Source organism: Emydura macquarii, unplaced genomic scaffold, assembly GCF_026122565.2.
Source record: "Emydura macquarii macquarii isolate MOO-44397 ecotype Brisbane River unplaced genomic scaffold, CSIRO-AGI_Emac_v2 contig_915, whole genome shotgun sequence".
Taxonomy (NCBI): Eukaryota; Metazoa; Chordata; order Testudines; family Chelidae; genus Emydura; species Emydura macquarii.
In genome coordinates this window covers 249,993-320,225 of record NW_027131052.1, presented here as the reverse complement: position 1 = coordinate 320,225, position 70,233 = coordinate 249,993, and the positions used below count along the sequence as shown (strand labels likewise).

At 53.4% G+C, this 70,233-nt stretch overlaps 2 protein-coding genes across 2 annotated transcripts in view; one reads left to right on the top strand and one right to left on the bottom strand.

The window, feature by feature from the left end:
• Window positions 1-15,787, top strand: part of LOC137149891 (gamma-secretase subunit Aph-1b-like) — a 24,412-nt gene extending 8,625 nt beyond the window's left edge. The window contains exons 3-7 of the mRNA XM_067543513.1: window positions 9,553-9,626; window positions 9,868-9,990; window positions 10,653-10,780; window positions 14,356-14,479; window positions 14,836-15,787. Of these exons, the coding sequence (XP_067399614.1) occupies window positions 9,553-9,626; window positions 9,868-9,990; window positions 10,653-10,780; window positions 14,356-14,479; window positions 14,836-14,873 (487 nt within the window). The 3' untranslated portion in view covers window positions 14,874-15,787. The remainder of the gene's footprint in view (window positions 1-9,552; window positions 9,627-9,867; window positions 9,991-10,652; window positions 10,781-14,355; window positions 14,480-14,835) is intronic.
• A 1,025-nt stretch (window positions 15,788-16,812) lies between these two features.
• Window positions 16,813-49,732, bottom strand: LOC137149889 (carbonic anhydrase 9-like). The gene is made up of 11 exons (XM_067543512.1): window positions 49,541-49,732; window positions 35,935-35,964; window positions 25,624-25,794; window positions 23,494-23,636; window positions 22,174-22,266; window positions 21,592-21,658; window positions 20,845-21,002; window positions 20,489-20,630; window positions 17,928-17,960; window positions 17,553-17,646; window positions 16,813-17,171 (listed from the first exon to the last, which is right to left on the bottom strand). Exons 1-11 carry the CDS (start codon window positions 49,641-49,643, stop codon window positions 17,105-17,107), a joined length of 1,101 nt encoding a protein of 366 aa, XP_067399613.1. The 5' UTR covers window positions 49,644-49,732; the 3' UTR covers window positions 16,813-17,104.
• Between the last annotated feature and the right edge of the window lie 20,501 nt (window positions 49,733-70,233).

The window sequence follows — 70,233 nt, the reverse complement described above, 5'->3', positions numbered from 1 at the left end:
GGCCAGGAGGGACCAATAAATAATGTAGCCTGACCTCCCGGCTAGCACAGCCCACTGAGTTCCACCCCATCCCCCTGTGCTGAGCCCAGTAACTTGTGTTTTGGCTAAATCAGCCTCCAGAAAGGCAGCCAGGCTTGAAAGACACCCAGAGACGGAGAATCCCCCACTGCCCATGGGAGTTTGTTCCCAGGGTTCATCAGCTGCACTGTTCTAAATTTGTGCCTGTTTCCAGCTTCAGCATCAAGCTGTTGGCTCTTGTTCCGCCTGTCTCTGCTAGACTAAGGAGCCCTTCAGTACATGGAATTTTATTCCTATTCAGGTACTTGCACACTGTAATCAAGCCACCTCTTGATCTTCTTGTTGAGAAGCTGGAGTTGAGGCTGAGAATAGATCTGTTCTTTTAATGCAACCTTCTTACAAGTGTTGCCCTTCCTACGAAGGACAAAAACCAAGAAATTAGCAGAGTGGAAAAACTCAGCGTGTCCCAGAGTCTGGCAATGTTTCCATTGCCTCCTGCTCCCAGCTCTGACCCAGCTCCCACCCCAGCACTCCCCTGCATCCACTAGCTTTCATCTGAAAACGAAGAGGCCTCCCCTGTGACAGAAGTGAGGTGCAGTCCTCATTCTGTAGCCGCATGATGATCGAAGTATCACCACTTCTCCAGCCGGTGACATGGTGAGAGCCCTAGGGTCAGAGTTTCAAAGAGCTCCGCGTGCTGGGTGCTGGTATGTGCCTGAAAACTGACCGTTGTCTAGGTGCCTACTTGGGAACTGAGCTCTTGTAAAAGCCCCTGGTAGACAGGCCAGTTTGACGACTGTCCTGGTGCGTTCAGGACAGACAGAGGAGCTGGGCTCCGCTTCTGCCTCAGCATGGGATCTCTGGGCCCTGTATTGGGAGGGTGAATGGCATGGAGTGAGGTAGGCAGCCCGGAGTGGACTGGTGGGAGAGTCTGTCCGTTGTGGACCATTTGTGGATGGTAATATGGGATCACGGATGCACTGGCTGAACTACACCCCAAGCACTGGCAACAGTGGGCTTGCCCCTGGCCTACCTGGGGCAGGCAGACTTCCATCTTCAGCATTGGGCCTAGGGATGCTGAGTGCAGGTGGGGGCTGGCAGGACTCCACAAGGAGGAAGCAGGATGTGTGTGATGCAATAAGGGGTGAGAGAATAAGCAGGGAGGGGCAGAACTGGGCAGGTCTTGATGGCAATATGGGTGGATTATTACATTGCGGTGAGGTACCAGTGCCTCTGTCTGTGCGGCTTTGTAAACAGGGTGATCTGTATTAACAGCTCAGAGTGTGGGGCTGACCGTGATGTCCTCCTGTGCTGGGGGGTGGGGAGCCTTGCTTTTCCTTATCCCAGCTTGGGCGGGGACTTCTCCTGAAGGGATTCTTTACGTTCTCGCAGCAGTCTTGCAAAAGAAAGCGGCCGTTACACGTGAATGCTTATTCAAAGGAGCAGTTGCCTTGTTCGAGTCTTTGGCGTGACTCCCCGTGGAGATGCTTCCCTCGCTCTAAGTTTAACCCCCGGGACTGGAGCATGAGCAGTTAATGGTGCCCTATGTACTTAGCTTACCAGGATTCTTTTGTTTAAAGACGCACGCTTGGGGCCTGGTTTTTGCACCCCCTAATTCTGGTTTAACTGGCTCCCGTGGCACTCCCTCTGCCTGAGAAGGAGAATTCCTGGGTGACAGCACTAGTGGAGCAGCTGTATGCCAGCCTCCATGTAGGGATGTGGCTGCAGCACCACAGCGCTTCACCTGTTCCTGGCTGCCAGAATGACCTGTGATTCTATGATTCTATGATTCTATGATCCTGGCAGCAGGGGTAAATTGGAGCAGGCCTAGGCAGCTTGAACTTACGCCAGGGACCGGTGTGATCCCTGGCCAGTTGCAGAGCTGGGGACTGAGAGGGCTTCCTCTCTCCACCCGCCCCTCCCAAGCTCAGCTCAGAATCTGGGCCCAGATCTTTACTTAAACGCGTGGGGGCGGGCGTGGGCGTCGGGAGAAAGCTAGTTGATGGATGTGCTCTCCAGATTCCATAAGGGATCTGGCCTTGGCCTAGGGAGGGGTTTTCTTTCACTTCAGATGGAACGGCTTGAAGGTTATTTCAGGGCTCTGCCTTAAAGCAGGTGCTTGTCTGAGCTCGTAGAGGTGACAGGCAATGTCTGAGGCAGCATTATGCCCACCTTTTGCTCTTTGCGCAGAAGGAGCCCAAATGGTAATGAGGTAGTTACTTAAAAGTTTGGGATCAGATCTCATCAGCATCTGCAGTTTCTCTGTCTTCTTTGGATTCAGGTCTTGGGTCCGGGATGCTCCTATGATTCCCAATGTGGAGGGGGCGATAATATGGCCGTGGTGGTTCACAACTACACTTGCTTCTCGCACTTCTGCTGGGCTCAGCCCAAGAGAAACTTTTTATAGAGAGTCACTTCAGATTTTCTGGAGTGAGGGTGGGCAGGGGCAGTCCCTCCAACTGGTTTGAGACCCAGATCTGTGGGTGCATCAGGACTTGGTCCTCCGGTTTCAGGTCTGCATTCCCCACGGCAGACAGCAGGGGGGACTGGGTATTACAAAAGTGCCGTGGTTGCTCGGCGGAGGTGGGGTTCTGACTGCAAACGATTTGAGCCTGAATGTTTGTCTGCACAAGGCTGTCGTGGTTGTGGCCGGAAGCGCAGAGTCACTCGGCTGGGAATTGCGTCCCTCCCATTGTTTATAAGCCTGACTCAGCCCCAGGTTGGTAAGGTCAGAATGGGCCATGAGGATCGTCCAGTCTGACCTGCACACCACAGGCTAGAGAACCTTGCCCAGTGATTCCTGCATGGAGCCCATGGCAGCCACCCCTTGGGAGCTGGCGCTGCTTCCTGGGCTCTGCAGAGTTGGTTCCCTGCGGCAGGTCAGCCCTGCAGCTCTTCTGGTCGTTCTTTTCCCTGACCCTAGTACGGCAGATCCCTGTCACAAACGCTACTGGACTCCGCTGCACAGCCCCGGAAGCAGGGCACTATTAACTACCCTGTGTTAGGAGTGGGGGACTGAGGCAGGAAGCGTGTGTCTGAGCACAGCCACTGACAGAGCCCAGATCTGACTCCCGTTCCTGTGCTTTAGCCCAGGGGTTTTCAGCCTTTTTTAGAAATTACCTCAAGTATCTCTGCGTGGTTTTCCCCCCCAGCTCCCATGGCATACCCTGGGTCTCTGGCACCCGGGGGCCAAGCCTGCATTTGAGGCTCCCCAGGCTTCAGACCCTCTTCCCGATCAGGGTGGGAAGGGTCCCTGGCTCCACAAGATGGGGCTGCCCTCCAGCTGCTCCGGGGAGAAGAGGGTCTGTACCGGAAGGGGGGAACATGCTGCTTACCTTCTCCTGTGGGCTTCAGCCCCACAGCCCAGCACTGGCTCAGATGGGGCAGACTCACCCCCCTGGACCTGGGCGGGGGGGCGGCACTGGGCCTGCCTTTCACAACGCACCGTGGGGATGGGGGGGCGCAGGAGGCTCCCAGCTGCGCTTCTTGAAGGGTTGGCCCAACTCCCCCTCCCCGCCCCCCTTTCCCTCCCCCACAAGCTGGCACCTGGGGGCCTGGCCCCCTCAGTATGCTACTGCCCACCTCCCCCTCCCCCCAGTCTGGCATGCAGTCTGGTAGGCTGCAGCCTCCCACCAGCGCTGGAGCGGGGCCCCCCAAAGTGTGGGGCCCGAGGCTGTTGCCCTGATACTCTGAAATATCCCTAGGGGTACGCATGCCCCCAGTTGAAAACCTCTGCTCTAGCCTGAAGAGCATCCTGCCTCCTGTATCATCTGCACAGGAAGTCCCTGCATTCGTGTGTCTCAAAACCCTTCTGGAGCCTTCTGCCATGGGCCTCACAAACAACTTCTCATGTGGCTTGGCTGACCTCATCCTCACCAGACACTGTCCTGACAGGAGAATGCAGGGGAGGCTTTACGCAAATGGACAGGGATTTGCAAGAGGCACAAGATCCCTGTTTTAAAGAAACGCCTTCCCCCACCCTGATCCTATGCAGCAGGGGCTGCTGTTTTCTGACACATCTTCATAGAAAAGAAAATCAGGTGTAGCCCTCAGCCCCACAGCCCGGATTTGGGTAAAGTCTGAGAATCACCACTGTCCCATCCACTTGCAGAGGGTCAGAGAGCACTGAGGATTGATGCCACTTGCTGGACAAAGGGTGCCTCTTCGGCCACAATCCTTCTTATTTTTACCCGTCAGGAGAGACGGTCCCTGCCCCAAAGAGCTGCCAGTCCAAACAGACCCAGGGAGGCACAGGGAAAGGAAGTGACCTGCTTAACACGAATATACATATATACCAACGACACCTCTACAGGGCTGCGGTCTAAACTAGCTGTGCCCACTCCCAAAAGAGAGTTTGAAACCCGAATGGATAGTTCTCTGCAATCTACGTCTCCATGCACTGCAGAGGCCCCAAAGACCCAAAGAATGGTAGGAGCCATTAGGAAAGGGATAGAAAATAAGACAGTAAATCTAATCCCCCTATACAAATCCCACACCTTGAGTACTGCATGAAGGTTTGGTTGCACCATCTCAGAAAGGATCTAGTGGAACTAGAAAAGCTTCAGAGAAGGGTAACAGATGATCCAGGGTATGGAACAGCTTCTGTTTGAGGAGAGATTAAAAAGACTGGGACGGTTCATCTTAGAAAAGAGACGACTAAGGGGGTTATGACAGAGGTTAATAAAATCTTGACTGGTATGGAGAAAGTGAAGAAGGAAGTGTTATTTACCCCTTCACATAGCACAAGAACCAAAGGTCACCTAATGAAATTAATAGACAACCGCTTTAAAACAAACACAAGCAAGTACTTCTTCCCACAACGCACAACCTGTGGAACTCATTGCCAGGGGAAGGCAAAAAGTATAACTGGGTTCCAAAAAGAATTAGCTAAGTTCATGGAGGATAGATCCATAAGTGACTATTAGCCAAGATGCTCAGGGATGCAACCCCATGCTCAGTGACACTAAACCTCTGACTGCCAGCAAATGGGGACTGGATCACTCCAGAATTGCCCTGTTCTGTTCATTCCCTCTGAAGGTCTGGGACAGGCCACTGTCAGATAGGCCACTGGGCTAGACAGACCATTGGACTGATCTGGTATGGCCCCGCTTATGTCATAGCGTTGGGAATAGAGCCCAGGTGTCGAGTGCTGGTCCATTCCAGTCTCAGTCTCTCCCACTTTCCTGAACAACGCCATTCCTCCAGCCACCCCGGAGCTTGCGGTGGCAGGCTGGAATGAGGAGGGGGCACCATAAAATAAGCACTGCTTAATTGCAAACTATATAGCACAGGGACTGTGGGTTGGTCAGGACTGAGTGGGAGAGGCAGCCAAGGTGGTGGGAGGTCTGGGAAGCAGTGAGGAGGGTAGGGATTGGGAGAGGAAGCCAGGGGTGGAGCAGGTCTCGGGAAAGCAGAGCTGATGATTCCAGTGTGCACTGCATGACATGCTGCACAGGACAGGGGATCTTGCTAATTGTGGTCAAGCTCATACGCCTAAACCAGATAGCAGTGAGGGGCCAGGGCCAGCTCTAAACACGCAGCTAGAGCATCTACCCGTTCCCTGTCAAATACCCTTTCATGCCAGGGCTCAGGCTGCATGGCCCCGTGAGGAAGTGTCAGAGCCAGGCCTAGAACCCAGAATCCATAGCATCTGAGGCCAGAAGGGACTATTGGCTCATTCGTCTGGCCCTCTGCAGAGCACAGGCCATAATATGTCACCCAGTCACTCCTGTGTTGAACCATTTACTTTCAGCCATTGGTTCTTGTCTTGCCTGTCTCCACGAGATTCAAGAGCCTTCCGCATCCAGTATTTGCTCTCTGTGAAGGAACTTAGTTGCCCCTCAGTCCTCTTGTTGATAAACTGAAAGGATTGAGCTCTTTGTCTCTTGCTGTAAGGCATTTTTCCAGCTCTTGGATAATTTTTGTGGCTCTTCTGTGCACCCTCTCCAGGTTTTCAACATCCTTTTAAAAATGTGAACACCAGAACTGGACACAGTATCCAGAACCGGTCTCACCAAGGCCCTATAAAGAGAAAAAATCCCCTCCTGTTCCTGCTCACCAGTCACCGGTTTATACCTAGATGATCACAGTGGTCCCTTCTTGCCTTAGAATCTAGTCATTTATCTGACCTTATGTAAAGCACAGGCCCTGGAAGCTCCCTAGAAGAACAGATCTTTGATAAAAACATCCGATCTTGATTTAAAAATTGTCAGAGATAGAGAACCCACCATGACCCTTGGTGATTTGTTCCAATGGTTAATTACTCTCTTTGTGAAAAATGTGCGCCTTATTTCTAATCTGACTTTGTCTAGCTTATGCTTCCAGCCATTGGCTCATATTAGACCTTTCTCTGCTAAACAGAAGAGTCCGTTATTAAATATTTCTTCCCTATGTAGAACTTGTAGACTGGAATCGAGTCACCCCTTAACCTTCTCTTTGTTAAGCTAAATAGATCGAGCTCCTTGAGTCTGTCGCTGTAAAGCAGGTTTTCCAACCCTTTAATCTTTCTCGTGGCTCAGCTCTGAACCCAATTTTTCAACATTTTTCTTGAATTGAGGAGACCAGAACTGGACACAGGATTCCAGCAGTGGTTGCACCAGTGCCCAATACAGAGGTACAATAATCTAGCTACTCCTACCTGAGATTCCTGTTTATACATCCCAGGATCGCATTAGCCCTTTAGGCCAGTGTCACACGGGGAGCTTATGTTCAGCTGATTATCCACCACGACCCTCAAATCTTTTTCCCGGTCTCTGCTTCCCAGTATAGAGTCCTCCACTGTGTACATATGGCCTGCATTCTTTGTTCCCAGATACATTGACACGTAGCCATATTAAAATGCGGGTGGTTTGCTTGTGCCCAGTTTACCCATTGATCTAGATTGCTCTGAATCGGTGATTTGCCCTCTTCGTTATTTACCACTCCCCCAATTTTTTGTGTCATCTGCAAACTTTATCAGTGATAATTTTATGTTCATAGATAAAGAGGTTAAATAGCACAGGATCAAGAACTAATCCTCGTGCGACCCCACTGGAAACAGTCCCACTCAGACAATTCCTTGTCTACAGTTACATTTTGAGATCTTTCAGTTGGCCAGTTTTTAATCCATTTAATGTGTGCCATGTTAATTTTATATCCTTCTAGGTTTGTAATCAAAACGTAACTTAGAACATCTCGGGATCTCATTAGCCTTTTGTGCCATAACATCGTCATGGGAGCTCAAGTTCAGTTGCTTAACCCCTATTGCCTCTAATCATTTGTAGTCACTGCTTTCCAGGATACACTCCCCTGTTCCGTAGATATAGCCTGCATTCCTGCAAGGCTGTATGCAAATGCATTGTTTGTGAGTGGGCCCAGGTTATCAAGTGATCCAGATTGCACAATGGGACTGCCCTCTCCCCACCACGCTTTACCATTCTGCCAGTCTTTGTCATCAGCACATTTTATAAGCAGTGATATTTATATTTACTTCCAGATTCTTTGGTAAAAAATGGAACAGCATCGGGCTTAAAACCAGACCTGAAATGCCCCATTCAATTGTGATTCCCTCTTGACAACTGTCATGGATCCACGGAATCAGTGCTACACCCCCAGCTTTGGAATGGTCTCTTGGAGGACCCCTTCAGTGGGCCAGACCCCCTGGGGGTCTCGCTTGGCCTCCAGGGTAAGCCACATGGCTTCACCGCCTCCTTAGATTGGACCTCTGGGCCTGCAGCCCTCCTGCTTCCCACTGTGAGCTCCTCACACAACATTGTCAAACCAGTCTGGTTTATTACTCCAGTGGCTCTCAACTTTTCCAGATGACTGTCCCCCTTTCAGGGGGCTGATCTGTCTTGCGTACCCCAAGTTTCACCTTACTTAAAAAGTACGTGCTTATAAATTCAGACATAAAAACCAAACGTGTCACAGCACACCATTACTGAAAAATTGCTTTCTCATTTTTACTATATAATTATAAAATGAATCAACTGGAATATAAATGTTGTACTTACATTTCCATAGTCTATGGAGCAGTACAAACAAGTCATTGTCTGTAGGAAATTTTAGTTTGCACTGACTTCGCCAGTGCTTTTTATGTCGCCTGTTTATAAAACTAAGCAAATATCTAGGTGAGTTGATCTACCTGCTGGGAGACCTGAGTGTACCCCCAGGGATACCTGCACCCCTGGTTGAGACCCAGTGTATTAGTCAACTGGAGCACAGCACAGGGAGTCCTTAGGTTAGCAGAGGGAACTGAAGGTTAAAGCATTGACCATTCTGCTTAGCCCAGCGCCCGGCCAAGCAGTACGAACCCCACTGCTCAAAGTCTGTCTGACTCTGTTTGATCTCATTGGTCAGACTCCAGGTGAGAGTCCAACACCCAACTCCTCCCCGCAGCCCTCTTCTCCCCCACCTCGCACCTCCAGTCCTTTCTTCTCCAGCTGGGGAATGTCACTCAGCCCCTCTGGGTCCTTGGTTGCTAGGTATCAATGTTCAAGTGATTGAATTTGCCATTGTCTTCTCATATGGTCCACTGAGAGGGGGCCTGAAGCCCAGACAGGAGGGGCTAGTCTGCACTTTAAACTTACAGTGGCACTGTGCTGTTGTGAGAGTCCTTGTGTGCCCACATTATACTGGCGGGAGAGAGCTCTCCCGCCGACATCATAACACCACCTGAAGCAGCTGTCGCTATGTCCTAGCGCTGTCCACACAGGTTTTGCCATGCATAACATAAGCACTTATATTGCTTTTTCACACCCCTGAGCAACAGAAGCTTTGCCAGCATCAGCGTGAGTGTGGACAAGCCCTAAGACTCTTCAGCTGCCCTGAGAGCAGAGAGCCCCGTTCCCCCCTGCTAACAATGCAGCCTGTCGGGGAAACTGGGCACACAGGACTCCTAAAAACATTCCCACTGCGTCAAAACTACGTTGTGAGATCTGTCCGTTAGCCAGTTCTGAATCTACTTAACTTACAGAATCATAGAGTTGGAAGGGACCTCATCTAGTCCAGCCTCCTGCTCAAAGCAGGACCAACCCCAACTAAATCATCCCAGCCAGGGCTTTGTCAAGCCGGGCCTTCAAAACCTCTAAAGATGGAGATTCCACCACCTCCCTAGGGAACCCATTCCAGTGCTTCACCACCCGCCTAGGGAAAAACGTTTTCCTAATATCCAACTGCAACTTGAGACCGTTGCTCCTTGTTCTGTCATCTGCCACCACCGAGAACAGCCTAGCTCCATCCTCCCTGGAACCCCCTTCAGGTAGTTAAAGGCTGCTATCAAAGTTGCTTCATTGATATTGCACAGAGCTGATTTTTTATTCAGAATATCATGCAGTGCTAAATCAAACACCTTGCAGAAGTCTAAGTACACACTTTTACATCTCAGCCAAGCTAGTAATCCCATCGACTGGAAGTCCTGGCTCCCAGCGCCGGGCTCCACACACTCACCCGTGTGGCTGCTCTGCAGCCCCATCAAGGCCCATGGGCAGCCATACAGGACTGGGACACTGGGCCTCTGTGTGGGTCTGACGGGGCTTCTCTCCTTTCTCTGCCTAGGAAGGCGATCGAAGGGCTGGTGGCTCTCAGTGAAGATGGCTGCTCCCCCATTTCCATCCAACAGATGGCATATGGTACGTTCCTCAGTGGGGCAGATCGTGAGGGGTGGGGGCATGGGGTAGCATCTCATAGAGAAGAGGAAGGGGTCCTGGGAAATGGGGGTTTCTCACCAGGGATCCCTCAGAATGGAGACAAGTGTGCAGGGGTCCATGTGCAGGGCTGGGGGGGAAGGGAGCATCTGGGGTTGGAGACAGGTCAGGAGCCTCTCTCGTTCTGACATCCCTGGCTCAGCAACACGTTTTCTCTGCCCCACAGTGGCTGGCCTGGGCTTCGGGCTCATGAGTGGCGCCTTTTCCATGATCAACCTCCTGGCAGACGCGCTGGGGCCTGGCACGCTGGGGATCCATGGAGACTCGCAGCTCTATTTCCTGACCTCCGGTGAGCGACAGGCCTACAGCCTGCTGCACCCTCCTGCCCACCATCTCCCTGCTGCACCCTGCTCACTGCAGCCCCAGGCCCCCATCACAGAGACTCACAAATCTGCTTCCTCAGTCAGACGCACCAGGCCTAGCAACCACCCCTGCAGCCTCATTGCAGCCCCGACCCCACCCCGCAGAGATTTGCAGCTCTGCTTCCTGATCTCAGATAAACAACGGATGTAGCAACCCCCGCCCTGCACTGCACCCAACCCATCCCCTCCTCACCCCAGTCTGCTCCCCCACGCCTGCCACATCGCCACTAGCACCACCACCGACCCTCTTCTCACCCACACTGCTCCCCACCTCGGCACCTCCTCAATGCACCCCACTCCCGCAGCCCCTCAAGCTGCCTGCCCACGGCGCCTCCGGCCAGTCACCCATGCTGATATCCTGCTCACACCCCCGCCCGTCCCCTCACCAACACAGCTCCCCAGCTGGCCACCCCCACGCAGCTCCACACATCAGTGCCCTAGACTGCGCCTCAGATAAAGCCAGTTCTCCTCACCCCTGGTTGATGGGTGCCCCACTCCACCCCCACGGCCCTGACTGTGCCCGAGGGCTCTGGGTTGGTGGACAGCCTCGCCATCCTGGCCATGACTGCCTCTGTTCTGCTCCTCACAGCCTTCATGACCATGGTGATGATTTTCCTTCACACCTTCTGGGGAATCCTCTTCTTCCATGGCTGTGAGACCCGGCGCTGGTGGGAGATGGCAGCCGTCATCCTCACTCACCTCCTCGTTTCAGGGTTGGTGAGTATGGGCAGGGCAAACCTGGGCAGCCTGATCCCTCGCCAGTGTCACCCGCTTCCCGAATGCAGCCAGGAGGGGCAGTAAGGGGGTGTTGATGCAGGAATTATCATCTGTGATGTGTGCCGGTCCCCTCAGGATCTGGGCCCTGTCATGCACAAAGAGGGAGACACAGTCCCAGCCCCCAGGAGAAACTGGGTTTCCCCCATATCCATTTCCTCAGGGAGTCTCCTATGGGACCCTGCATGAGTGTGACGGGCCAGAGGCAGCCTCCAGAAGGTGGTCAGGAACAGTCAGCATGGATTCACCAAGGGCAACTCATGCCTGGCCAACCTGATTGCCTGCTATGACGAGATGATTACCTCAGTGGATGTGGGGAAAGAGTGGGATGTGATATACTTTGACTTTAGCAAAGCTTTTGTTACCGTCTCCCACAGTATTCTTATCAGCAAGCGAAAGAAGTCTGGGTTGGATGAATGGACTATAAAATGGATAGAAAACTGGCTAGATCATCGGGCTCAGTGGGTAGTGATCAATGGCTTGATATCTAGTTGGCAGCTGGTATCAAGCAGAGTGCCCCAGCAGTCGGTCCTGGGGCTGGTTTTGTTCAACATCTTCATTAATGATCTGGAGGATGGGGTAGATTGCACCCTCAGCAAGTTTGCAGATGACACTAAGCTGTGGGGAGTGGTAGATACCCTGGATGGTAGGGATAGGATACAGAGAGACCTAGACACATTGGAGCATTGGGCCAAAAGAAATCTGATGAGGTTCAACAAGGACAAGTGCAGAGTCCTGCACTTAGGATGGAAGAATCCCATGCACAGCTACAGACTGGGGACTGACGAGCTAGGCAGCAGTTCTGCAGAAAAGGACCTGAGGGTTAGAGTGAACGAGAAGCTGGATATGAGTCAGCAGTGTGCCCTGGTTCCCAAGAAGGCTAACGGCATATTGGGCTGCATTAGTAGGAGCATTGCCAGCAGATCACAGGAAGTGATTATTCCCCTCTATTCTGCACTGGTGAGGCCGCATTTGGAGTACTGTGTCCAGTTTTGGACCCCCCACTACAGAAAGGATGTGGACAAATTGGAGAGAGTCCAGCGGAGGGCAACAAAAATGATTAGGGGGCTGGAGCACAAGACTTAAGAGGAGAGGCTGAGGGAACTGGGCTTGTTTAGTCTGCAAAGAGAAAAATGAGGGGGGATTTGATAGCAGCCTTTAACTACATGAAAGGGGGTTCCAGGGAGGATGGGGCTAGGCTGTTCTCAGTGGTGGCAGATGACAGAACAAGGAGCAACGGTCTCAAGTTGCAGTGGGGGAGGTCTAGTTTGGATATTAGGAAAAACGTTTTTCCTAGGAGGGTGGTGAAGCACTGGAATGGGTTCCCTAGGGAGGTGGTGGAATCTCCATCCTTAGAGGTTTTTAAGGTGCAGCTTGACAACGCCCTGGCTGGGGTGATGTAGACTCATAGACTCTAAGGCCAGAAGGGACCAATATGATCATCTCATCTGACCTCCTGCACAACGCAGGCCACAGAACCTCACCCACCCATTCCTGTAATAGACCTCTGACCTCTGACTGAGTTATTAAAGTCCTCAAATCATGGTTTAAGACTTTAAGGTACAGAGAATCCACCAGCAAGTGAGCCGTGCCCCGTGCTACAGAGGAAGGCGAAAAACCCGCAGAGCCTTTGCCAATCTGTCCTGGGGGAAAATTCCTTCCCAACCCCCAATACGGTGATCAGTTAAACCCTGAGCATGTGCGCAAGATTCACCAGCCAGACACCAAGGAAGAATTCTCTGTAGTAACTCAGAACCCATCCCCGCATCTAACATCCCATCACAGGCCATTGGCATATCTACGACCAGCAGTCAAAGATCAGTCAGTTGCCAAACTCGATTGTCCCATCGTATCATCCCCTCCATAAATTTATCAAGCTCAGTTTTGAAGCCAGCTAGGTTCCCCCCACTGCTCCCCTTGGAAAGCTATTCTAGAACTTCACTCCTCTGATGGTTAGAAACCTGCATCTAATTTAAAGTCTAAAGTTCCTGATGGCCAGTTTATATCCGTTAGTTTTTGTGTCCACATTGGCGCTGAATTTAAATAACTCCTCTCCCTCCCTGGTATTTATCCCTCTGATGTATCTATAGAGAGCAATCATATCTCCCCTCAACCTTCTTTTGGTCAGGCTAAACAAGCCAAGCTGTTTGAGTCTCCTCTCAAAAGGCAGGTTTTCCATTCCTCGGATCATCCTAGTAGCTCTTCTCTGCACCTGTTCCAGTTTGAGTTCATCTTTCTTAAACATGGGGGACCGGAACCGCACACAGTATTCCAGATGAGGTCTGACCAGTGCCTTGTACAACGGTACTAACACCTCCCTATCGCTACTGGAAATACCTCGCCTGATGCATCCTAGGACCGCATTAGCTTTTTTCATGGCCACATCACATCGGCGGCTCATAATCATCCTGTGATCAACCAATACACCCGGGTCCTTCTCCTCCTCTGTCACTTCCAACTGATGCTTCCCCAACTTACAGCAGAAATTCTCATTATACCCTGTCTACACTTACCTCCGAGATTCGGCGGCAGTCAATGGGAGTTACGCAAGCTACGCAAAAAACTTGCGTAACTCCCGTCGACTTCTCTGCTTCTCTTCTGTGCGTCGTCTTCACTGCATTGCGCCACATGCTACGCCACTTGCTAAGGTGGTCTTAGTACGTCGATTTCTGGATCGACTGAGCGGGTCCGCACTGACGGCTCAGTCGATCCAGAGACATCGATCTGATGGTGGCGACTTTGCTGCCGTCAGTGTAGTCGTAGCCTGAGTCCCTACATGCATGACCTTGCGTTTTACACTGTTAATGTCCTCCTATGTCTGTTACTCCAGTTTACAAGGTTATTCAGATCTTCCTGTATGATATCCCGATGCTGCTCTGCATTGGCAATACCTCCCAGCTTTGCGTCATCCGCAAACTTTATTAGCACATTCCCACTTTTTTGTGCCATGGTCAGTAATAAAAAGGTTAAATAAGATCAGACCCAAGACCGATCCCTGAGGAACTCCACTAATAACCTCCATCCAGCCTGACAGTTCACTTTCAGTATGACCCGTTGTAGTCTCCTCTTTAACCGGTTCTTTATCCACCTTTCAGTTTTCATATTAATCCCCATCTTTCCCAATGTCACTAATAATTCCCCATGTGTAATTGTATCTAATGCCTGACTGAAATCTAGGTAAATTAGATCCACTGCATTCCCTGTGTCTAAAAAGTCTCTTCTGTTCTCAAAGAAGGAGATCAGGTTGGTCTGGCACGATCTAGCTTTTGTAAAGCCATGTTGCATTTTATCCCAATTACTGTTAACCTTGATGTCCTTGACTACTTTCTCTTTCAAAATGTAGCTGGGGTGGGTCCTGCTTTGAGCAGGAGGTTGGACGAGATGATCTGAGATCCCTTCCAGACCCAATCTTCTAGGAGTCTATGATTCTAAGGCTCTGGGAGAGGCCAATTCTGGCTTCCCCCGGCTCCAGGCAGCTCTGCCCCTCCTCTCACTCCTGTCTGCTGCTCTCCCCCCAGACGTTCTGGAACCCCCTGTACGTGGGCAGCCTCGTCCCCTCCTACCTGCTGATGTTCGCCACTGCTGCATGGGCCTATGTCCTGTCAGGAGGCTGCACTGCGAACCTGCTCCGGTTCCTGCGGGGTGAGTGTCTGCCCTGGCCCCAGGTCCAGAGATGGAGACCTGCCAAGGCCCTGCAGGCTCTGAGAGGGGGTAGGAAGGGGAGTGTTAGGAGGGGCTTCGGGGATGGGCTGGAGGAAGGAGGAGGACATCCTGCTTTGGGCCCATTCCCCAGATGTATCTGGGGAATGCCCTGGCCTATGCCCCTTTAGCAGTGCCGTTAACCCTTTCCTGGCACTAGCTGGTGGGGAAAGACCTGAATCTGCGGCCATTCATCAGGGGCTGCCCCTTCTCTGTGAGAATGGAGCAGGAAATGACCTGCTCTGGAGGCCTTTCAGCTGCATGTCCAAACTCTCCACTTCATCTTTGCTTCTCCGTAGGTCAGCAGAGCGAGACAAGCCCCCAGCCAGGATCGTGAGGGTCCACCAGGAGCTCTCCCTGCCTGCCCTGCCATGCTGTGGTGCTGTCAGCTGGGACGTATAGTTGCCGTCTCTGCAATAATGTTTTTCTCTTCTGGAACGGGGTCCCAGGATCAGTCCCTGCTGGAGGCAGGTGTCCAGGGGCTCCTGCGGGCAGGGAGCAGCCAGCAGTCTGTCTGGTAGCTGGGGGCTGGCTCGGCCTCTCCTACCAACCCCTCTCCCTCCATGCCGGGGATGCCCTTGAAAGACACATTGTTTAATGTCCCCCATGGCCTAAAGCAGGAGGGGTCATCTCCAGAACTTCCTGCCGCTGCCCCCTGGCAGTGTGTGTGTGTGTGTGTGTGTGTGTGTGTGTGGCGCTCTGCCCCATACTGGGAGAGTTTTGACTCTGTCCTTCTCAGCCCCAGAAAGTCTCTGCCCTGCCGGGAGAGGGCTGGGCTGAGGGCTAGTGAGCAGCACTGGGCAGTGACTTTTTGTCAGGATACATCCAAGTGCTGAGCTGCGGACGCTAATCACTAAGGAGCCACCATGTCCCAGGACTGGCTATACCAGGGGGCCGAATTCCCAGCCCTGGCACCAGCTGGCTGGGGGTTGGTGTGGGACAGAGAGCCAGGTGCTGGCCTGGGAAGGATGGAGGTGGAGCATGGCTGACTTTAGCATGGAAAATGCGGGACAGGTGGGGGGCAAAGGATGAGGCTGACTGGAGGCCCAGCACTGACATGGGGCGGGAGGCGGTGGATGGGGGTGACAAAGGGCTGTTGCTAGGATGCTGGTGGAACTGGCTGGGTCCCTGCTGCTGGTTCAGGAAGGTGCTGGGCAGGTGGTACTGTGACAGGGTGGGTGATAGCTGCATGCCTGGTGCAGAAATGGGAGAGGGTGCCTGCTGCTGGTTCGAGGTGGGGCATGGCCAGGAGCCTGGTGCAGAAAGGCTGGGAGGCTGGGGGATTATTGAGCCCTCCTGTTTCTCGTTTGGGGGTGGGGGTGAGGTTCCTGAGCTGGTACCAGCCCTGGGGATGTGGGGGGAAATGGGAGCAGGGTCCTCAGGGTGGGGAGACAAGAACATGGCTGAGTTTGCAATGGGCTTTTATATCAATAAAGAGAAATGCCAGCCTCAGTGAGACGTCGTGTGCGGATGGGGGGGACGGGTTCTGAGTGCGGGGTGCTGCTGCCATGTGGGGGTGGGGAGTGTTCCTGGGTGAGTGGGAGGGGAGGTCGCAAAGCACCTCACAAAGGAGGGCATGGTCATTATCTTCATTGTATAGCTGGGGAAACTGAGGCACAGGAGATGTGACTTGCCCAAGGTCACCCAGCAGGCCACTGGTGGAGCCTGGCCCAGAATGCAGATGTTCTGAGAGCCCGGCCCAGTGCTGTACCCACTAGACCATGCTGTTACTGTCCCTAGCAGGGGAGGTTTGTGACAGGTCGGGGCTGTGGGTGGGTCCTGTGGGGAGGGGGGGGCAGGTGTCTCATATTCGCTGGTCCTTGTTCTTTACAGAAATGCTGCAGGGACTCCATGTGTCAGCGGCACCAGGGCACTTGGCTCTGGCGTCGGTCGGTCGGTGAAGTGGGCTGGGGAGGAGCTGGGGGTGGCATGGCAGCTGCAGCGGCGCCAGGTGAAGGAGGGGTCAGTGCCCTCCTCTTCACTAGGAAAATCGGTATGTGGCTAATGCATTAAACCTGCAGCCTGCCTTGTCTACACAGCAGAGGCCGGGCTGTCACGGTGACGGAGGGACAGGTCCTGGGTCGATCCCATGGTGGAGGCGGGGCTGTCACGGTGACGGAGGGACAGGTCCTGGGTCGATCCTATGGTGGAGGCAGGGCTGTCACGGCAATGGAGGGACAGGTCCCGGCGCTGGCGGCAGGTTAATCTCATGGTGGATGAGGGGCCGTAATGGCGAGGGAGGGACAGGCAGCTCAGTCCCACGGCGCAGGCAGGGCTGACGTAGCAACGGCTTCTGAAATTTTATTTCTTGTCTTTAAAAATACTCTGTGAAAGAGGCAGAGTTCGGCCCCTGGCTGAACACCTCTGCTGAGCCCTGAGTGCAGGTCACAGCGCGCCAGGCCATGAGGCCCCAGAGCAGGGGCCCCCCCCTGCTCTGCCCCATGGGCAGGGAGGGAGGCGTGCTGGGCTGGCCACAGCTGGGTGGGAGGCTCCGGCAGGCTGGCGGCAGGGTGCATGCGCTGGGCTCCATGGCACAGGAGAGCCCCTCGTGGGGCAGCAGGGCCGAGCCTACCCCATGTTCTCCTCGGGGGTGGCTGCCGTGTAGATGACGTTGGGCTTGGTGTGAGAGTCCGGCCTGGAGGGAAGGGAGAAGACGGGGGCATTAGAGGGTCGGGGCATCCTGGGAGGAGCTGAGAAGGGAATGCTCCCCTGCAGCTCCCTCGCACCCCCCTTCCGCAGCGGGGTGGGCGGGCTTCACCCCGCGTCCTTTCCCCAGCCGCCTGTGAGCACTCTGCCTCCACGCAGAGCCAGCTCCTGCCCATGGAGCTGCACACACCCAGCATGGCGGGGACAGGGAGGGTGGATCCAGCAGGGCTGGAGGGACACCGCTCAAGTGGGTGGGCTTTCCGGACGGGGAAGGGAGAGGGTGCTTTGCTGGGCACAGCGGGGGGGGGGGGGGGCTCCTGCATGCAGAGAATTGGGGCAGTTGAGCGCTCGTGGTGCCCCCAGCTCTCACCTCCTGCTCTGGCTCCGCTGCTTGTAGATGTAGATGAGGAAGGCCAGAGCCGTGACGGCGAAAAGGATCCCAAAGAGAATGGCCAGCACGTCCCCTGAAGACACAGGAGAGAGGGGGGTGAGGGCCACAGCCGAGGGGCCAGAGACACCAAGCCCTGGAAGAGAGGGACGGAGCCGGGCGATGCTCCCTGGGGGGGCAGGAGCGGGGGCAGCCAGCTGGCCCCTGTGCAGGGCTGGCGTGCCACGGCATGGTGGGGTGAGGCCAGGCACGGCAGGGTCGGGGGGGAGGTGGCAGATAGTCCCAGCTGGGGGAGGCTGTGGCCGTGGGGCAGGGAATGGGAGGGGAGGCCAGGGCTTCCCAGCCGGGAGCGCTCACCTGTGTGCAGCGAGGAGCCCAGCTGTTCTGAATCTAAACATGAGACAGAGAAAGCAGGTGAGGCTGGGCAGGGTTCCCTCCCCCATCCCTAACCCCGCACCCCCACCCTGAACAAGAAACCACCGCCCCACGGCCCATGCACAGCTGCCCTGCCCCTACCCCTACCCCTACCCTGCAGCTCTCTGTGCCACCACGTCCCCTACCCCACTCGGCATCCCCACCCACCCACCACACATCCCGCTGTGTAGCCCCCCACTCCCCCCATCCCAGTGTGCAGCCGAGCCCCCCCATCCTAGCCCAGCGTGCAGTCAGGAAACCTGCACCCCCACCTGGTGCTCTCCTCCTGTCCCCCTAGGGGCAGCGACCGGTCTCCTTCCTGGGCACAGCCAACCTCTCATCAGCCAGGCTGTAAACCCACGTCAGCCCGTGGGCCTGGAGCCCCTCCCCAGGCATAATGCGCCGTAGGGCAGCAGGTACCAACACCCCGCCCCGGCAGGCTCTGCCCTTGCCTGGCAGCTAACCCTGGGGCACGCATGCCACATGCTGTGTTTAAGGGGATGCCTGGGATTCCTTTGCCTCCCTCCCACCCTTGGGGTTTGGGCCCAGCTCTTCCCTGCACATGGTGAGCAGCCAGCCCCTGAAACAGATGCAACAGTGTGAGCAGGCGCCCGGGCCCATGCCGGGGGAGGGGAGGGTGAAAGGGGCTGCCTGCCCTGCAGCAAGGGGCCGCACAAGCAGAAAACCGCCCCTCCCCTCAGCCCCTTTTATTTGGGTTTGGGAAAACAACTCGGAGGCTGCTCCGTCCTCTGCAGAGCAGCGATTGCCCCACTCCAGCAATGCGCTGCTTCCATCCCAGCTCACAGGGCCCTCAGCATGGCTCAGCGGCTTGCTGAGTGCTGCTGGCCGCTCCCTGGGGCTTGGCTTCTGCACCATTTCTTCCTCCTGCTTAGCTGGTTTGTGAACGCACCCACCAATTTCCAATGCAGGGAAAGCCAGAGCTCGTCCAGGTTGCCTGTTCTCACGTGCGGCCTGGCCTCGCTCCCGGCAGGGCAGGGAGTCGGGCACCCAGGGCCTGCAGCCACTTCCATGCCCACAGCCACCCAAAGCTAGAGGCTCACGTGGTCCCAGGCAGGCCACGGGCACAGCAATGAAGCTGGCATTGTTGCTCATCGTGGTGCCAGCCTCTTCCCAGTGGAACTGGTGCCTCCTCTGCCCCCGCTGGGGCACCTTCCTGCCCCCACGCCCTGCGTTAATGTTTGGGACGCTAGCGGAGGAGCAACCCTGTCAGCCTGTCACCCTCCCTCCCTCCCTCCCGCAGTCCTGGCACAGCGCACCTGGCGTGGCGGGTGCACATGCGGCTGCGTGGGAGGTACTGGGGAGAGCAGCCCTGCTGACGGGATACAGAAGGGCTCAGCGTGGCCCAGGTTGGGGCAGCAGGCCTGGCCGGACTCCACGGGTGGGTTCATGGTGCCCCAGATGACAGGAGATTATATCCCCTCCTCGCTGCCTGCACAGCGCAGTGGTAGGGCTGTGCAGATGCAGATGGGCCCACCCAGGCACCGGCGGGGCAGAATCAGGGACACATTCCTCTCCTCCGAGTCTGGCTCCTCCTTCACACTGGGCAGCAGCGGGTGCGACAGCCCAGGGGCTTGCTGAGCCCGTCGCGTCGAACCCCTCTTTCCAGAGCACCTGCACTGCCTCTCCTAAACCCACCCTCGCCGGCACGAGGTGTGTTATAAGGTCCGTATTAGTGACTGCGGTTTGCCAGCACCTCCGCCCCCCCCTGGGCCAGGGCTCCAGCACATCCAACGGCACATGTAGCTTGGTGGGGGGGGTCAGTTGCCCACGCTACAGCTGGTAACTGGGCCTTTGAGACACATTATGGGGCTCTGCCAGGCAAATATTGACCCAGCGCGCGGTATCACAGCCTATCATCGCCCAGTGCACACACACACCTGCTGGGTCGTGCACAGGGTGGTTTTGTCTCTGGGCGAGGCAGCGAGACCGGCTTTCCTAGACCACTGGTGGTTCAGGCAGATCAACAAACTCACCTGAGACGGGGCAGGGGGCAGGAGGCATCCCAGGGAAGGGCTCAAAGAAGCTGAACTGTCCAAGCCCTTTCAGAGGTACTGCTCGCCCTGCTGGGCTCAGCCAGGCCCAGACGGGGAGCCGCACGGTACCCCAGGAGGTGTGTTCTGGGGGGTCTCAGGAGAGCTGCTCCATCCTGGCTTTAGCTAGCAGGACTGGGGACACTCAGGGAAGCAGCCGAACTCCTGGATCCCTGCAAACAACTTGCTGGGACCATTCGTTCCAACTTTAAATACATTCCTTTTGTGCTAGTGCTGGAGTCAGCTGTGAGGCCAGGACAGAGCGGGGCCCCGCAGGTCAGGCTGGAAGTGAGGCCCATTGCATAGCTGTGGCCCAAGCGCTCGATGGCGTGAGCTCACAGTGAGGCATTCTTTCCTGGGGCACAAGAGTTCTGGTTCTGCCCCCTGCCGGGCCGGGCTGTGTCACAATGGCATGCAAGAGAGAACAGCCTAGCCCCATTCACTGCTCCTTACCGGGTAGTGGGACCCGCCTCGGGCTGACCGCTGCCTGGAAACTCGCCAGGACTCCCCGTCCGTGCAGAGGCTGTGGCAGCCGGAAGTTGTTCTGCAGAACCTCATCGTCCTCTCCCTGCAGAGTGGTCTCGAGCACTGAGAGCTGGAGAGGAAGGGTTGAACGGAGTCAGTAAGCCACCCACTGGCGCCTCAGGAACGCAGCCAGGATTCAGCAAGCAATGCCCTTGTGCGAGGTGGGCTGGATTCGGGAATTCTCCACTTGTCTATGGGGCTCCCCTGCCCATTGCTGGTGCTGGCTCGTGCAGCCTAGCATGACAGCCTGGCAGAGCCACCTGCAGACAGCCCCACCAACGAACCTGCTCCTGGGACAGCAGCACCGTCTGGTTGAAGACAGTCCAGTTCACAGTCTGGTAGCAGGGAGGGGTGGTCAGAGAGCCACGGTAGCGGTAATAGCGGTCTAGGTTGGAGGGCAGCAATCCTCTGATATTGAATCCAGCAACAGTAGTTTCCTCGCCTGGAAGAAAAAATATACTGCCAGTGCTCTAGAGCAGTACAGCTCCATGGTCTAGAACGGAGCAAGCATGTTCTAGAGCAGCACTGCTTCGTGGACTAGAGCTGATGGATAAAGCAGAGAGACGGCGCATTCTAGAGCAGAGCAGCTCCATGGACTAGAGCATAGCAACAGCACACTCTAGAGCAGCACAGGCCCATGGGGATCCAACTCTGGCGTCCAGCAGCCGGCCCTGGCGGCATAGCCCCAGGAGCCAGCGCTGGAGACGCTGCGCTGTAACTGCACGGCTGCACTTGGAAGGCAGACGCACAGTGCCCTGCCCTGGCACAGCCAGTCTCCACAGCCCTGAATGGGTGAGCCCAACACGCTAGCGAAAGCCATGCCATTGGAACTGGAGCCCATGAGTCCCGAGGGGATGAAACAGGGCATGCAAGTGTGGAGCAGGGACTCCCGGAGTTGGCCACTCAGTGCCGGTCTGGCTCAGAGGAGCTGCCTGCTTCTGTCTGGCATGCATGGGCCTCTCCATGCGCAGGTGGCTCGCTCGCTGCCCCCACTGCCCCTAGGCTGGGCATTAGGCACGCAGGGGCTGTACCTGTCTCTTGGACCTCATGCAGCTGCTCAAGCAGAGGCTGATAGTGCGTGTTCTTCTCTGGCCCCACCTGTAACACAGAGACTCAGCACACTGGAGAGCACAGGAACCGGGAACAGCACGTCCCTTCCTGCTGAGCCCAGGCAGCTGGGTCATAGCAGGGCAGGGTGGCGCTGAACGCGGGACTGGTATCATTCTCCCGGGCCCAAGGCGTAAGCCGCAAGCTCCCTGCCTGACCTGGCTAGGGTCAAGGAATTCCCCAGCACTGCCCTGCAGCCCCGATCCCAGTGACCCCCATCACTGACCAGTGATTAGGGCATCCCCTGCCCCCACCTGGACCAGGGAGCAGAGCATTTCCCATCTCCGCCATGGCACAGCCCAGCAACCAGGGCACTGCTCCCACCCAGATCGCCCCTTCCAGCCCCGCCCCGCCCCACCACTGCCCTTATTCCCCTCCACCTGAGAACTGCCTCTGCTCTCTCCGTCCTGGCCTACCCTGCCATGCCCAGCCCAGCGATCAGAGCATCCCTGCCCGGCACTGCCCCCCACCCCACCTTGCGCAGTGACTGCCCCCATTGGCATCACCTGCAGGAAAGCTGCCAGCACAGCTAGGCCATCGGGCTGCGTCATCGCCTGTTTGATGCTGTTGTATCTGGGGTTGTAATAAACCACATGGATCTGGAACCAAAGCACAGAACCCCTGAGGCTCCATCAGGCCGTGGTGAGTCCCGGAGTGTGACCTCAGCCCTGAGGCCCCTCCACTAGCAGCACTGGAGCTTGGTCACCTCGACAGACCCCGCACGTGGCACCAGGCGAGCTGCCCAGACCATTGCGCGGTGACTTTAGCGGCAGCGCTTTGACAGTGCTGCTGCCAGCCCCGGCTGACCCAAGAGCCCCCCTCGAACGAGGCTCTGCTGCCACCAGCCTCCCCCCACTTTCTGCACCTGGATCAGGGCTCAAGGTTGTCTCCCTGGTGCTCGTTAGCTGGGACAGCAGCATGCCCCCCACGGGCAGCCAGCGCCAACTCCTGCCCGCCCTGATGCACTGGGCCCTGGCGGCTCTGGCTGAATACAACAGGGAGGTGGGAGCGAAGCAGTGGGAACCAGACACAGGAGGAAAACACCTCTACGTATGCGCTAAACAGCCCCAGTAATGCTGAGCCACACTGCCCTGGGCTGGTGCCAGGGACGAGGGCCCAGGGAGCTTCCCCACCCCCTGCCCACGGCCAGAGAACAGCACAGCCCTCGCATGCCAGGGAGCCTCCCCCACCAGGCCAGCACGCTGGGGAAAAGATGAACCATCCTCAAGCACAATGCAGCCTGCCCTGAGCGCTCCGCACTGCCCCCTCCTGGGGTAGCTTGTCCCACCCAGGGCACACCGGGGGCTGTGATGGCCCTGGACTGGGCGGGGCTGGGCTCCCTGTCCTAGCACCTGGCCAGCCCCAGGCCACTCTGGCTGCAGAGCAGCAGGGATTGTTTATCCTGTACACAGAGCGTCTCCCTCTCCCGCTGCGCAGTGCCTGCCTGGCTCCAGGCCCGTTCTACCCTCACCCCAGCTGGCACAACGTCCCTCCACAAACTCTGCTTTGCTGTCAGTTGCTTAACACTAGCCGTGGCAATCCTTGCCATGGGGTGCAGGCGGCTGGGCACCAGGCACTTGGACGGTGAGCTCACAGGAGCTGAACCAAGAGAAGAGATAGTGGCTGGCACACGTCGCGGGGGGTGGCACCCTGCTCCCCATGGGGCTGCAGTGTGGACAAGCAGCAGCCACTGACCTGAGGGCGTCAGCCCTTCCACACCCTGTGCAGACAGCTGGAGCGGGTGGGACTGACGTGCCCACAGCCACTAACTGATGCCCACCTGGGACGCAGCAGGCAAGAGGGGAAGGGCCACGATGGATCTTTACCTCCCCGTCGTAGCGGTGGCCATCCACGGTGTGTTCTGAGCCAGGCCCCTGCGGGGAGCCCCAGTGAAAGTGCAGCTGCATCGCTCTGTACTCCTGCGGGTAGCCGTCGGTAATAGTCAGAGACTCAGGCAGCCGAAGGACAACTGCGGGAGAGAGGGAGTGAATGGGTAGATAAATCAAAGGCGGTGCTATAAACCATGCACTAGCACCAGCTGGGGAGATCTTTCATGGGAACTACTCAACATGGTTTAATGGACAATAGGTCTTATCACACAGACCGGACTCCATTCCTCGATGAGATGAGGCATTTGGGTGATTGCAGTGATGTGATATACTGAGAGTCCGTTCAGCATTGGCCTTAGTACGGAACAACACTGGACATTCAAAACTTAGCACTATAGAGTAGCAACAGCGCACATAGCACAAGGCGTAGCTCATGGACAGATCTCACAACGCAGCTGTCAATGGGGAATCATCTCTGAACAGGGGCGTTTCAAGTGAGGGTCTGCAGCAGGGATCAGTTTAGGGCCCGACACTGTTCAACAGCTTCATTAACGATCTGGCAGTAAATCACTGCTGCTAAAAGCCGTGGCTGACACAAAGATGGGCAGAGAAGGATGTGCATGGAGCAGCCATATAGAACCCTCTGGATCACTTGGTAAATTGGGCCCCTGCAAACACAACGTGCTGTAATACAGCCAACTGCCAAGTTCTACACCTCGGCACAAGGAAAGCAGGCTATTCTTACAGCCTGGGGACTACATCCTGGAAAGCAGTGACTCTGAAAAGGATTTAGAGATCATAGTGGACCAGCAACTCAACAGGAGCTCCCAGTGCTGTACTGTGACACACGGGGCCAATGAGCTCCTTGGCTGTATAAACAGGGGATTACAACTAGCCGCAGGGAAGTGCTTTTACCCCTGTACATGGCATTGGTGAGACTGACTCTGGATCCTGCATCCAGTTCTGGGGTCCACATTTTAAAAAAAGTTGAAAAATTAGAGAGAGTGAAGACAAGATCTACAAAACTGAGCTGTGTGTTACGGACAATGTCCCATGCTGAGAGACCTCCGTCTGTTCAATCCAAAAGGCACTGGAGTGGTGACTTGATTATGCCGTAGGGTGTGTACAGCACAGCAACACTCAGGAACTTCAATCCAAACTAACTTTTAAAGTGGATTAATTAACCCCCCTGTGGACACTCTGCATCAGAATGAAAGTGACCGGAATTCAAGTGCACTAAACAAAACTGAAGTAAGGCCACTCTAATTCTGAAGAAGAGCATCCACACAGGACTTTCATGCAGTGTAACAAATCCACTTTAAATTCGTACTTTAAGCTAATTCAGATCAATTTTCCTGAGTGTCCCCGTCTACACAAGCCCTTATTCACTGAAGTACCTTAGCCCTAAATAACTTCATGGGAAGAAGGGCGCCTTAATCTAGCAGAGAAAGGCAGAACAAGAATCAATGGCTGGGAGCTAAACACCACGTGACTTCAAATGAGAAATTAAACACAAATTCATAAGGATTTTTAATGGTGATTAACACCTGGAACACACTGCCCGAAGCAGTGCTGGATGCTCCATATCCTTCACATTTTCAAGCCTGGCTGCCTTTCTGGAAGCTGCTTTAGCCAAACACAAGTGATTGGACTCAGTGCAGGCGGGATGGGGTGTTACTCAATGGCCTGTGCTAGCCGGCAGGTCAGACTAGATGAGCCGATGGGCCCTTCTGGTTTGGAATCCAGAAATCTATGAAAGGCTGTGAAAAGGAACCTTTACTGGGAGGGGCAGAACAGTGAGCCCAGAGTTTGCCCAGTCCTGGCCCCTTTATTTGGCTTGCAGGGGGACATTGGAACTGTAAAACCAGGAGCTCCCCCACAGCTGGCGCTCCTGAACCCGCCCCGCACAGCACCCGAGGCTGGGACTGGAGTGGCTGGAAGCTCCCCCCACCCCAGCCAGCGCTCCTGCACCCTCCCTCCCCCCCCCACACACAGTGCCCCCTGCTGGGAGAGGCTGGGACTAGTATATGAGAAATGTTTCAAAATATCCCGTCTCGTCTGCGCATCACGTGACGTGAGCGCCACGCCAGTGAGCTCTGCACACGTAACTCAGTTCATGGCACTGACCTGTGTGCCCATTATTCATCAGGCCGAGCCTCTTGCTGGGGTCCAGGTTGGAACCAGACAGCACAATGGCCTGCAGCTCACGGCTGTACATTGTGGAATTGGTGTCAATGTTGATGGGTGATTGCATTTGACCACCGCAGTCCGGGAAATCTGTCTTCCACTGTGCCTTATCTGTGAGGGGAAGAGAGACATGAGTGAGTGAGCCTGCTGGGAGAGGGAGCCTGCTGGGGAGAAGGAGATGTGCGCAGGAGGGATGGCTTTGTCTCGGGACGCTCGCACCACGAGCAGAACCTGCAGCACTCGTGGGATTGGTGATGTCAGACGTCTGAGTGCACGAGCGGCCTCTGGGGAGCTCAGCTCAGCTACAAACGCCTTCCCTCCTGAAATGCATGTGCCACAGGAATTCTGTTTCCCATTCCGTCGGCCCCTGGTGCAGAGCAGTGCATTTAGTAGCACTCAGTCCAGCTCACTCAAGGCCACCTACCCCTGAATTTTACCCGAGTGTCTGAGGAGAAGGGTGGATGAGGAGGCGGGACCTGCCCTTGTGAGCTCTCCCCAGGAGCTATGCAAACAAATCAGACGTAGATTCTTCATTCTAGTGTATAAGTGAGATAGAGGCAGAGAGAAATGGTTCCTTTACTGTTATGATAATGATATAGCACTGTTCACTGTGGCATAAGTGGACTCCATCTTGTTAGTGTCTTGAAGTGAGCTCTTTTCTGACACTTGTACTATTGAACCTAAAAATATCTCGCTAAATTTTCTGTGTGTGAGTGAGAAATGTATGTGCACCAACCTAAACTGCTCTGACAAGAGAAAGGGAGTAAAGACACCAACTGCCAGCCTGACCCTGAAGGCTGAAGAATAGCTATCGATGACCCTAACGTGCAAATAAACGACCCTAAAGTACAGAAGGATCTGCCCTGGGAACAAACAAAGCACAGAAATAAGAGAATCGTCCTGCTTTCAATTAGCTGGTGATTAACAACTGTACTGAACCCAGAGGCAGCAGGACACAGCAAGGCCCATAGACTGACATGAGAGGCAGCAAGTATAAGAGATGGGTAAAAACATGGAAACTTTGGGTCTCGTTCTGCAATTGTCATCTTGGAGCATCGGAATCGCGTCTGACAGAGGCCTGGCTCCCTCCTCGTGCCCAGCCTAGTTGGTCACTAGGCTGGCTTGAGCAACACATAGAAGGACTGGTCATTATATCACAGCAGCTTGCAGAACTTTATGAAAGTGTGTGTGAATGTGACTGCTTTTTGATATTCGTACATGTACAATAAACGAGGCATATTGCCTTGTCCCCCTGAATAAGATCCTGCCAGTCTTTTCTTTTACAAGTATAACATTTTGGAGGAGAATTGAAAAAGGGGGGAGCATAGCAGCAGCCCACGATTATTGTAAACATTGGTGTACACACCGTCGGCTTTAGTAAGGTTGGCAATATAGAGAAAAATCTGAACATTTGTTTGTTCTTGCATGCGCGTTTGTTTGTTTTCTCGGTTAACCAGACAGATGCTGAAGGACATAGGAGGCTGTTGTTGCTCTTTCAGGAGTTGATATTAAAAATTGCTCTACCAGGAGTTAAAAAGGGTTGCTCTTCTGGGAGCTGAGATATATAAGTTTTAATGTAATTGTTGTTCATGTTTTATTGGGGAAAATGTTCAAGAAAACGCAGCCGAGAAATATCCCCCAGGAAAAGCAGGAAGCGCTGCCCTCTGTACAAGAACTTACACCCTTTAAGCAGGTTTTGCAAAGCTTTGGGCACAGCCCCTGGACACCAGAGCCACTGTCAACTAAGCTGGGATAGGGGCTGGGGTGTGGGTTCAGATGCTCTGGCCCATGGAGCCCCACTTCCAGCTTTGTTGTTACTTTTCTTGGCTTAGGCTTTCCTTCTCCCCCTGCTACTGCTGCTCTCGCGCTCTCTCTCTCTTCCTTCCTCCCTCCCCCCACTTGCTCTTCTGTTTTTCTGAGATTTTGATGGAGGGAACTTTGGATGCACTTTGAATGTGAAAAAAGTTGTGTTGTTTTTGGACAAAGCATAGACCTAAGGCAGCTGTGTTGCAAAGACAGTACTTGGTGGCTCAGGTTTTAGAAGAACAATATGCAACCTTAAGAATGAATAAAATACATTAGAATCAGCTCAGTAAAACACAGCACTCTGAGTAAGGGAATGAAGAGTTTCAGATTACAAAACCATGTTGCCAGTGAAATATTAAAAGCTCTGGCAGCAAAGAGTGACATAACAATGCTAAGATATAGTAAATTGGAGGCAAAAGTGATTTAAAGGAAAAGAGAAGAGTTAAGAGAATTGCAGTTGAAAGTTGTGGAAAGAGTTATAAGAAAAGAATTCTTGGTTTCCTTGCAGCCATTCTGAAGGAAAAATGGGCCCTTTTTCCCAAAGGGATGGTCTGTGAATCCTGACTGAAATAATTTGAATATGTATGATTTAGTTGAAATCCCTAAAGGAATCAAGGGTTTCATTGGAACTCAACTGCCTCCAAATGTATAAAAGGGAATGTAATGTGTGTACAGCTGTGTAAAAATAATTAGATTGGTGCAAGGAAGAAAAAAAAAAAGGGAATTTGTGTGTGCAAATATATTGTGTATATCTGTAAGGTTTTAAGGCCCTAAACTAATATTTCTGGTTTGTAAAACCCTGTTTTGTAAGTTTCAGATGAATTGATTTGGGTTTTTTTTAAAAATAATGCCACTAAAACTCCATTTTAAGCTTTCATTCAAAGTTGCAAAACTGACAAACACCTTTTTGCCAGACACAGTTGAATTAGCTCTGTTTGGCTTTGTTATTCAGCATTTAACCCTTGAGAGGTATCTCAATGCTTTATAGGGTTAATATCTTTTTAAATAAGGACCAAAGAATGTGGCCATGGTTGTGGAGGGGCAGCCAAAAATAAAAGAATGAAAAAAGATTCTGGATTCTTTTTATTTTTGGTAACAAAATAGCAGATCAGAGCTGCAGGAAAATAATAAGAAATTAAAAGGAAAGTGTCTCCTTGGAGCAACATGAGGGGTAAGATGCAAACCACTGAGCCCTAAGGAGACTCTGAGTAATCAGCCTGTCACTTTGGTAAGGGTACATAAAAACTCCAAGCACAAAACAAACAGTTGCATCTTATGTAAAAATGTATATGGTTAATATAATGTTATAGAGAAGTGAAATTATGAAAGAAATGTATATTTTCCCATGACATATGCAGTGTATATTGTAGAAGGGTTAAAAGAAATGTAAACCAAACTTGCTACTTAATTAAAATCCTACCAGGGCTCAGAAAGGAGGCAGGATAGGTTGTTTTTTTCTTTTTCAGATCACTCTGTGCTTTAAGAACAAACAAAAACTGACAACCAGTGGTGTCTGTTGATGAAAATTACATCGAGGACAGAAAAAGAAGAGAACTGCACAGAGATGGTAGCACAAAGGGGCTGCAGTAGATAATGGACACAAAAGAAAGGTAAGAAACCCGTCTGTCCTAACCAGTGTCTCTACAAACTTACCCTACCAGAACTCCAAGGATGTGATTAAATTAAAGCCTGTGCAAAGATTCCACACTGGCCTCAGAGACAAATTGTCTAAATAAAAGGCCTGGTAAAACAAGATACTTACAAACAGCCACTTGTAATACATTTGATGCTAATGTTATTGTTATTATTAAAGGTTGACAGAAGGTCAATGAGTAACCTTGTAACAACAAATAATGCCTACAGGTTGGGTTTTTTTTGGTGGGGGGGGAGGCAGGAGCGGGGGGAATAGTTATTGAAAATACACCTCATGTTAAAAAGACATGGTAATAACACTTCTCAGCTATTAACTGTAGATCATCTTAAAACTTGGCACAGCAGAGAAAACATTGAAAACCTGGACTGCTGTATAAAAAGGGAAACTTGGGTACACCACCTCATGAATTTAAAAAAAAAAAAAAAAAAAAGACGCTTCACCCTAAAACCTTAAACGATAGAAGCCATTACAAACCTGGCCTGCTACAGAACAAAAACACAGGAACATAGCAGGGTAATTCCTCTGTTTTGCCTGCAGTCAGAAAGGACATTTGTAAAAGAAAGGGGGGGTATTTTAAGCAGTAATCTGCCACCCTCCAAAGACGGCAGAAAAATGTTCTTTTATCGTTCAGAACTGCAGGAAACTGGCGCCAGCAAAACGGCTACGGAACAAAACTATGGATCTACTGGTGCAACAAAGATTGAGTTTTGTGTTTTTATGTGTTGTGTTGTTTGTGTTATTATTAACAATGTTGTGTATAGTATTGTGTGTAAAAAAAAGGCGAGATACCGCATGAGGCAGAAAAGAATCAATGAGCACTGTAACTGTATTTACAAAAATATCTCTATCAGGTAGGAAAGAGGAGAAATAAAGGGAAATCAAGTTCAATGAATTTGGAAGGAAAAAGGGGAATGAAAATAGATGTCTTGGCAGAAGTAAAAGTGCCGGCTAACTTTGCTAACAGAGTCCTATGAAAAATGTCTCCTGTGACACACCCTGTAAGCCTCTGGAAATGTTAGTAAGCCCTAAGCAAACCACCAGCCAGGGCTTGTGATGAATTTGCTAAGCCCCATGTGGGTGGTGTGCTCAAAGCACAGTTAAAAGTTCAAGAGTCCCCTCCCAGGGAAAAAGGGAAAGGAGAAAAGGGACTGAGGCCTGGCTGGGTCTGAGAGTAAAAGTTAATTAAATTAGCTTAAATGTTTTAGTGATAGCTCCCAGGTAGTGAGGGGGAAGGTTGTTCTGCTTTGTGTTTCAGATTAACAAATGCTGGAAGAGCTTGAAGCACCTAGACAAATGCCACTATGCTATTAACCCTTTTGACACTAGTAACTCTGTTTGTGTATGTAGCTGATCGCTGTGTGTGTCTCAGAAACCGGTGTTCTATGCTTCTTGTTAACTACATACATCAAGTAGATTATAATCCTCATGAAAATAGATGTTTTTGTAGCATTGTAGCGATTAGGAGATGTACTTTTGAATTTCAAGTACCTGAACTTAGATCCAATCAGTTAAAAGTAATGTACACTTTTTATTCTGCTGTAAAACCTGCACCACTTGAAATGAATTAGACTGTTTTACCAATGTTGCTTGTACGTCCTAATTTGCAGAACCAGCTGCACTGCCAAGGGAAGGGCGCAGGGTCATGGTTATTGTGCCTCATAATGGCAAAGTGGGTATTTGCAAGAATTGGCCAGCATCTAAAACATGAGTGGTGGGAGCTATTGTTGCAATGGCTCCCCACTGACATGGGAATCTTGAGTTTGGCCTTGTGCCCCACTGTAGTGATTTTGGGGTTGTAAATAATAGTGGTTCTCATTACCAGCTACTGGTATGCTGGAGCTGGTGCCAAATTTAAATTTGGCAACGTTCTCCAACAGAGGAGCCAGTGGCTACTGCCACCCTCGCTCCTGTCCTGGAAGGGAATATGGGATGCCAACACGACGATCATTTGCCCTGTCTCAGGTGAGAGCCTTGAGCTTTCGTTGGATCACAGCTCTGGGGCATCCAGAATAAATGTGACGGCAGTTCTGTACAGCCCCCGTCTATAAAAAGTGACATTTCAAGGAGAGGAACTGTATCGGGAAGTCTTAATGATCATATCTGTTGCTAACAGCAGCCAAAATCAGTCGGCCTTTCTGCAGCCTGCGCAGCTCTGGCATTACTAAGCCAGGAGGGGCGGGGAGCCTCTTGCTCAACCTTGGCCTGACTCTGCACCCCTCCCCGATGCTCTGTGTTTAAAAAAAAATACGACCAATAAGCTTATTTCTGCATGCCCTCATGGGATGGTCCCCGCAGCCAGAGGAATATTATCCACAATGTTCCACCCGTAGTTGGCTGTTTTACTAGTAAGCACTTTATGTCTTGTAATAACATGCTGTATGTGCTGTATGATGAGAAAAATGTATCTTAAACTGAAACCACCAGCTCAGCATGCCTCTCAGTAGCTCGCTGAGACAATTATGGAAGGTGTGACCCATTCAGTACATTCAACTTGAAGGGACAAAAGGGGCTAATGCCAGAGACATGGGGCAAAACCGCTTACGCAAGGGAATGACATGCAGTGGGGCACGGCCATGACCAGAAACATGCTGCTGGCTCTGTGGCAACAGGACTTCAGCACACAGTGAGCCACAGCAGTCACTCAGAGGCGGCACCAGCGAGCGCAAGCCCTATGGACCCCAAGTCCATGAACACAGAGCAACACAGGGACCTGGGTCCATGGACAAACATGTTCAAGCACACATGAAACCCTTGTGTGCGTGCATGAGCCATGACACTGTGTATCTACGGGAGCTGTGCCCAGAGACACCCGTGTCTGTGCGTCCCCACTTCCGTGGGCACCATCGCGGGCACGGTACCTGCTCTTTGGCCCGTTTGGCTGAGCCTGTGTTTGATGTGACCAACTCTGACTTTTGGTTGGAATACGGCTGGATTTTTGAATGTGTTGAACAGTTTCTGGGTTTTGCCTGGGCTGAGGTAAAGGGGCTTTTTGCCTTATCGGTCACACAAATGGAGGACGTAGGGCCCTGCAGCGGGACTGGATCCCCCGGGTCCCACAGGAGCTGCCGCCATAATTGCGGGAGCAGGTGGGAGCGAGATTAACAAAAGTTCCAGGCGGGGCTCAAGACAGAAGCAGAGTTACTGGACTGGCCCAGGTTGCTCTTACAGACACCAGTACAAAAGGGGTAACAGGTTAGAGTCAGCACCCAAAGAGGACACAGGCAGGCCGATCTCCTGGGAGACGAGTTCCAGGTGAGCGCTGGGGAGGAGTACGAAGGGCAGCAGCCAAAGGGCAGCGTTGATGGTGAGTATTTCTGGGCAGAGTGGTTGAGACTGCGCGCCCAGTGAACCAGCTTAGGACAAGCAGCTGGGAAGAAGTTTTACGGTGAACTCCAATGGCCTGGTTCAGGGTGAACACCCAGGGAGCAGCAATACAGGGAAAACAGCCAGGGGCTGAGTTAGAGTGAGCACACAGGCTGGAGGGCTGTTTTGGGATAAATCCCAGGGCTGGAGCAGTTGTCAGAGCAAATACTCACCGTTGGTTTAGGGCCAGGACCAGGGAGGAGCAGTTTCGGGTGAACAAGCAATGAACAGGAATGGTGCGCACCCAGAGAGGAACCATTCAGGGCAATGGTCCACGAACTCTTTCAGTCGCGCCCCTGCCTTACTGGGTCTGCCCCTGCCTGGGAGCCACAGTCAGGAGCCAGGCCAGGAGCTGGGCCAGCACCACAGATGGGGCCACGGTCAGGGCTGGAAGAAGGGCTGGGAGCCAGGGCCGCGGCTGGGGCTGGGAGCCTGAGGCCACAGTGGAAGTGTGGCTGGAACTGCAGCCCCGGGGCTGGAGCCAGGACTGGGCTGCAGCCAGGAGCAGGGCCGGGCCAGGAGCCAGAGTTGCAGTCAGGGTTGCAGTCAGCACCAGGGGCCACAGTGGGCGCGAAGCTGGGGCGGCGGCTGGGAACAGCGCTGTGACTGGAGCTGGGGTTGTGTTTGGTGCTGCAGCCGTGGGGCTGGGGCCAGAGCCAGGGCCGGGGCCACGGTTGAAGCTGCAGCCCTGGGCAGAGCTGGCGCCACGTCCAGAGCCACAGCCCTGGGGCCTGGGTTCAGGCCGCGGTCAGGAGCGGAGCCGGGAGCCAGAGCTGGGGCTGCAGCTGGGGGCAAAGCCAGAGCAGAGAGAAGGAGAGATTGAGGCTGGGTGGCGCTTCCTTTCCCTCCCCCGGGAGCTTGCAAGCCCCACCACACTCACCCTCATGTTCCTCTTTGCCCCCCTAGCGGGGTCACCCCACAGTTTGGGGACCTCTGCTCTAGACCATTCGCCCAACCCACTCTTCTCCAGATATGTGTCCTACAGCACTCTGTGCAGATATCCACCGGTAATAGCGCCCCGCTGCTTTCACCAGCCGTTCCCAGCTGATCACCCCGCACTGCCCACACTCCCAGCAGTGTCAGGGTGAGGGGCCATTCGCCCCGCACTGACACTTAGCAGCTCTTTTTGATCCGCATTCCTTAGGGATCAGGACCCTGCAACAGACACAGCCCCAGGGAGAGGCCAATGTGCCAGGTCAGCCTGGCTGACAGAGCGGCAGGGTGGGGGGTGTTCTGTCTGCCTGGGCAGAGAGCAGGGCCGAGCTAAGGACAGAGCAGCCGGGGGCTGGGAGATGAGAGACGAAGCCCAGGCCCGGGAGCTGAGCTGAGCTGGGCCACAGCAGCAGAACGAGAGGGGCCCGAGGGGCGTCCCAGAGAGCAGAGCAGAGCTGAGCCGCACTGATGCAGCATGGGGCTGGAGCCATTCGGTGGGGTGCAGTGAGCAGCTGGGCAGAGCGAGGGGGACCCTGGGCAGGGCCTGGCTGCAGGGAGATGCCACTGCTCAAGAGGCCTTGGAGGAGATCATGACGCAGACGCTGGGGATGCAGACGCTGGGGAGAAGGGCCCTGTCTCCTAGAGCCTGGGGGCGTGTGGCCACCGCCAGAGCACGTGTCCGACCCACGGCATCCCTGCAGCACAGCCAGGCAGGGGCCTGCAACGTGTGAAACACAGACGGTGACCGTCCCTCACACCCCAGAGATGCCGTGTGTGGGGCCCACGGGCCAGGGGGCAGCGCTGACTGCTGTCCTTTAACCTTTCTCCTCTTTTCTTCTGTGTTTATTTGATGTTTGATGGCTGTTTGTTTAGTAAATTGCATTGCTTTGAACTGCATGCATCCATCAGTGGGGCAGGGAAACGTCCAGTGCGGAGACAGGCTCCCGGAGTGGGGACACCATAGCCCCTGCACTAAGGGACCACGACAAGATTGGGGGTTGAGCCCCAGGAATCCTGGGCCCAGCCTTGTCAGGGGTACAGGGACCCCAGCACACAGGAGAGCGGGAGGGGAGCCCTCGAGGTCAGGCCAGCCTCTGGGTAACGGGAGTGAGAGCGAGGACTGAGATCCTTCTGCTAGCCAACTCCACCGGGGAGCTGCCCTCGGACTCGTGCAAACCCCAGGAGCCTTGGGTGCCGCCATTTGCAAATAGATCAGTGTAACCCTGCTGGTGTGAAGCATGAGTAAAGCCACCCTGAGCTCACTCCCCTGGCTTTGGCCAAGACAGCTCTGCGCTGTACTGAACACACCGATAGAGCTAACGGGGCAACTGAATGTGCGAAGACCCAGGGATGCATTGAGCCTTCTTTGGACTGGTGCAGAATCTGACATAGGAGATCCTGGACCCCGAGCCCCAGCTCCTGGCTTGTCTCAGAAGGGGCAGATCTGACCATTGGCAGGTCTGAGTGAAACCTTTCCAGGGGACCCAGTTAGCATTTTGGAGTCTAATTCATCAGTACCTTGCACCTTGTCTTATCACTGACCCCAGTGCAAAGTGAGCGTAAGGCATCCCCTCTCTCACTTACAGGGGCAAACGAGACACAAGGTGCAGGATAATGGCCACCTGGGCCTTGGTGTGAATTTGGGGAGGACAGCCGATAGCATGGGGTGGGGAGAGAGGAGCAGGCAATCCCGGCATGGAGCGAAAGAAGGAAGCAAAAGAGCCCAGCATGGTGGAGTCTGCGAGCAAGGAAGCTCAAGGAGCAAAGCAAAGGTGCTGTAGGCACAACCGAAAGTCCCAGCCCCAGGTAAAGGCCTCAGGGGTGTGGGATGCCAGTGATGTAGGGAATTCTCTATCCAGCTGGAGGAATCCAGTGGGCTGCCCCTGCATCCAATTCACCAGGCAGGCAGGGTCAGGAGCCTGGCTTGTGCCCTGGGCCACTGGAAGCCGAAGAGCTGGGAGCTGCACACAGACAGCCTTGCTGCATAATGGACTGCACGTGGCAGGGGCACAGGAGTGAGTGTGAATACGGTGGAAATCACCCCAGAGGAGAGGCAGTGCTTCCACGCTGGGGGTGGACGTTCCAGCAGCGGGAGCAAACCCAGGTGTGAGGGAACATGGAGCCAGCATTGACCCCAGGGACGGGTGAGGTGCACCTCAGTGAGTGAATGAACCTTTTCACCTGTGGGAGCACAGACCAGATGGACAGCGAGGGCCCAAGAACAGCTTACGACAGGGTCACCCCCTCTTCTCTGAACATGAGCAGCTCCCACCTCTCTCTGGGCCGGGCAGGCCCCAGAAATACTTGAGTGTCCCTCTGGGCTTGGTGCAGAGCCAGCCCCTGCTGCTAACCATGGGCAGGGCAGGGCAGGGCAGGGCACGGCACGGCGGAGCATGGGAGTGAGCGTGGAAGCCCTGTAATAATTAACCCTGGCTGGCACGGCCCCAGGGCCTGCTGTGTGATATGAAAGGGTAAGAGTAACCACACGTATTTACCTGCATAGCTCCAGTGACTGTGGCCAGGACCTTGAAAAGAAAAGAGAGAGAGAGACTGAGAATAAATGAAATCCGAGCGCTGGCAGCAAACAAACCAGTTCCAGGCAGCCTCCAATCCCCGCCCAGCCGGACTGCCCCACACTTGCTCCCAGTCCTTTGATGTAGGGCTCCCTCCCAGTTTCTCACCCTTCCCCCTTCTCCGGCTCAGGTGAGTTGGGAGCCTCCTTGTGGCACCGGTGCAGCTGAGGAGTCACAGACACACACACGCCGAGAAAGGCCCCGTCAGAGGGTCTCTCTCCTGCTCACAGCCCGATGTGAAGCACCTGGAACATTCTTGAAATTCTGGCCATTTTAAAATGATCTGAGTCTGACGAAATTGCAGTTTCCCAGTCACCGAGAAATTGCACAAATGCTCGTCCGTGTGCCCAGCTAGGTCCAATGCAGCTCCTTCTCCAACCACAACGATCCCAGGATGGCGCTCTCAAAGAGTAAGGACGGACAACGTTTAGCTTAGCAGTAAGGCTTCACTTTTCACTACATTCCTAATGAGAAATGGCTGCAGAAACTCCAGCTAATGTGCTCGCTGGGTGTATAAACAGGGCAGTAATGAGTAGTGTAGGCAGGTGATTTTACCTCCATATACGTCACTGGCAAGACTGAGCCTGGAATACGGCGATGAGCTCTGGTGGCCTCGTTTTAAAAAGATGTTGATAAAGCATAGAGGGTGTGGAGAAGCGCCTCAAAAAATTATGTGAGGGCTGGAAAAAATTCTGTAGCCTGAAAGCCTTAAGGAGCTTCATCTGTTTAACTTATCAAAAAGAAGACAGAGGTGATCTTCAAGTATCTTCCAGGGGAGAAAATACCAGGTACTAAAGGGCTCTTGAATCTAGCAGCCAGGCAGAACAAGAAGCAATGGCTAGAAACTAAAGCCACACACAATCAGATTAGAAATAAGGTAAAAATTTTACCAGTGCTTAAGCACTGGAACAAACTACTACCCCAGAGTGGATTCTCCATCTCTTGTCTACATGCCCTTTCTGGATGATGCTTTAGTTTAGCTGAACACAAGTTATCAGGCCCAGTCCAGGGACAGTGGGGTGAAATTCGCCAGCCTGGCCTAAACAGGAGGTCAGACTGGGTGAACCAATGGTTCCTACTGGCCTTAAAATCTAAGAGTCCGCTTGTTGCACAAGGGAGACGGCCTGGAGCACCACACGCTGCCCCAGAGACAGGCTCAGCGCTTAGTTAGGTATCCAGCGCACCTCACAGAGCTTGAGAGCGCGTGTGACAAACACGGAGGGGACACAGAAAGGAGGGGAGGGCTAAGATTGCCTGCTACAAGATACCCAGTCTCAGCTTTCCCCACTGGCTCTTCTGCTCAGCCCTGACTGCTGGCAGTTTCCCTGCGGCGCAGGGGCAGAGATGTATCTTCAGGAGGCAGGGATAGGTGGTTTATGGAGCAGCTCCAGGTGCATGCGTGTGTGGCGGGGGAGGTAGGAACGAGGAGGCAAGGTGCTGCTGACCTCAGCTGACATGCACTTGCTTTGTGTCCCTAGGTTGGAGCCTTGCGGTCCCTTCTCACCCTATGATTGAATGTATGAGTCTGAAGGATGGGCGGGAGGGGGAGGGGGAGTCGTCTTCCCTTCGCGAATTCACTCCCCATCGTGGGCTGGCAGATCAGGATCAGGGCATGGTGCAAGGCCTTGTTTCCCCATCTGTCACTGAGGGGCAGGGTTGCCGGGTGGGGAGCTGTTCTGTTCACACTGACGCAGATCATGTTGGCTCTAAGATACATTCCTCTCCAGGTTGATGACGTTTAGAAATGGGGGAGGTGACCCCAGAACAGGAGAGGCAGAAATGTGGGCACTGGGACAGAGAAGCCAAGGACACAGAAACAGTGGAGCTGAGGGCAGTGAACGAGGCCTGCGCAGCCACCAAGCCCTGGGGCGGAGAAGAGCCCCCATCCCACAAGGTACAGCTCGTTTAGCTGGGGTCCCCATGGCCAGGGAGCCTCTGAGCAGGGCAGGGAGCTTGGCAGTGGTGTTCTGGCACACCTGGCCCCATTCCGGAGGTGAGCTGATGAGCGGACAGCCGACGCTCCCTGGCCCCACCTCTGGCAGTGGCTATGGAAAGACGTCTGATATTAACTGAATGAGTTTATGGATGAGAGAGAAGAATTTTTCCAGGCCCAGCCCTGGAAGGTGAGGCTCTGCATGGCCCTGAGACCCAATAGCAGTGACGGAGGGGGCGAGCCTCTCCTCATTCTAGAGAGGACCAGGGGCTGGCTGAGGGGAGGTCTACGCGATGAGCTAGGGGCGAGTCTGCTGTTCACATACACATAGACTAGTGCTGATCAAGCTAGGGGGAGTAGAAAGAGCAGCCCCGTGACAGTGGCCTGGGTCATGGCAGCAGAGGCCTGGCTTAGCCATGTTGAGTACAAACATGTCTGAAACTGGGGTTATGTACTTGGCATGGCCAAGCCGTGCCTCCGGTGCTGCTACCCATGCCACCCTGGCTACACTGCCATTTGTACGTGCACTAATGCTAGGAAAGCGTGCACCGTACGTGCGCAGAAACAAGGCACTCACACCCTTAGCTTATAGTGTAGATGTCGCCTCTGTGGCATTGCTGCCCCCTCCCTTCCCTCTCCAGTGAGGGCCCAGGGCTGGCTGGTTGCTGGCAGCACTCAAAGACCAGGAACGTGCAGGTATCTGACTGGACTGGTGCTGAGCTGCTGCCAAAGGTGCCGTGCCAGAGAGGGACTCAGGCTGGGCTGACAGGAGGATGGGCATCTCTAGCTGAGGAGGACACGAAGCACAGCTTCCAAGCCCAGTAGGAACCGGTGTGCTCATCCAGGCTGACCTCCTGTACAGCACAGGCCAGATAACTGCTCCAAATAACTCCTAGAGCAGAGCTTTTAGACGAGCTCTGCAGAGCCTCTCACAAACCATCCCCCCACGGGCAGCAAGCAAAGGCCACAATCGAACCACAGTGGCGAAGCACCCACTCCATATCAGATGGGATGGGAGCGCAGCAGAGGCCAATGTCACCCAGGTCCTCATCATAGACTCATAGAAGATTAGGGTGGGAAGGGACCTCAGGAGGTATCTAGTCCAACCTCCTGCTCAAAGCAGGGCCAGCCCCAACTAAACCATCCCAGCCAGGGCGTTGTCAAGCTGCACCTTAAAAACCTCTAAGGATGGAGATTCCACCACCTCCCTAGGGAACCCATTCCAGTGCTTCACCACCCATCTAGACCAAGTTTTTCCTAATATCCAACCTAGACCTCCCCCATTGCAACTTGAGACCATTGCTCCTTGTTCCGTCATCTGCCACCACTGAGAACAGCCTAGCCCCATCCTCCCTGGAACCCCCTTTCAGGTAGTTAAAGGCTGCTATCAAATCCCCCTCACTCTTCTCTTCGCAGACTGAACAAGCCTAGTTCCCTCAGCCTCTCCTCATAAGTCCTCTGCTCCAGCCCCCAGTCATTTAGCCAATCTTTAATCCATATAATGTGTGCCATGGTTAGCCCAGTGCAGCACCAAGCCTAATGCTGCTGGACTTTGGGTACCTCTGAGGCCTGGGACTCCCAGGGAATTTCCCAGCATCAGAGGGGTATCAGTCTCCCCCCACACTGAACAAGACCCTCACTTTTCTCTGCAGCTCTGCCACAGTCCCTGCTTGACTAAGCTCCTCATTCTTCCAGGCCCCTCTCCTCTGCTCTGCTCCAAGAAGGTGTCCAGTTCCCACAACATCTTTCATATCTGCTATCAGCCCCTTGCCTGGGCAATAACCAGCTCCCCGTGGGCTGTGGCCCTGCCCTGCACGGTAGCTCTCATGGGGTCATATTGGGTGGGATCCACTGGGGGGGGCAATGAGTGTTAGGCAAGCAGTGCCTGCACATCTCAGCTCTTTAATTACCTGGGGCTGCTTGCGCAGAAACCGAATAAGCCACAGATACAAGGATCCAACACTGGCCCCAGCAGAACTGCTGCAGCATGGGCTGCCGACCCATCCCCGCTCAGGGGGCCTGGCCTGCATCCAGCCTGCAGTTTCCCTGAATGCAGGATTCCCCTCCACTTCCTGCTCTCCGTGCTTGTGCAGAGCGCTGTGTAGCTCTTAATCAGCTGTCAGGCCTCAACTCAGAGGAGGGCTGCATTACATAGTAGGAAAAACGGCCCCTCTGTATCCCTCAGAGCAAGGGCCTGAGCCAAACTCTGAAATCCTGCTCGGGCGCAGAAGGCTGGAGGAGAGCAATTCATTATGGCTCATTCTGCCACTCTTATTCAGCAGGAATCCTACTCTGCAAGAACTCCACACCAGGGAGGAAGAGTGTGGCCCTGGGTGCCCAAGGTCTGATGACTGGGGCTGGGTGGGTCACCAGGGATCAGTGTCATCAGCTGCATCTGTCATCTTCCTCCGCACGCTCCTTCCTCTCCCCTCACTCTCCCACTGCGCTCTTTCTGTGTTCGCACGGTGGCTATCAACATGGTATCTTGGCCCGCTCCCTGCTGGCCTCACAGCAGCCTGCCCATGCCTTTCGCATGGGAAATGAACCATGGCCCGCAGGCCGCTCCCTCACCCATAGCCACTTCCCAGTGAGCTGCAAAGACACAACCACCACCACCAGCAGCAGCATCACAGGGGCGCCTGCACAGCCCCAGCCCCAGCCCTGAGCACCCCAAATCTCTAAACACAGGGCACAGTCCTGTCCCGATCCACAGGGGCTTGGGTATTTCCAGTGACCTGGGCTCCAGGGCCTAGTACCCAGCCCACCCAACTTAAACGGAATTCACTCCAGGGGATGGCAAAGGGCTGCGCTTAGCCATGACTCAACCATTTTCTCACTCAGAGGTTCTAGTATTCCCCAGCTGATACTTCCTGCTCCTCACACTGACCCTGTAGCCTTCACAACATCCCCTGGCAAGGAGCTCCACAGCTTGTGCGTTGTGTGAAGAAGTGCTTTCCTTTGTTTCTTTTAAACCTGCTGCCTATTCATTCACTGTACAAACCCTTGTTCTTGTGCTAGATGAAGGGGCAAATAACACTTTTCTATTCACTTTCTCTACACCGTTCCTGATTTTACAGATCTCTGTCATATAGAATCACAGACTATTAGAGTCGGAAGGAACCTCAGGAGGTCATCTAGTCCATTCCTCTGCTCAAAGCAGGACTGACCTCAGCTAAACCATCCCAGCCAGGGCTTTGTCAAACCGCAGCTAAAGATGGAGATTGCACCACCTCCCTAGGTAACCCATTCCAGTGCTTCACCACCCTCCTAATATCCAACCTAGACCTCCCCCACTGCAACTTGAGACCACTGCTCCTTGTTCTGTCGTCTGCCACCACTGAGAACAGCCTAGCCCCATCCTCCCTGGATCCCCCTTTCAGGTAGTTAAAGGCTGCTGTCAAATCCCCCCTCATTCTTCTCTTCTGCAGACTAAATAAGCCCAGTTCCCTCAGCCTCTCCTCATAAGTCTTGTGCTCCAGTCCCCTAATAGATTTATTGCCCTCTGCTGGACTCTCTCCAACTTGTCCACATCCTTTGTGAAGTGGGGGGCCCAACAATGGACACAACACTCCAAATGCAGCCTCACCAGTGCCAAATAGAGGGGAATAATCACTTCCCGTGACCTGCTGGCAATGCTCCTACTAATGCAGCCCAATATGCTATTAGCCTTCTTGGCAACCAGGGCACACTGCTGACTCATATCCAGCTTCTTATCCACTGTTACCCCCAGGTCCTTTTCTGCAGAACTGCTGCCTAGCCCGTCGGTCCCCAGTCTGTAGCTGTGCATGGGATTCTTCCGTCCTAAGTGCAAGACTCTGCACTTGTCCTTGTTGAACCTCAGATTTTTTTGGACTAAGATACTCCCCTTAGTCATCTCTTTTCTAAGACGAACAGTCCCAGTCGTTTTAATCTCTCCTCATATGGAAGCTGTTCCATCCTGCTCATCATTTTTGTTGCCCTTTTCTGTACTTTTTCCAATTCCAATATCTCTTTTTTGCGAGGGGGTGCCCAGACCTGCACACACTATTCCAGGTGTGGGTGCACCATGCAGTTATACGGTGGCATTATGATATTTTTGGTCTGATTAGCTCTCCCTTTGCTATTGGTTCCTAGCAGTCTGTTAGTTTTTTGTACTGCTGCTGCACATTGAGCAGATGTTTTCAGAGAACTCTTCCAATGCTGATGCCTTCTCCCACCCCCGGCCTCTCCTTCGCTCAGGACTAGCGCCCTGAGAGGATTGTGCTCCTGTCCCCACCCCACCCCCCAGACCTCTGCCTGGCCCATACACAAGGAGAGGAATCAGATGTCCTTGCTCCTGTTGCTTTGGCAATGAGCACTGGGCCCTGCAGTCACTCTGGGATGTGGCAGAGGCAGCGTCCAGGAAGTTGCATTCCCATTGTTTCAGACCACAAGGGATTGTTCCACTCCCCCCACCGCCACACACACCCACTCAGCTTTGCCTCACAATCTTGTGCCTTACTTCCCAGAAAGGCTGCACCCCACAGGGGAGAGGTGCTGGGGGAACAGAGCCAGGGCTCCACCCACGTAAGTAGGAATGCCAAAGGGGAGGACCTGGGAGGGGACCCCAACTCTTGTATTTACCTATGGGCAGATTGTCCTGCTGCCTCACCCCAGGGGCTAGAGGAGCAGCCATAGGATCTTGGGTGCTCTGCTGGCCTCAGACATGGTGGGGAGCACGGTGCTGCAGCATTACGAACTCCAGGACACAGACAATGCCAGCAGCAGCACAAGGGAAATGCTGGGAGCTGGCTTTATCAACTCCTTCCCAATGGATCTAGCTCGGGCGTGCAGGCTGGGCAGGGAGCCTAAGTATTTCCATAGCCCTAACTCCCGACAGGCCATCGCTCACCAGCCTGGGGTGTTGTTCTCCAGGGCCTCAAGAGGCTTCACCCCACTGTTGTGTTGGGGTGTGCGTGTGGATGGACTCTGCACAACAGGCAGATCCCCATGTGCGTCTAAGAATTATTCTTAGTCAGAGAGATTCAGGCACAACAAACGTCACTGTTCAGGCCCACAGTAAAATGTTTCATAGCTGGCAATGTGCATTTCCCTGAGCTCAGCTGCCCTCTCCCTTCAGACCAGCAGAGTTGATCTCCCTGTGAGTCTCTGGCCAGGCCACCTTGTGCTGTGAGCCTGTGAGTTCTCACGCTTAGGCAGAGCTGGGCCTGCAGCACCTCAAAGGAAAACCTACATACTGCCCAACGTGGGGAGGGTGAGCAGGGCTCTGCTCGCTGCCTCCGCATCGAACCAACGTCCCAGTGTGGTGCAAAGAGGCACTGCTGGAGAGGCTGTAACGGCAAGGACCTGTCCACTTGTGGGCTTTAACAATCCCACCGCACTTTGCACACGGGATGTTAACACTGGGCCCTGGCCCCAGTTATATCCTGCCACCTACATTCCCACAGGTACAGTTTTCTTCTGGTCAGAAATTGCTGAGTAGCATTGCTATTCGCTGTTAAACAGTTGCCATGTACCACACCAGAGGTGGATGCATTTCAGTGGTGGGTGATGTGATCATTACCTATCGCTCAGGGGGCGTGGAGGCTTCAGTGGTTATAACTTCAAAAGCCTTGAATGAAGTTCAGCTGGCCACCCCACTACCCCAGTTTAGATTGTCACAGTCACAGGGTAATGGGCAGGGTGAAGATTTTGCTGTGGGGAGAACCCAGCCAGGGAAGCCAGCAGAGAGAGCTGGCACTCTAGGCAGGCTCCGCTGTCAGTGGGTTCAAAGAATCTGAGCAGTGGAGAGAGCCGGTGACCCTGTCCCAGCCCATCCCCAGAGTCAAGGCAGACTTCAGCCCACCCCAGCGCATTCTCTAGGCTTTTGTCAAACCCCGTGTGAAATGCTCCAGCTGACAGGGCCCTGGCCATGCCCAGGGAGACCGTCCTCTGGCAGACACTTTCACAGGCTGAGATTCAGCTCAAGTTCTCCTGTTTTAATTTCAGCCTCTTCCTCCCAGTCACCGCACACAGCCAAGTGCAACAATACACGTCTCTCTAGCTAAGGTTTCTAGGATGCCTACCATGGCAGTACCTGAGCGAGTGCCAGCTCTATTCCCTCCTTCCTGCTAAGTTAGGGCAGGAGCCGCCCATAAAGGCAAGCAGCTTTGCATGTCCACGCTGCACCGGCAAGGAAGGCAGTGAAACTGGAGCCTGGCTGCTGTTGGGGCAGGGGAGGGGCTGAAAAGACTGTGGGTTGGAACCAGTCCTGCAGAAAAGAAGCAGAGCCAGGGGCTGCCCTGAGGAATTGGTCACGATAGAGGCCTTCACTGGCCTTCCACCAGAGGGGACTGTGGGCCCAGCCCTGCTCTCACTCACAGGCACTGGAGTGAAACGGGAGTGACTCCTCACCTCAGCACACACCTGTGTCAGAGGAGGGAGCCAGGCTCTCTGCCTTTTGTGTTTGCCATCTGTGTCCTCACCTCCAGCCCCCACAGGAAGGGCCTAAGGGGAGTTTTAGGCTTGAAAACAAGAGCTCAATACAGGATTACATTGGCTGAAGTTCAATGGCCTGTGTTGTATACAGACTAGCTGATCAAACAGGCCCTTCTGGTCTTGAAATCTGTGAAAGGGTATCAAAGGAAGGAAGTCTGGCTGGTTTGGTGTTTGTGGGTAACATGTTCCAAGTTCCACCTCCCTTCTAACTCAGCCACAACCGTAGTCAGCTTTCGAAGACAGAACTTCACTAGGCCAGGCTGGCGAAGGCTCCAGCCGGTACAGAACGTGGCAGTCCATCGGCTCAGCAGCATAGGACACGGAGCACATACCCCACTGCCCCACGCTCTGCACTGGCTCCCCAGATCTGTGGCCCGACATTCAAAGGCTAGGCCCTGGCTCCTCGAGAGAGCCCCTCCCTCCACGCCCATCACCCTGTGGGGGAGGCTCCCGAGCATGGTAGACGGTGCTGTTGCAGGCCGTGGGCCCCGGCTATGGAACTCTCAGCCACCTGAGAGCAGAGAGCCTGAGCCGCAGAGGAGAGAGAGAGGCTGTAATTTCTGTTTAGTGACTGGGAGGCACCAGCTATGGTGAAAAGACAAGGCACAGACAAGCTGAGAGAGAGAGACCTGCTCGACTGCCCAAATGGAGCAAGGAGGAGGCAGCCAGGTGCCAGACCCTCCCCCACGGCAGGTTCAGGATTTTGGTGCCTGAGCCCTCTAAGGTTTTTAACACGACAGAGGCTTGTTCACTGGCCCACCACAAAACTCCCCCCCCCCCGCATGCTACAGAGCAGAGCTCCCGCCAGCATTCAATGGGTGCTGGGAACCAGCAGCTGTGAGCACTGCGATGGCACAAGGACCATGTGGCATCTGCATGTAGAATGCTGCCCGCAGGAGACGCCCCTTGGGCGGCCCACCAGCAGTTCTGTGAGCTCAAGCGGGAGGCGTCCCAGCACAGCACTAGGGCCCAGGCTGGCGCTGTCCTGGACTGGAACCTCTATCCATGGCCTCCACCGCCCCCAGGCTTTGCCAAGGCTTAGGGTGCACTGAGCGGCTGGCTGGAGCCAGTGGAGCAGGACAGGGCCCGTCGTGCACAGCCAGCGCAGGCATGGCTGCCATCAACCAGCACGAGGGAAGTGGGCCCTGTCGCTCAGCGGCAGGTAGCCTCCTCCTCGCTGGTGGGCAGGGCTGTAGGGGCTGACACTGAATCCCTGAGACGTCTGCAAAGCGCTTTGAGAGCAGGCCCCGGGGAAAACTGAAGGCTGCAGCTCAGAGGAGCATCTGTCAAACAGCCAGCCCTTGGTGTGTGGTGTGTGCTGAATGCATCCTCCTGTCAGTGACCTGGCTCCTAGCTGCTCTGTAACCAGCCCAGCCCCACAGACCCCTCCCTCTCTGCTCCACACACCCCCTTTCCCAGACTCAGCACTGGAACCTGGGTTACCCTCGCTGCCTGATAGACACAAGACCCCCCCCGGCCTCGGCTCCACCCCGAGATCCCCTCCCCCAGCAACTGAGGAGGATCTTATCCCCTAGTGCCAGACACAATGCCAGGGATCCCCAGATCCCCCCTAAAGGTGCCAGGCCCTCACGCCAGGCCACATTCTTAGACAGTTGCTCCCAGAAGACGAGGAGCTCTCCCCTTCCAGATTCTCACCCTCCACCTCGTGGGCACGGCTTCGATGCTGCCCCCCTTCCGCACCTCTGTCCTGGCACATGCCCATAGGCACTGCTCACCTGATGCTCCTTGGCTCCTCCTTGCACAGGCCCCATGTCTCGTGCTACTTCTCCATGGCTCATTGGCCCCTCCACCACCACGTGGCTCATATTCAGTTTCTCCATGATCCCCTGCCTTCCCCCCTGGGCCTGTCCCCTCCGCACAGGCACAGCCCATAGGTACGGCCAGTCTCTAGGGCTCTCTGGGGTACACTCCGGGCACCACCCACGCGCCTCACTTCCCAGCCTGAGTGCTAACTGCCCGTGTTTAGAAAACTTGCTCTATTGCAAACCTTTGTGAGTGTCTCCAATCCCCAGCTGGCAGCTCTGCAGCAGGAACCGTTCCCTGCGTACCTGTGTCGATGCAGGACTGAGGATGCAGTTGTATGGTCCATGTGCAGGTTCTGGTGCCTGGGACTTGAGCCAGTTCCCTACAGCAGCCTCTGCTTCTCTGGCGGAAGGTGGCAGAGGGCAGGCACGAACCAATGTGCCTTTCCCAAGGCAGCCTGATGAATCTCGCCCTCATTCGCCTTCCCCAGGGAGAGGCTGTTTCTCTCCATCACTCGTAAGAACCTCCATGCCCATTGTATCAGGGCTGGGTCTCTGTGCCAAGCACAGACTGGGTAGCTGCATGATTGACAGGTGAGGGATTGGCAGGGAGGGATCCCAGGGCTGCCCTGCTCTGCAGCTTTCCAGCCCTGCTGCCTGTGGCCCATTCCATCTGCAGGGGTTCCTCCCTCCAGCACTGGACTCTCAGGCCAGTCGGCCGAAGCTCCAGGGAGGCAGGTCAGAGCTGAGTCCCCCAGTCCATACCTCAGACAGACCCTTTCCCGGAGGGCACCCCCCTGGCACGAGCAGGGGAACCACTGGGATTGCTGCACTATGTAGAGCTGTAACACAGAGCCCTGAGCCGAACTCCCTCCCAGAGGCAGGCAGGTCACCTGTGGGCAGCAAAGCCCAGTTCACGGTCTGGCCCCATGGAGCAAGTGCTGAGCTAGGGGAGCCCAGGCAGCTGGTTCCTGCCTTCTCAATTTCAGAATTACTCGTGTTATTTACGCTGCACTAGTGGCCAGAGGCCGCAGCTAGGAGCAGGTCTCTGCACAGACACGCACCCTGCCCCAAAGAACTTACAAGCACCCGCTTGCAGCTCCTCCCCGGTGCAGGCCACTGGAGGGAACACATGCCCTACTCAGGGCCCCAGCCCTGCCCTCGGGCACTTCACGGCTCTTCCCCCCACCATGTCCACAAACCACACTGATTCAGTGCATCTCCTGGCATCGCAGGAGGAAATGACGCCACCTGTGGAGAGTAACCACTCCCCAGGACACTGCCTGTGCAGCTCCCTCGAGTGCCACAACCCTATAAAACTAAACCACAGACCACGGCTTCCCCTGAGTCACCCCAGCCCGAGCGGCCCTGATGGAAGCAGCACTTCCAACCAGCTGCATGCGCTAGGAGGCAAGAGGCAGGCTGCAGAGACCGGTGCTGCAGTCTTGCCCAGCCCAAGAGCTGGGTGAGGCCATGGTGGTGCTCACAGCTCAGCACAAGATGTCTAGAGGCTGACAGGGCAGGGAGGGGGAGAGCGGTAACGTGGGGGGGAAGGAGGGTCGGTGGGGGGCTGAGATGAAGTGGGGATGACATGGGGTGAGGATGACGAACAGGTGAGGAAGAGGGGTGAGACAGTGACAAGGACAACGTAGGGAGTAGCAGGCCCCGACTGCCCAGCACCCTGCACTGCCCTGCCCAGGACACACTAGGCTCTGCCCAGGGTCTCCAACTGCACTCATTGCTGTGTTCTCAGGGCCAGCCTTGCTCTCAGTCCTCTAGACCTGCTGCTCTGTCTTAGCTCCCAGGAACCCCCTGCACATGGACCACACACCTGCATCCTCAGTCCTGCATCAACACCCCCTGGGACCTTCCATCATGAAACATGCCGGCAGCCCTTCGCTGTATTGCAGCACCAGGCCCCTCCAGCACTGACACCACTGCATCCCCACTCCCACAGCCCTGTACTGCACTAAAGGGGTGTGAAGCAGCACACGGCAGTAGCACAGCTCTGCCCGTATCACAGCAGCGTGTCTCAGCAAGGTCACACCAAGAGACCAGAGCCACAGATGAAAAGCACCATAAAACAGCTCAGTATTGGACTAGCTGCAGCTCATTCAGGTCCAGCCCCAGATGCCTCCACTGCCTCCAAGCACCTTAATGCCCACGTGGCTGTGCCACAAATCTTCCCCACCCCGACAGCCTCCCTGCCCATGCAGCTGTGGCAGCTCAGCCCTGCCTGGGCTCCGACCGTACCAGTCACATGCCATCACTTTCCCCTCAGTGTTTGAACTGTAACTGTGCCGTTGACATTAATCCCTTGGCTCTGATGGAAAAAGGAATTAGTGTGTGGAAGGCGGCGTGGGGCCCGTGAGGAGAAATGGGGGCTGCAGGAGATGGCTCAGGACCTGTGTGCGGGGAGCAGCCTCGTGAGCAGGAGAGGTGTGTGCATGGTGGGACGAATGGGACCATGCAGGATGTCAGCCTGCCTGACTCTGCTGGTCCCTTGTGCCCTTAAGATCTGTAAGTCTGTGTCTATAAAGAGGGGCCTACGGAGAGTGAACGGGGGCACAGCAGCTCTACATGGGGAGGGGGCGCGGATTGCTGTGTACACAAACGCTTTTGTAATGGGCAGACTGGGCAGAGGGCCTGGTGGGAAGGTGTTGCTGTGTTACACCCGACCGGGCTAGTCCAGGGGTTGATGACCAAGTTTGTAGGTGCTCTGGGTGCTAGGGGGTTAATACAGCTGCAACCTTCTCTGTGCTGTGGCACTATTTGTGGGTCATGGCCTCTCTTGTCAAAGTGAAGCTGGGAGAAATTCCATCCCCTATGACTGCCCTTTTGTGGGAGTCCCCAGGGGCTCAGCTGCTGCTGTGATGGCTGCCAGGATACAGACCACAGCAAGGAGAGCACCTGGCTGCGGGTGCTGGGTCCAGCAGGTGCTGAGAGAGACGAAGCTGCTGAGATGAGCAGAGCCAAGACTGGGGCTGGGGCAGGAAGTGAAGCACTGTCTGGCAGGGGCATTGCTGCACGCAGCTCTCACCATCCGCGCGAGGAAGATTGTGACTGGCCCATGGACAGATGCAGGGAGCTGCCTTAGAACAAGGGCAGGACGAGAGCGTCTGTGGGTGCAAGGCTGGCACCTGCCTGAGGGCACTGTCCTCTCCTGCTGCCTAGCGGACAACTGCTCCATGGCAGACAGGACATGCTTTCTCCAGCCCTCCTGGGACTTGTGAGAGACCCAGCAGGGAGCCACCAGCCAGCCCCCGGAGAGGGGCAGAACCAGCCCAAGTACCCTGCTTCCCCTCTCCCCCTTGCCAGCAGCCAGAGAGGCTGTGTGTGGCCAAGGAACCAGAGAGGGACTCTGGAGTCTACTCACCTTCCCTTTTGGGGTGAGAAGAACCCTCTGAGCCATGCTCCTCCGCAGTGCAGCCTAGTGCAGTCAGCAGCAGCAGGGAGAGGCCGAGCCTGGTGCAGTTCATTCTCCAGCAAGTGCCCGTTCTGTTCCGTGGGACAGCACTTTGTCGCAGCTGCAGAGCCTGCCTCTGGCAGCTAGAGCAGCAGTGAGCTGCGCTTGGTGCCTGGAGCTGAGCTGAGCGTACGTGAGAGGGAGCGGGAGGGAGGGAGCAGTGAGTCACGCTGCCTTTGCCTTTTATAGAGAGTGAGAGACTCCAGGAAAAGTCTGCCGGGCCGGGCCAGGTGAAGGGTGAAACATGCGACACTTGGAGGTGGCTCGAAGGTCAATGTCATTGCAAGCCGGGGGTCTGCGCATAGGGGTCGTTACCATGGACTAGAGCCAAGGGACGCTCCCGGAGCTTTCCCAGGGTTTGCTTCTTGCACGGACTACCAGCAGTGCCGGCCAAAGCAGCTCCCCCCCAGCCATGGACCGACCCCTACAGACAGCCCCATAACCACAGCTCCTCTGCCATAGCCATGGGGCCTGGGTTAGACCCCTACAGTGAGCCCCATAACCAGAGAGCCTCTGCCATAGCCATGGGGCCTGGGAACGACCGCCACAGTGAGCCCCATAACCACAGCTCCTCTCCCTAGCCATCATGCCTGGGTCTGACCCCACCGTGAGCCCCATAACCAAATTGCCTCTCTCATAGCCATGGGGCCTGGGACAGACTCTCCAGTGAGCTCCTCTCCCATAACCATGGGGCATGGAACCAAATCCTCCATGAGCCCCATAACCACAGTGCTTTGCCCAGAGCAATGGAGCCTGGGACAGACCTCCCAGTGAGCCCCATAGCCACAGCTCCTCTCTAATAGCCATGGGGCTTGGGACCAAATCCTCTGTAAGCCCCATAACCAGAGAGCTTCCCCATAGCCATAGAGGGTGGGACGACGCCCCCCGCATTAAGCACCATAGCCAGAATTCCTCTCTACAGCAATGGGGCCTAGGACTGATACCTCCCAGTGAGCCCCATAGCCACAGATTCTCTCCCATAGCCTTGGGACCTGGGGCTGACACCCCCCCCCCCCCCAGTGAGCCCAAATCCTCCTTAAGCCCCATAACCACAGAGCCTTCCAATAGCCATGGGGAGTGGGACCAACCCCCCCACTGAGTCCCATAGCCAGAGTTCCTCTCTACAGCAATGGGGGCTGGGACTGATCCCTCCCACTTAGCCCCATAACCACAGCTCCTCTCCCATAGCCTTGTGGCCTGGGACCAAATCCTCTCTGAGCCCCATAATCACAGAGCGCTCCCATAGCCATTGGGTGTGGGACCAACCCCCGATTGAACCCTATAGCCAGAACTCTCTATAGGCCTGGGGACTGGGACTGATCCTGCCCAGTGAGCCCCAAACCACAGCTCCGCTCCCATAGATATGGGGACTGGGTCCAACCCCTACAGTGAGCCCCACAACCGCAATTCCTCTCCCATACCCATGGGATCTGGGACTGATCCCTCCCAGTGAGTCCCATAACCTCAGCTCCTCTCCCACAGCCATGGGGCTTGGGAGCAACTCCCCCAGTGAGCCCCATAACCACAGCCCCTCTCACCTAACCATGTGGCCTGGGACTCACCCCTCTGTGAACCCCATAACCACAGCTGCTATCCCATAGTAACTGGGCCTGGGACTGACCCCTCCCGGTGAGCCCCATTACCACATATCCTCTCCGATAGCCGTGGGGCTTGCACCATACCCTACATGAGCTCCATAACCACAGCTCCTCTACCAGGCCTTGGGGCCTGGGATTGAGACCCCCCCCTCCCCCAGTGAGCCCCATAACCAAATTGCCTTTTGCACAGGCATGGGGTCTGAGACCGATCCCTCTGTGAGCCTGTCGCCGGGTTGCCCTCGCTGGCCCGGTTGGTGGGGTCCTCCCTCAGGCTCTGTCTCTGGGGGAGGCCACAGCACCTTCCTCCACAAGGGGAAACGGTTCGCTTTCGGCAAGCAAGTAGTCGATTGCTCTAACCCTTGGGCAGGGTGAGCGAGCAGTTCAGCACTCTGGCCCTCAGGTAGGGCGGGTGGGGAAGTCAGCAGTGGGTTCACTCTCTGGAGCAGAAGGCTCTCTTCGGGGTGGCTAGGAAAGAGGGGAGGGGGACGCAGGCCCACCCGTCTCCACTGCATCCCAGACCAGGACCCTAGCAGTGGCAAAAGCGGTTGCCACTGCGCCGGTGGGGCTCCCGCCGCAAGACGCCGACCAGGCCTCAGATTCAGCCACAAGCTATGGCTGCCCCTGGGCTACTTCCTCCCCGCTGGCCCCAGTACCTGTCTCCTCGGTCTCAGGGGGGTATTCCATCTGGGGTTGGCCCGTCAGTCCCTCCTCATCCACGGGCAGCAGTGCGGGGAGCTCCTCTTCCAGGGGCAGCTCCTCTAGGTCGTTTGGTGCGGGGAGGGGCCCGGCTTCCGGCAGCTCCTCCAGGTCCCGTCCAGCCTCGGGGGGTTCGGTGGCCGGCAGCTCCTCCAGGTCCCATCCAGCCTCGGGGGGTATCCTCCATCTGGGTTGCTCTGGAGCCTCTGCCCACTCCCGGGGCTCCAGTGACTCGGCCCAGTCCCAGGGTCCGGGTCCCTCAGCAATGGAAAGGCCCTACCCAGTCTCCAGGCCCGGGAGGGGCCGGGTTTGGTCGGCGGCTCTGCTCCGGCCTAGGCCTCTGCTGGCAGGTCAGCATGTCTGTCTTAGACAGCAGTCTCTCTCTGACTGAGCTCTGGGGCCGTGCTTTTATACTGCCCCTTCCTGTGGGGGCTCCGCCCCACTGCCGCTGATTGGGCTGGCCGGGTGGTCCTATCGTGGCCCGGTTCCTTGGTTGCCGGGCAGACTTAGAGGCTGGGCCTGGTTTGGTCCATTCAGGCTGCTTGCGCCCTCCCTCGGGCTCTGTCTCCGGGGGAGGCCACAGCGCCTTCCTACAGAGCCCCACAACCATAGCTCCTCTCCCATAGACATGGGGCCTGGAACCGACTCCTCTGTGAATCCCATAACCACAGCACCTTTCCTATAGCTTTGGGGCCTAGGAATGACCCCCACAGTAAGCCCCATAACCACAGTTCCTCTCCCATAGCCATAGGGCCTGGAACCAACCCCTCTGTGAATCACGTAACCACAGAGCCTCTCCTATAGCTATGGGGCCTGGGAATGACCCCCCCACAGCGAGCCCTGTGACCCTTCCGTGCCCAGGGCAGCCACCGAAAATGCCAAGGTCAGGACAGGCTGTAAAAGGAGAGCAGATTCTCCCAGCACTGGTGGGTGACACTGAAGTCAGACTTCCCAACCAGCCACTAGGTTCAGTAAAGAGGCCAGTTATTTAAAACGCTATGCTCTTTACCAAAAAGGTTTCTCCTGATCCCTAAGGGTCAGCCACAGTACCAGATCAAAATAAGTTCAGATCTTACCCAAAATAACACGCTGCCAGCCAATCCTTTAGTAACTAAAACTAAAGGATTATTGTAAAAAGAAACAAACTATTAGAGAAATGATAAAGGATTAAAGCAATCAGATACATACAAATGATTTGAAAGTCCATATATTTCTATCAGGTTTCTAGAAGAATTGTGATGTTTGCAGGCTTGTATAGTCCCTCTGGTGCACATCCAGTACCTGGATGGGTCTCAGTCCTTTGTTACACAGCTTCAGTAGATGAGTTGATCCAGAGGTAGGTGATGACTGAAAGACAGACTAAAGACTGGTGACTGAAGGCACTTGGAAGAGAGGAAGGTGATCAGGAACAGTCAACATGGATTCACCAAGGGAAAGTCATGCCTGACCAACCTGATTGCTTTCTATGAAGAGGTGACTGGCTCTGTGGATGTGGGGAAAGCGGTGGATGTGATATACTTTGACTTTAGCAAAGCTTTTGATACGGTCTCTCACAGCATTCTTATCAGCAAGTTGAGGAAGTATGGGTTGGATGAATGGACTATAAAATGGATAGAGAACTGGCTAGAGCATAGGGCTCAACGAGTAGTGATCAATGGCTCCATGTCTAGCTGGCAGCCAGTCACAAGCGGAGTGCCCCAGGGGTCGGTCTTGGGGCTGGTTTTGTTCAACATCTTCATTAATGATCTGGAGGATGGGGTAGATTGCACCCTCAGCAAGTTTGCAGATGACACTAAGCTGTGGGGAGTGGTAGATACCCTGGATGGTAGGGATAGGATACCGAAGGACCTAAACAAACTGGAGGATTGGGCCAAAAGAAATCTGATGAGGTTCAACAAGGACAAGTGCAGAGTCCTGCACTTAGGAAGAAAGAATCCCATGCACAGCTATAGACTGGGGACCGACGAGCTGGGCAGCAGCTCTGCAGAAAAGGACCTGGGGGTTACAGTGGATAAGAAGCTGGATATGAGTCAGCAGTGTGCCCTGGTTGTCAAGAAGGCTAATAGCATATTGGGCTGCATTAGTAGGAGCATTGCCAGCAGATCATGGGAAGTGATCATTCCCCTCTATTCGGCATTGGTGAGACCGCATTTGGAGTATTGTGTCCAGTTTTGGGCCCCCCACTACAAAAAGGATGTGGAGAAGTTAGAGTCCAGTGGAGGGCAACAAAAATGATTAGGGGGCTGGAGCACAAGACTTATGAGGGGAGGCTGAAGGAACTAGGCTTGTTCGGTCTACAGAAGAGAAGAATGAGGGGGGATTTGATAGCAGCCTTTAACTACCTGAAAGGGGGTTCCAGGGAGGATGGAGCTAGGCTGTTCAGTGGTGGCAGATGACAGAACAAGGAGCAATAGTCTCAAGTTGCAGCGGGGGAGGTCTAGGGTGGACATTAGGAAAAAGTTTTTCACTAGGAGGGTGGTGAAGCACTGGAATGGGTTACCTAGGGAGGTGGTGGAATCTCCATCCTTAGAGGTTTTTAAGCTGCGGCTTGACAAAACCCTGGCTGGGATTATTTAGCTGAGGTTAGTCCTGCTCTGAGCAGGGGGTTAGACTAGATGACCTCCTGAGGTCCCTTCCAACCCTATGATTCTATGAAGACCAAATGGATCCCGGGCAGCTGCCTTTTATGTCCTTTTGTCTGTGCCATGCTGCTTGTGGAATTTTACAGGAACAAAATGGAGTCCAGAGTCAGTCACATGGGCCAGTCCTGGTGACTCATCAGGTATATCCCTGGCTTCTCCCCTTGGGCCCCTTGTACCTGTGATTTTTTTAATGGGCCATTAAGCAGGCTATTGCTGCAGCCATCCTGTCTGGGGAGTTGCCTAGACACAGCACAATTTGAAATACGGAGATATCAACCACATCCATAACTTCCTTTACACATATAACACATGAACATAAACATCATCTTACTTAGCACATTACAGCCTTTCTAACAGTACCTGACATGGCATATCTCACATGAATTAATATGATTTTGACATACTGATGTTAAATAATATAATAAATGCCCCTCTCCCCCAATCCAGCCAGCGTGACAAGCCCCATAACCACAGCTTCTCTCCCATTGCCATGGGGCCTGGGACCAAATTCTCCGTGTGCCCCATAACCGCAGAGCCTTCCCATAGCCATGGTGTGTGGGACCAACTCCCCCATTAACCCCCATAGCCACAGTTCCTTTCTCTAGCCATGGGGCATGGGACTGACCCCTCCCAGTTAGCCCGATAACCACAGCTCCTCTCCAATAGCCAAAGGGCCTGTGACCGACCCCTCCATGAGCCCCAGAACCACAGTGCCTCTCTAAGAGCAATGGGGCCTCGGACCAACCCCTCCGTGAGCCCCAGAACCTCTTCTCTAGCAATGGGGCCTGAGAAACAACCCATCCATGAGCCCATAATCAGAGCGCCCGTCTCACAGCAATGGGGCCTGGGAACTGATTCCTCCATGAGCCCCATAACCACAGCACCTGTGACTCATCCATCCCATTCACTAGGAGGGTGGTGAAGCACTGGAATGGGTTACCTAGGGAGGTGATGGAATCTCCACCCTTAGAGATTTTTAAGCTGTAGCTTGACAAAGCCCTGGCTGGGATGATTTAGCCGAGGTCAGTCCTGCTTTGAGCAGGGGGTTGGACTAGATGACCTCCTGAGGTCCCTTTTATACCTAATCTTCTATTATTCTATGATTGTAACTACAAACCCCCGAAACAAGCTTCCCCTCTATGGGAATTTGAGGACTAAGGCAGATACGTCCCTCGTTGCACTGGTCAGCAGCGGTAAGAACAATAAAAAGGAGTGTAAGTATCTAGAGAACAAAAGGAACCCAACAATGATAATGGTCCACAACTAGATGGACTGGGTAGAACTGTCAATGACAACATAGAAAAGGCAGAGGCGTTGGGTAAATATTTCTGTTCTGCATTTGTGAAAGTAAACGGAAGATGTGTTCATATTTATTATATGATGATGAAATACATTCCTTTCCAACAACAACCCAGGAACTTGTTAAGCAACAGCTACTAATGTCAGATATGTTTAAATCAGCAGGTCCAGATAACTCGCATCCAACACTATTAAAGGAAATCACTTGATCATTAATGTTGATTTTTAATAAGTCTTGGAGGACTGGGAAAGCTCCCCAGGACTGGAAGAAAGCTAATGTTGTGTCAATATTTCAAAAGGGTAAACAGGATGACCCAGGTTACTTTACCCCGTTATCCTGACATCAAAGCTGAGCAAAATAATGGACGGCTGATGTAGGACTTTTTAAATAACTAATTAAAGCAATGTAATACAATTAATGCCAACCACGAGATATTTATGAGACCAGGTCTCATCAAACTAACATACAACTTTTTTTATTTGATTTATATATATCGTACTGATATTTAGACATCTGTAAGGTATTTGACTTGGTACTCAGGACATCTTGATTAATAATTTGGCATGATATAAAAATCAACATTGCATCCATCAAATGGATTACAGACTGATTAAATTATAGGTCTCAAAATGTAAATATAAATGGGGAATCATCATCAGAGTGGCTGTCTTTCTAACAGAGCCCTGCAGGTATCAGTTCTTGGCCTTACACTATTTAGCATTTTTATCAATGATTTGGGGAAAAAACCCAAAATTGTTACTGAGAATGTTTGCAAATGACAAAGATTGGGGCCATGGTAAATAATGAAGATGACGACAGGTTGCTGATAATACAGACTGATCTGGATTACTTAGCAAGTGGGACACAGGCAGCAACCAGTATGCATTTTAATACAGCCAAATGCAAGGGCATACATATAGGAACAAAGTATGTGGGCCATACTTACAGGCTGGGGGACTTCATCCAGGGAAGGGGTGACTCTGACAAAGATTTGGGGCTTGTGGGTGGTAATTAGCTGAACATGAGCACCCAGCATGACACTGGCCAAAAAGGCGAATGTAATCTTTGGATGTATAAAGAGGGGAATCCGACTAGGAGTAGAGAGATGGTCTCACATCTGTATCTCGCATTGGTTTGACCACTGCTGCGATACTGCATCCAAGCTCTGGTGTCCACATTTCAAGCAGGACGTTGATAAATGGAGAGACCATTGAGAGAAGAGCCTCAAGAATGATTAAAGCCTGGGAAAACATGCCTTACTTCCAGTGAAATTCTCAAAGAGCTCCATCTATTAACTTCTCAAAGAGATGAAGGGGCGATGATTACAACTCTATGGACATCTAGCCGGCTCAGGCATAACTAGATACAATGTCTGGAAGGTGAAGGCAGATGAAATCAGACTAGAAATGAGGTGCACATTTGTAACAGTGAGACTAATTAACTAATGGACAATGGAACAATTTACCAAGGTCTGTGCTGCATCCTCCATCACTGGAGATTTTAAAATCGAGATGGGCTGTTTTCCTAAAAACATGCTCAAATTGGACTTGAAGCAGGTTTTAATACAGGGAGGTTCTATGACCTGTGTCATGCAGGAGGTCAGACTAGATCACAGTGGTCTCTTCAAGTCTTAAAATCTATGAATTTCCTCACTAACCACAGGGGCCATTAGTCTGCTTTTGCAACAGGGTGTTGGGGCTGTTCCTCTGGCTCCCCAGACATAATGGATTTAATTTCAATGCTTGGGAGGCAGGCCATGTTACCAGCCCCATTGTACAGATGGGGAACCAGGCACAGGACTTGCCCAAGGTCACAGAGTGCGTCAGTGACAGTGCACCAATCAGCTGCTCCCAGGAGTGGAAGGGGCGAGACCGGCCGCTTCTGGCTGAGATGCTGCACGTTTCCAGCTCACTCGGCCCCCATCCCTGAGCAGGGAATAGGAGCTGCTTCCACAGCCTGGCTCTCGCGCACACACCTGCCGTGCTGCAGAGCAGTGTCCGGGAGGGGCTGGCTTCAGCCGGAGTTGGAAGCAGCTCCCTGCCCCAGGCCCAGCTGCCAGGGACAGTAGCCAAACATGCTGGAGAGTTGCAGTAGGCGAAGGATGGAGCCTCCCTCCTCCCCCCACAGCTAACATGGGGCAGGGAGAGCACAGTGGCCACAGACTGGCTACAGGGCAGGGGAGGAGAGGGGGTTGGCTGCACAGGAGACACCTGTCCTCCCTCCCCCAGCCTCACCCTGCCCCTCCTCCGAGGTCCTCACGCTCCCCACCTGCCAGCAAAAACAAAAGTCGGCATCTATGGTTTACCATACAGGCCTGAGGCAGCTTGCCCTGCTGCTTTGCCTGTCCTTAAAGCAATGGGCTCTTCCAGCCTTTGGGCACACCTGTGTTCTGACTGCTTCTTCAGCCTGGCTCACTGCGCCAAGGGGGCCTGCTGAGTAGGGCACGTACTTGGTGGGATCAGTGTATTCCTTGGGAGACTGGCCCCAATCTGAAGCCGTTACAGGGCTGAGCTCATGGTCATTTGCCACCAGAACCAGGGCAGAACTGCTTATCGCTGGCATGTGCCAGGGACCCCAGGGAGCAGCTGCCAGCATTGAGGAAAGGTGGCAGCCTGTTGGTGGGCCGTCCAATCCAGCCCGGTCGCTGCGGCCCTTCCTTGGGTCCTGGCTCCGGGGGAGGCCACAGTGCCTTCCTAAAGGGGGAACAGTTCACTCTCTTGTGGGTCTTAGCCCGGCCCTCGGCAGGGCAAGCGGGCGGGCAGTCTATCGCCCAGCTATCAGGCAGGGCGGGCGGGCAGGCAGTCTATCGCCCAGCTATCAGGCAGGGCGGGCGGGCGGGCAGTCTATCGCCCAGCTATCAGGCAGGGCGGGCGGGCGGGCAGTCTATCGCCCAGCTATCAGGCAGGGCGGGCGGGCGGGCAGTCTATCGCCCAGCTATCAGGCAGGGCGGGCGGGCGGGCAGTCTATCGCCCAGCTATCAGGCAGGGCGGGCGGGCGGGCGGTCTATCGCCCAGCTATCAGGCAGGGCGGGCAGTCTATCGCCCAGCTATCAGGCAGGGCGGGCGGGCGGGCAGTCTATCGCCCAGCTATCAGGCAGGGCGGGCGAGCACGCAGTTAATTGCTCCAGCCCTGAGGCAGGGTGGGCAGGCAGTGGTTCCGCTCTTTGGAGCGGTAGCGAGGATGAGGCTCTCCCCGGGGTGGCGGGGGAAGGAGGGACGGGGACGCAGGCCCAACCATCTCCACTGTGTCCCAGCCCAGGGCCCTAGTAGTGGCAAAGGTGTTGCCACTGAGTCGACAGGGCTCCCGCTGCAACACGCCGACAGGGTTGCCCCAGACTCAGCCACTGTCTATGGCTGTCCCTGGGCTACTTCCTGACTCCTCAGGGTCGCTGGGGCACTCGGTCCAGGCTAGGCCCGCCAGTCCCTCGTCGTCCACCTGCAGCAATGCGGGGAGCTCCTTGGCGAGGGGCAGCTCCTCTAGGTCACAGGGCTCAGGGGAGAGCGCGGCCTCAGGCAGTTCGTCCAAGTCCTGCCCAGACTCTGGGGGCTCGGCGGCCGGCAGCTTCTCCAGGTCCCGTCCAGCCTCAGGGGGTATCATCCACCCAGGTTGCTCAGGGGACTTGGCCCAGTCCCAGGGTTCGGGTATCTCGGCCCAGTCTCTCTGGCTGGGTTGCCTGGTCCAGCTCCAAGAAGGCCCTACCCAGTCCCCAGTTGGTCCGGGGATAGTCACAGTCTCGGCTGTGGCCTAGGCCTCAGCTGGCAAAGCAGCACATCTGCCTCCAGCAGCAGTCTCCTCCAGACTGAGCTCTGGGGCCTGTCTTTTATACTGCCCCTTTCTTGAGAGGCTCCACCCCACTGCGGCTGATTGGGCAGTTTGGGCGGTCCTATCCCTGCCCGGCCCTTGCATTCCTGGACAGACTAGCCTGCCGGCCCTATCACAGCCCGGCTGTTTGGTTGCTGGACAGACTTGTTCGTGGGGTCTACTCCTGTCCAGCCCGGTCACTGCAGCCCTTCCTCGGGTCCTGCCTCGGGGGGAGGCTGCAGCACCTTCCTACACAGCCCCTCTTAGCTGCGAGTTGAGGGCGGGAGAGGTATACTCCTCCCAGAACAACCTCGGCTGGACAGTCCAGCTTGTGCCAGGTGCAGAGTGCAGCAGCTCAGGCCTATCCACAAACTGCTCAGCAAAGCCCTTGGTGAGTGTGCAGCCTCTGTGGTTGGGCAGTGGAGGATGGCCTTCCCCAGAGCAGACCTGCTGCCTCTTTCCAGAGCTAATAGTGAGCACAGGTTATCCAGAATCACCCTCTCTAGAATTATGCAGCTTTGGGCAACTCGGGTTCTTGTGTAGCCCTGACAGCCTGGTGGGCTGCGTGGCTATAGCCAGGCATGTCCACAGCAATAGACATGCACCCACCAGGCCAGTAAAGGCAACTCGACTTGCTGAGTGACTCTCTCTGTCCATGTGCCCTGGCCTTGGTAGCCCCTGTAGCATCTGCGCTGAACTGAGTGACACCATCTGCTCATCTTCCTTTCAGCTCCTCAGCTGGGATACAGCAGACATGCCTTCAGCTCCCCTCAGGGGCTGGCTTCATCACAGGAGACCTCCCACACCAGGAGATGAGCATGGCAACTGCTATCCTACATCCTCTGCAGAGGTCACGGGGCCCAGGCTTTTCCCCTCTGTACAGAAAAGGCTGCTTCCCTGACTTCACCATCAGGCTAGCAAGGCCTCTTCAGGGCAGCTGTCACAGCAGAGGAGAGCTCTGTGAGCAGGCCAGTTCTGTGCCCTCCCTGCGTGATGCACTGGACCTCAAAACAGCACCCTGTAATCCCCATATTCACCATTTTTATAGGGTTATGCTATTTCATATAAAGCATGCTAGGTAAGATACCATATGAAAGGTCATGATCTGCTGAAACTCATTGTTCAGTCAGAATGTATCCTCAGGGTGTATGAAGTTATGAGATTTTTCTATATGGTTGTTATTGACTATTTACTTTCTGCACACAATATTCAAAATGTGGGCATACCATGGATTTATAAAGAGGCAATATAATATTTGCTGTCTTCTTATCTATCTGTGTGCAGAGCTGGTCACCCCATCTCAAAAAAGGTATGTTAGAAGTGGAAAAGGTGTGGAAAAGGGCAACAAAAATTATTAGGGGTACGGAAAGCTTCCATATGAGAGATTAATAAGACTGGGACTCTTCAGCTTGGAAAAGAGACGACTAAGAGGGGATATGATAGAGGTCTTTAAAATCATGACTGGTGTGGAAAAAGTAAATAATGAAGTGTTATTTACTCCTTCTCATAATACAAGAACTAGGATGTCACCCAATGAAATTAATAGACAACAGGTTTAACACAAACAAAAGGAAGTATTTCTTCACATAACGCACAGGCAACCTATAGAACTCCTTGCCAGAGGATGTTGTGAAGGCCAAGACTATAACGGGGTTCAAAAAAGAACTAGATAAGTTCATGGAGGATAGGTCCATCCATGGCTATTAGCCAGATGCAGTGATTGCTCTTTGTCAGAAGCTGGGAATGGGTGACAGGATGGATCACTTGATGATGACCTGTTCTGTTAATTCCCTCTGAAGCACCCGGCATTGGCCATTGTCGGCAGACAGGATACTGGGCTAGATGGACCATTGGTCTGACCCAGTCTAGTTATTCAAATGTTCTAGTAGAAATGCCTTTCTTGCTCTCTCAGGGATTATTAGACTTTTCTTTACAAACACACAGTGAGGTATCTTGTCTGTGTGAAGTTTCTTCCTCCAGCTATTTGCTACTCTAGCTATGTCTTATAAAGCTCTGTAAATGAGAAAGTTCTCTCTTTTCACCATTGCCAATGTCAAACACAATGCAAGGGATTTTGCCTACATTTTAAAATAAATAAATAGAATTGATCTCCAGGCAGAGACCAATCATGAAAGAGCTAGCCCCGGGGTCACTGTTTTGGAACTGCAAACTTGTGGCTGTCCTGTTATAACAGAAAACACCTTGCTCTCCTAACAATGGCAGATGCAACCAGGCACCTTGTAAAAACAGCCTGGAACGCCTCAGGCGTTGAAGGGATCTGTAAGCGGCGTGGGCCCTTGCCACTCCCTGGAGTTGGTAGTGGCACCAGAGCCAGGCTCGACGCCCTCGTGGGTGGAGATGATCTCGGGGCCAGATCGGCTTCCCCAGTGATGCCCAAGCTCTTCTTAGCTGATTTCTCTTTTTCGGCGTGCGCCTGTCTCTTCCTCGGTGCTAGCGCTGTTGACCTGTGCCAAGTGGGCACCAGCGCTGGGGGAGCGCTTCTGGTCGCCGCCGCCGTACTTGGTGCCAAGTCCGATCGTGGCTGCAATGCTGGCCTGAGAGTTGACTCCAAAAAAAAGAGCCTTGAGCCAAATGTCTCGGTCCTTCTTGATTCTGGGATGAAACCCTATACAGATCTTACACTTCTCGCGAAGGTGGGCTTCCCCCAGGACTTCAGAAAACTCTGGTGTGGGTCACTCAAGGGCTTAGGCTTCTTGCACGAAGTGCAGGGCTTAAAACCCGGGACCGGGGCATGCCCCGACCCTGGGTAAACCACTAACTAACTAATTCATTAACTATTAACTAAAACTCTAAAACAGTAACTATACACTATAGAAAAACGAAGAACCACTGGGAATACTGTTGCTTGCAGGAGCAAGAGAGTGTTCCAGCACTATCACAAGTAGTAAAAAGGAACTGAGAGGGAGGGGGGCCGGCAGCGCCCTATATACAAGCACATATGCGCATCAATGCAGAGGGCGCTAGAGCTGGCCCTACGGATACCACTAGGGGAAAAATTTCTGGCACCGGTGCATGTGGTGCACACACACCTGATTCTGAATGGACACGAGCAAGCACTCGAAGAAGAACCATTACTTAACGGGAAGGAAGGCAAGATGGCAGAAGTGTTTAATGCCTCTTTATTTCAGTCTTTAAAAAAAGAAAGTTAATTGTGACCAGATGCTTTACACAATATTAACAAGGGAGATGGCTATTGGGCCACAATAGGAAAAGAACAGATTAAAGAATATTAAGATAAGTTATATGTATTTAAATTAACAGGGTCTGATGAAATTAACATTAAGGAACCAGCTGAAGCAATCTCTGAACCATTAGTGATTATCTTTGAGAACTCACAGAGGATGGGTGAGGTCCCAGAGGACTGGAAGAGAACAAATAGTATCTGTCTTCAGAAAGGGGGAAAAGGAAGATAAAGAGAATTATAGACCAATCAGTTTGACTCCAAAACCCAGAAAGATACTGGAACAAATTATTAAACAATCAATTTTGAAACTGGAAGATAATGTGGTAAGAAATAGCCAACATGAATCTGTCAGGAACAAATCATGCAAAACTAATCTAATTTCCTTCTTTGACAGAGTTACCGGCCTAGTGAAAAGAGGGGAAGCAGCAGGCTTTTGACACTGTCTTGTATGACATTTTCATAAGAAAAGTAGGGAAATACGGCCTACGTGAAATTACTGTAAGGTGGGTGCACAACTGGCTGATAGACCATACTCAAAGAGTAGTTATCAATGGTTCGCTATCAAACTGTGAGTATAGATCTACTGGCGTCCCACAGGGGGCTGACCTGGGCTCAGTACTGTTCAGTATTTTAAATAATAATTTGGATGATGGAATGGAGAATATACTTATAAAATTTGCAGACAACATCAAGTTGGGAGGGTTGCAAGCAATTTGGAGGACAGGGTTACAATTCAGAAGGCTCTTGATCTGCAATCAAGATACAATTCAATAAAGTCAAGTGCAAAGTACTAAGAAAGGAAAAATTTATTGCACAAATACAAAATAGGAAATAAGTGGTAGGAAGCAGTGCTGCAGAAAAGGCTATGGGGGTTATAGTGGATCACAAACGTAATACGAGTCAATAACGTGACGCGGCTGTGAAAAAAGCTAATATCCTTCCAGGATGTATTAACAGGAGTGTTGTTTATAAGACATGAGAGGTAATTCTCCTGTTCTACTCAGCACTGATGAGGCCTCAGTAAGAGTACTGTGTCCAAATCTGGGCACCACACTTTAATAAAGATGTGCACAAATTGGAGAGAAACCAGAGGAGAGCAACAAAAAGGATAAAAGGTTTAGAAAACCTGACTTATGAAGAACAGTTAAAAACCTGGATATGGTTAAGCTCGAGAAAAGAAAACTGAGGGGGGACCTGATAACAGCCTTCACATATGTTAAGAGCTGTTATAAAAAGGACTGTGATCAATTGTTCTCCATGTCCACCAAGGGTAGGACAAGTAGCAATCAGCTTAGCCTGCATCAAGGGAGCTTCAGATTAGATATTAGGAAAAGCTTTCCAACTAACTGACAGGTGTGGGCACAGTAACTGTCCCAGCTGCAGATGTTGGCTTGATTCTAGCTTGCTGACTACCTTCCATACGTCTGACTCCTCTCGATATCAAATGTGACTTGTTGAAAGAAACACTGAACTATCACATCAGGATAAAACACCAAGAATAGGGAGAAAACAGCCAAGAGTGTGTAGAGGGTAATGGTGCCATAAGACAGACAGATATATACTCGCTTTGCACCACATGCTACCTATTTCCCTAGCCAATACAGTCCTTATCAGAACAGTAGCTGTGCAAATCATGCCAGAGACTTGATGGCTTTGTGGGACAGATCTGCAAAACGAAGGGGTAAGTTGGTAGTTAATAGCACAAGTCACATAGCTGAGGAGAACAAATGAATGTACAGATGGCTTTTATCCACCTGTGTTTTTAAAGACACTGGCTAGGTCACAGCACATGTAGTGCAGGGGAGCTGCTATATTGAATCTCGCCACGCCATGCAGAGAGTTGGCCCACATAAGGGAACAGAGCTGGTCAATATCTTCTCCTGTCCGGGGATTAGCAAATGGCTCCCTGAGTCCGAATCTCTGCAGCTAACTTCACTATTCAGCAGGGGATGCCCAGAATGGGGCTGAATGGTTTAAAGACTGGCTGTTCATACACTGCTTCTCACCTGGGTTTGCTATTCAGTGTGAGCTTGGTCACCTGTGTCACACAGGATGGTTTCCTCTCCCTGACTAGATAATGAACCTTCCGAACCAGGAGAGCAGAAAGGCTAAGAGTCTGTCTGGAGCCTGGTATAGTTCGGGGCTCAGTAATGACCAAATCAACACCACTGACTGTGACTGGCTGCTAACAAATAATGCAGACCGCATTGCTCTATAGGGATACTCCCTGGTGCTGAAATTCAATCTTTGAGGACTGGTGGTCACTTGCTGCAATGCTCAGCACACCGAACTCTCCCAAGCAGCGAATAATTCAACCCCACACATCAGAACAAATAGAACACGGCGCTTTTACTTGCAAAAAACATGCACAATTTTTTTAATTGCGAAAACAACCATGAGGAGGGGCAGTTAAGCAGAGACCAGCCTGGTGGCCTTCTAGTAAACACCCTACCACATAAGGGGGGCCAATAGACAGCAGGAAATGCCCTTCTCAACTCATTTGTGTTACACTAACAAAAGGTGGCCACCGGGACCAGGAGGTTGATGTCTCAGTATACGGGCAAGTTCTGAGGATTGCTAAAGGATAGTGTGTGTCATTCAAAAGGTTGTGAAATGCTGCTCTTTCCCAGTTCCCCACAACTGTAAACTATGTCTCCACAGATGTATGCAATTCACTGTGCAGACACACAATGAGCCGGTCAGAGCACTGATGAATCAGTGACATCATCACAGTTTGTGCTCCATTGTGACTCTGACTTAAAATATTTCCTCTATAAAGGGAAAGCTAAGAAAGCCTGCATTATGGCCAATTTAAAGGTCATGAACCCAGTAACCACAAAGATCTCAGCTAAGCAAGAAAAGTAAGGGAAATCTGTGGAAAAGCAGGTTAAAAATATACATTCTCTGAATGATCTGTACCTGGTGTTAAAATGACTGATGATGGTTTAAAAATAACTTAGGAATTATTAGGATGAGCGGGAGGAGCATACAGTATGGCAGAGGGGTCAGGAGGATATGTGGATCTTAGTTAGATTTATAGATTGTACGGCCAGAAGGGATCAGTAGATCATCTAGTCTGACCTCCTGTATGCCACAGGCCAGAGAATTTCATCCAAATATGCCTGAGCTGAGCCCAGTAACTTGTGTTTGATTAAAGCACATCTTCCAGAAAGGCATCCAGTCCTCATATGAAGATGCTAAGAGATGAAGGATCCACCACTTCCCTTGAGAGTTTGTTAAATCACCCTCACTGATAAAAATGTGCCTAATTTCTCAGCTAAATTTCACTGGTTTCATCTTCTGCCATTGGTTTGTCATATGCCTTTCTCCAGTGGATTAAAGAGCTCTTTAGTCCATGTCTCACTTACGGAGCAAAACTGTCTTTACTTTCAGACAAAATTCAGGCTCTATTAAACCTGTGTACTGCCTGTATTGCTATATGGGATCTCTACATGCAAACTTGGAGTGGATTGAGACATTCTACATGCGCTGCCAGCATCAAATCCCGAGCATGAAGTAGTTTGACTTCTTGTGAAGTGTCCTAACCTTGCTGAGACTGGCCTTCCTTCAATGACTCATTACGTTCAGAAGTGGCATTGCATGCTCTGCAGTCTCATTGCCAGGCCAGACAAAAACACCCCAGCATGTTGGGTTCTCCACTTCTCCATTGACATGCATACCCTGACCCTACCTGGCCGCACCAGCATGGCCACCTCAGAGATCTCTGTTTGCAGGACTGAGCTAGATTTGGGAACATCACTACAGGATGCCTAGGGTGATGCCACCAACCGCAGTCACTCCGGCTGGCGTAACAGCCTCAGGAGACTGTGTGAATTGATGATGGTGAGGAGGAGGAGGAGGAGGATTTAGTACCGGTATTTTCTCCCTGGAAAGATATTGATACACCATACTCAAGCCACCGCTCAGATTTCTTTTTGGTAAAGTAAAAAGATGGAGTCCCTTAAGTCTCTTGCTATAAGGGCTTGTCTATACAGTGCGGTAATACACACTACGGGTGTGATTTCTCAAGTGCACTGTGTTGTATATTAAGTGGTCCACATAGACCCTGCTGGTGCGCACTAAGGCACCCTGGTTGCATTTTAACATTTCAAGCAGCATTACACTAAAGTGCAGTAAGGTCCGCATGCATCAATTAATGCACAATACCCCTGTACGGCCCAGCATTCCATCAAGTAGGCAAGCATTTTTCTACTCCTTAAACGATGTTTATGGCTCTTTTCTGCACCTTCTCCAATTTGTCAATATAACCCTTCTACCAGAGCAGCAAGGACCTGGTTCAATATTAAAGGTTTGATTCCTCTTAATATTACAAAACAAAACCAGCCCCAGCCCAGCCCCTGCACAGAAACCTGGGCAAACTAAATGCCTCTCCACGGCACCCTTAATAAGCTGTACTTTCCCTCACAAGCAGAGTCTGTAGAGAACATAAAGGAAACTTATTGCAGGGTGAGGGAACACAGCTAAATCTTATTCTGGGAGCCATATCTCAGAGATGTTCTGCAGAAAGAGTTGGCAAGATTTAGCTGTGTTCCCTCTTCCCACAATAAGTTATCACCACAGCTGGGGCACATTCAGGCAGGTTAATTTCCAGCCCCAAGGGGTGGGGATGGGGAGTTACTGCTGCCTGGCTCCCAAGAAGAGATGCTTTGCTGCCCCTCTCCTGTCTTGCCACTGCCACTACCACAACCTCACTGCTGCTGTCCCCTCACTGCCTCTCACCATCAATCTGCCTGCCCGGTCTGGTCCCATAGTGCCCTGATCACCTAGCCCAGCTGTGAACACGGTGCTGGGAACCTTGAGTAGGGGGCACCTTGCTGCTGCTGTGTCTCTCACTACCAGGCTGCCTTCAATGGTGATGCTGTTTTCTGAGGTTCCACCACTTCACCCACTTGTTAGTGGTTTCACTGGGTATGGGGAACCTCATTGCTGCTGCCTCCTCTGCACTGTTGCTCACTGCAGCACTGTCTCCACACCACATCTAAGACTCAGCCCCCTAGGCCAGCTTCAGTGATTTCAGTTCCAGTGGTTGCTGGGAAAGGAGAGGTTCTCTCAACCGAGTGTAATCAGCTCTTTTGTGATGGGTTCACCCCACTCACCACCAGACTGGCATCTCCTGCTGGTCATCCGGGGATTAGCTCCAGGCCAACACCCACATCTGCATTCTGTGCACTGTCACTCTTTCCTACAGTTTGCTTGGAGCCCTTTTTGAGGCTTGGCCCTTCAGCCGGGTCACTGTCCATGTGTTCCGCTTTCCAGGGCAGATTTGGCTCCTCAGTGGCAAGTGCAGCATCTTAACCTGCCACTGCCTTGGTGGCACCTGCAGCAATTTATTCTGCCACTTCCCCACTGGTGAGTGAGGAGGGAAGGGAGCCAGGCCTGCCCACTACTGCAGGTCTTGGCCCTGAGACCCTGTGAATCATAGCCTCCTGCTGCACTCCAAATTCCTCTCCCTGCTGCTGTCTCCCTAAGCCACTCCTCCCCCCAGCACCTTCTTAGCTCATCCTCAGGACCTGCTACTACCCTCTCTCAGCAGCCAGTCAGGAGCTACTCAGACTCCCACCATCCCTACGAGCAGTAGCACTGCAAGAAAACTGCTCTCCCTCCCTGAGCTCTAGGTAATGACTATACTGCACTGCCTTGCAGCTCCTTTTATATGGGCCTGCTGGGCCCTGATTGGCTGTTCCTCCCAGCCCCTTTCCTACTGGCCACTTCCAGCACAGCCTCCCTACACTGCTTTTAACCACTTCAGCGCCAGTGTGGAGCAGACACCCCATCACACACACTCCCCCTCAAGACCGACTGCCTGGGGGAAGGGGTATTACCTCCCCTGCTTGCTTCACAGCAGCATAAAATCCAAGTGAAAGGAAGAGGGAGTAAGGTCAGGTGCTCCTACCTGGTGGCAAGGACTTTGTGTAATGGTCCTATATCCCACGTGAACCCTCCCTTTCCAGAGTTCAAAGACAGCTGTGATGGCACATCTTCACCACACCAGTGCTGAAGGGGTTAAAAGCAGCCTAGGCAGGCTGCATGGGAGGAGAGGGGCTGGGAGGAACAGCCAATCAGGGCCCAGCAGGCCCATATAAAAGGAGCTGCAGGTTAGCACCATGCAGTCACTGTCTGGAGCTCAAGGAGGAAAAGCTGTATTGCTTGCTGCCTGAGAGGCCTGCAGCACCTGAGACAGAGCTACTGTGGGTAGGGGGGGGGGCCCGAGGAACTCCTGAGGGAGGATAGTAGCAAACCCTGAGGCTGATTAAGAAGGTGCTAGGGTCCTGGGGGAGTGGTACAGGGAGAGGAATTTGAGGCACAGTAGGAGGCTGTGATTCACTGGGTCCCAGGGCCAGGACCTGCAGTAGTGGGCAGGCCTGGGTCTTTCCCTGACCACTGGGGAAATGGTAGAATAAGTGGCTGCAGGTGCCACTGAGGCAGTGGCAGGACAAGATACTGTAGTTGCTACTGGGAAAGTGGCTGGACTCCTGAGGAGCCAAATCTCCCCTGGAAGGGGGAACACATGGAGAGTGACATGGCTCAAGGGCCTAGCCATAAAGAGGATGCTACAATTCCTGGCAGCTGTGAGAAGGGCTACAGGAGAACTGTGGGGAAAACAGATGCAAAACCTGCAGATATATCACCACTGTTACAGTGATCAATACCCACCACAACACATCTTCCAAGAACCGTGGATCCTACACACACCTATCAGAAGATGCGTGTAACCCTTCTGCCAGACAGTCGGCAGCAGCAAGGGCCGGGTTCTATATCTAGGGCTCCCTATCAATGATACCACACCAAACTGGCTTGAGCTTTCTCGTTAACCTCTGAGGATAGGACGAGAAGCAATGGGCTTAAATTGCAGCCAGGGCACTTTAGGTTGGACGTTAGGAAAAACTTCCTGACTGTCGGAGCAGTTAAGCACTGGAATATATTGCCTAGGGAGGCTGTGGAATCTCCATCATTGGAGATTTTTAAGAGCAGGTTGGACAGACACCTGTCAAAGATGGTCTAAATAACACTTGGTCTTGCCATAAGTACAGGGTCTGAACTAGATGACCTCTCGAGGGCCCTTCCAGTCCTATGATAATGGACTTGCAGAGCAACCATTAGCACTGGGAGTTTGTAGAGAACAATTTATGCAAGACAAACTTTATAGCATTTTTAGTCAAATCCCCAAATTAGCTCCTGAAGGGAAAGGAGCAGATGTGATTGTCAAACTGTCCTGCAGTGGCTCTAGAGCATGAGTACCAACTTCAGGGTAGACGGTTAGGAAACAGGGCACAAACCCCCAAATTGACTGTGAATTCCATACTTAGATTTCACCAACCAATTATCAAGTGTAAGCTCCT

Excerpts from the sequence above, each read along its gene's own strand:
- LOC137149889 (XM_067543512.1), bottom strand. The coding sequence starts at position 49,643 with ATGAACTGCACCAGGCTCGGCCTCTCCCTGCTGCTGCTGACTGCACTA. Across the intron at positions 17,647-17,927 it reads GGGCTCCTCGCTGCACACAG|GGGACGTGCTGGCCATTCTC; the intron begins GTGAGCGCTCCC and ends CTGTGTCTTCAG. Across the intron at positions 17,172-17,552 it reads CAGCGGAGCCAGAGCAGGAG|GCCGGACTCTCACACCAAGC; the intron begins GTGAGAGCTGGG and ends CCTTCCCTCCAG.